Raw genomic sequence first — 69,113 nt, forward strand, 5'->3', positions numbered from 1 at the left:
ACTTTTGTGGAGAGGGACCACATCCGCACTTTTCCAGTCCTCCGGTACCACTCCCGACTCTAGAGATTCATAGAAAAGATCAGTCAGCAGAGCTACCAGAATTTTCCTAAGTTCCTTCAGCACCCTCGGATGTACACCATCCAGCCCTATCACTTTGCCTACCTTTAATTTAGCTAGTTCCTCACGAACACAACCCTCTGAAAATCGATCAGGGTCCACCACTTCTCCATCCCTATTCACGTTTGTCTTATGTGGTCCCACTCCTGGCACTTCTGCTGTGAACACAGAACAGAAATATTTGTTAAGCAATTCAGCCTTTTCTTTATCGGCTTCTACATATTTCCCCCTTTACCTTTGAGTCACACAATGCCACTTTTGCACTTATTCCTATCAGAGGTATATCTAAAAAATGTCTTGTCTCCCCATTTTACTGTGTCAGCTAGTTTTTATTCCATTTGCATCTTTGATTTCCTGACTACTCGACTAGCCTCTAACAACTTTTCCAGATATTTTTGCCTGCCTTCCTCTTTCTGTGATCTTTTGTAGCTTATGAAAGCTAACCTCTTATTCCTTTCTTTCTCAGCTACTACTTTGAGAACCAAAGTGGCCTTCCTTTCCTCTTTTACTTACTTGCCTCACAAAAAAGTTTGTTGCCCTTACAATAATTCCTTTCAGTGTTGCCACTGCATTTCTACTCCTTCCAGGCGTTTACAACCAGACAATTCCTTAACATAATTCCCCATCCGAACAAAGTTAGTTTTTAAAGTCTAGAACTTTTACTTTTGAATGAGCCCTTTCTAGACCCGTCTAGCAGAATAGTCTATAGGGAGGGAAGTGTTTTTAAAAGAGCAGTCTTCAACATTTTGCTACTTGTTAAGGACTAAGAGGTCCTTTTACTAAAGGGCGTTAAAGTCCTTAATACACAGTTAAGTCCAGATTCTATAAATGGCGCCTGAAGTTAGGCGCCTAGATCAGCATGCCTAACTTAATTTTTTAACTGGCGCCATTATTTGAAAGTGTCATTATAAAAGAATTTAAAAACCATGTAAAAAATTAAATAGCTGGTAGGTGCCTAGCAATTCATAAGAATAGCCTTACTGGGTCAGCCCAACATAAGAACATAAGAATTGCCGCTGCTGGGTCAGACCAGTGGTCCATCATGCCCAGCAGTCCGCTCACGCGGCGGCCCTCTGGTCAAAGACCAGCACCCTAACTAAGACTAGCCCTACCAGCGCGCGTTCTTGTTCCGCAGGAACTTGTCTAACTTTGTCTTGAATCCCTGGAGGGTGTTTTACCCTATAGCAGCCTTCGGAAGAGCGTTCCAGCTTTCTACCACTCTCTAGGTAAAGAAGAACTTCCTTATGTTTGTATGGAATCTATCCCCTTTCAACTTTAGAGAGTGCCCTCTCGTTCTCCCTACCTTGGAGAGGGTGAACAACCTGTCCTTATCTACTAAGTCTATCTATCCCCTTCAGTACCTTGAATGTTTCGATCATATCCCCTCTCAATCTCCTCTGTTCGAGGGAGAAGAGGCCCAGTTTCTCTAATCTTTAATTGTACGGCAGCTCCTCCAACCCCTTAACCATCTTAGTCGCTCTTCTCTGGACCCTTTCGAGTAGTACCGTGTCCTTCTTTATGTACGGCGACCATTGCTGGATGCAGTACTCTAGGTGAGGGCGCACCATGGCCCGGTACAGCGGCATGATAACCTTCTCTGATTTGTTCATGATCCCCTTCTTTATCATTCCTAGCATTCTGTTTGCCCTTTTTGCCGCCGCCGCACATTGCATGGACGGCTTCATCGACTTTTTGATCAGAACTTCCAAGTCCCTTTCCTGGGAGGTATCTACAAGTATCGCCCCGGACATCCTGAATTTGTGCATGAGATTTTTATTACCGACATGCATCACTTTACACTTATCCACGTTGAACCTCATCTGCCATGTTGATGCCCATTCCTCGAGCCTGATTATGTCACTTTGCAGATCTTCGCAATCCCCCTACATCTTCACTACTCTGAATAACTTCAAACAGTCCATCAAGCCCAGTATCCTGTTCTCACAGTGGCCAATCCAGGTCCCTAGTACCTGGCCAAAACCTAAAGAGTAGCAACACTCCATGGACAAGCAGTGGCTTCCCCTTTGTTTTTCTCAATAAAAGACTATGGACTTTTCCTCTAGGAAATTGTTCAAACCTTTCTTAAAACTAGCTACACTATCCACTTTTATCCAAGGGAACTGTACAGTTTAGGGGGTGAAGAACTTATGTGCATGACAGAAGAGCGGGACTTGGGTGTGATTGTATATGATGATCTTAAGATGGTCAAACAGGTTGAAAAGTTGACAGTGAAAGCTAAAAGGATACTAGGTTGCATAGGGAGAGGTATTGATGCCACTGTATAAGACTCTGGTGAGACTTCATTTAAAATATTGTGTAAAATTCTGGAGGCTGCACCTTCAAAAAGATATAAAAAGGATGTAGTCAGTCCATACCCTCATCGGAGCCCTTTAAAATAAGCTTTTAGAGCGGCGCACTGAAGTCTTGCGCTCAATTATCTGCTCTCAAATGTCAGCGCATGTTTCTCTCGCGCGCTTTTGTCCTGTCACCATCCAACCCAGTAGCAAATTTAAGGCCCTTTTTACAAAGCCACAGTAGCGATTCTCCCCTGGCAAATGCACCGAAGCCCACAGGAATTGAATGGGTTTCAGTGCATTTGCCGCAGGAGTATCGCTAATGCAGCTTCGTAAAAGAGGCCCTTAATTTCTAGAGAAAGAACAATTATGTCCATCATTCAACATGGGAAAAAAGATCAAATTTATCTTTTATGGATTTTGCAGCATCAGACCAATTCATTCTCAATAAGCTATGTGCCACACACATGCTCTACTTTCCCCCAGGTTTGAACCTTTTCGGTAAAAGTTTTTGGAAATTATTGTGCCCCCAAACATATCGACAGATGAATTGATAAATCAGTGTTACAGCGTTTTCAGCACTAGTTGAACAGCACTACAAAAATATGTTTTATAATTGTTTTTTCCAGCTGGTTTTTTATATTTATCTTCATTTATTTAAAAAAAAAAAAAAAATCGATTCAACAATATTTCTTTTTCACTAAAAATGGGTCTTTGCACAAAGTTTTCTGAAGTTGACAATAAATCCTCTCTGTCCTCAGCTAGAGGAAATCTTCCACCAGTGGAAAGCATGGTTTAGGTATTTTAGAGGCAGATAGAGGCTTTTAAAATAAAATCTGGAAATCCAAGATGGCCACCACAGCAGCATTTTGATGCTAAAAAAATGGTCCTTTGGAGCAAAACTAAAAGTTCAAAAATGCTGAAAATAGGATTTTAGAGTTTTGCCAATTTCTGACCCACCCCAATTTTCCTATAGACAGTGATAGGCTGTACTCACAGAACTGCCATGTGCTATGCCTATGATCTTCTCACTGCAGCTGGAAATGGAGAAGGAATTTCTCCCTCAGAAAAGCAAGGGTGGCTCCAGTGGCTTTTCTCTTCGGGCTGCCTTTTACTCAGGTTCCAAAACCTGAAACCCTAGTCCTTTCTGAAACCCTTGACTCCTCAAGCTCCCACATGATTTTTTGAAGGGGGGGGGGGGAGACACAGTCGACCTACACTTAGCCTCCTGGCCACTTGCGGGATCTAATCAGCATGCACTAAAGCGCCTGACTCCATAGGGACATCCACTGCTCCCAGGGGACCTAATCTCAAGCTCCAAGTGTTAGAGCAGGCTGGCCAGGCAGGTGCTCTTTTAAAGTGTGGTCTTCCTGGCCTCAGACCCCAACATCTGACCCTTCTCCCAGGCAAAGCTGTCCCAGGACTGCTGGGAACTTCTTAGCACAGGGAAGCCTCGACAAAGATCAGATTAATAACTGAAAATAACAAATCTAGTAAAGAACAGATCAAGATACCTTCTCAACTCACTTGTAGAAGTTGACTGAAGAGAGGGCACTGCCCAAGAAGACAAGGAGGTGGAGCTGAAAAAATGATGGATGCCTTCTAAGGTCCAACTCACAATTTGGGGTACACAACACATCTGTAAAAGAATCATATGCTGTTTGCACAGGAATATTTATTTTGTTTGATTCAATTCCCTCTTTAACACAAGAGCACAACCCTCCTTCCAATTTATCTACTCTATCATTGCAATATAATTTGTACCCTGCTAACATAGTGTCCCATTGATTGTCCTCCTTCTACCAGAGATGCCTTTTATATTTACCTCTTCATTCAGTACTATATACATTAACTCTCTTATCTTATTTTTTAGGCTTCTATCATTTGTATACAGACACTTCAAATTGCGTGTTTTTTTTTCTTGCATCTATAAGATGCTGAGAAGTTGATAGGGATAGTTTATGTTCTTTATGCTACTTTCCTCTAAAACACTCCTGGCTTTCTTTCACCATTATTGAAACCTCTCTATAGCAATTCCCAAAATATCCTGTTTCAATAGTATCCTTCAAGGATACTCCACACTCCAATGCTGGTTTTAAGAGGAATGATTCTGTGAGGATTTATGAAATCTTGGTTTTAAGATGTAATTATTCATTTGTATTTTAAGATATGTGTATAAGTTGTGTTTGTTTGACTTTATGTATGTTACTTTTGTAATGCCGCTTAGGAATAGGCGGTTGACAAATTTTTTAAATAAATAAATCTGCTCCTGAGAGACTGTTGGCTCCCCCCCCATCTTAATTTAAAAGCTGCTCTTTCTCCTTTTTAAATGTTAGTTCAAGCAGCTGGATTCCATCCCAGTTAAGGTAGAGTCCATCCTTTACGAACAGGCTCTCCCTTTCCCAGAATGTTGCCCAGTTCCTAACAAATCTAAATTCCTCGTCCCTGCAACATTGTCTCAAGCACACTTTAAGACTTCAGAACTCTTGGGTCTTGCCTCTTTCATGTGGAATGGGAAGTATTTCTGAAAATGCTACCCTGAAGGATCTGGATTTCAGCTTTCTACCTAAGAGCCTAAATTCGGCTTCCAGTACCTCACACCTACATTTCCTATGTCATTGGTATCTAAGTGTACTAAGAAAGCTGGCTCCTCCCCAGCACTATCTAAAATCCTATTTAGGTGATGCTTGATGTCCACCACCTTCGCACCAAGCAGGCATGTGACCAGGTGATCCTCATGCCCACCAACCATCCAACTATCTACATGCCTAACCCTTCTCCTCCTGGGCAGAAGGCCTTGGAGATATCCTCAGTGCAACAGGATTATTTCCTACTTCACCAGTGTGTTGCTCTTCTTTTAGGAGATCTCTGTCCTCCAAGGCAGCACAAAGGCTGCCTGACCAGAGAGGTGGGACTTCTCTACAATGTCCCTGTAGGTCGCTTCTATGTACTCTCTGTCTGCTTCAGCGCCTCTAAGTCTGCTACTTTAGCCTCAAGGGAACAAACTCGTTCTCTGAGAGCTAGAAGCTCTTTCAACCAAGCACACTTATAACTTTGTGCTAACTGGGAGATAATCATACTGTGACAATCAGTGCAAAAGACTGGATATCACTCCTCTTGCTGCTGGATTACTGTCTGCGTCTTAGTATTATTGAGCTATATAATTAAACCTTAAAGTACAGTACTAGGAATATCAGACTAGTGTAGAGAGCCTTAGGATTATTTTGTGTGCCCTTTTTAGTGTTTGATTCTTAGCCAGTAATAAAAATCTACAATAAACAGTTCTCTTGTTGTCCTAATTAGAATAATTGACTAGATAGTGGGATTTTGCAAACAACAGCTTACCATTTACCCAACTCTTCTACAAAGCCGCACAGCAACAGCCCCAAAGACCTTTAAGGGCTCCTTTTACAAAGGTGCACTAGGGCCTTAATCCGCGGAATAGCGCATGCTAGCCTCTACCGCCTCCTTTTGAGGAGGCAGATTTTTGGCTAGTGCACACTAATCCGGTGTGTGTGCTAAAAACGCTAGTGCACCTTCGTAAAAGGAGCCCTAAATCTCTATGGGCTTCGGGGCTGTTACTGCGCAGCTTTGTAGAAGAGGGGGTTAGTTTTTGCTGAGTATAATGATTTTCTTTATTACCACAATGTGTTTGTATTGCTATCATATGTTGTATGAGTATCGAAGCACACTGTTAATAAAAACATCTTAAAAAAAAAAAAAGAATAATTGACTAGAAATTAGACTATGAGTGAAGAAATGTGGTAAGAGTGGAAAAAATTAAATGTGCAAGTCAATTTAGTAATTCATGTGGAAAATTTTATTTTGCTCATAGATTGAATGATTTATTTTGTTTTCTATCCCGTTCTCCCCAAAGAGCTCAGAACGGGTTACAGTTTAAACAAGCTGGGCCCACTATCTACTAAGAGCCAGTGCTATTAAAAAGGCCCTCCCAAGCCCCCTGATCTCCTTCTTCAATACCCCGCCCCCCAATATACACACCCACTGCCACTAGGAGCCTTTAGCCTCTATTTTGCAGCCAAGGAAGGCACACTCAAGGAACATACCAACCTCCAAACAGCCACCAGGGAAACCCACAGAAGTGCGGTGGGTGTCAGCTATTGATTCAGGATTTCAGGAGTGAAAAAAATAGTTACAAAGAAAAATATCTTTGTAGAAAAGATAATGGCAAAAGCTAGAGGGATGCTTGAGTGTATAAGGAGAGAAATAATCAGTAGGAAAAATGAGATGATAAGACTTCTGTATAAGTCTCTGGTGAGACTCATAACCCTATTCCTCTCTGTCCTTTGCTCACCACCCTAGCCATCAGTTTAACTAGCCCAACTGTAACCGCTACTACTATTATTTATTATTTCTATAGTGCTGAAATGCATATGCAGCGTTGTACATTTAACATTCAATAGTCCAGGGGTCTCCAAAGTCCCTCCTTGAGGGCCGAATCCAGTCGGGTTTTCAGGATTTCTCCAATGAATATGCATGAGATCTATGTGCATGCACTGCTTTCAATGCATATTCATTGGGGAAATCCTGAAAACCCGACTGGATTCAGATTGGGTCTCAGCTCAGAAGAGCTTACAATCTAATTTAGACAGGACATCTCAGGGTTGGGGAGTTGTCTAGCAGAAGGAATGATACGATGGTATAGTTATCTGACAGTGAGTGGGAGTTAAAGAGTTGAAAGACGCTTCAAAAAAAGTGGGCTTTTAGCTTGGATTTGAATACTTCTAGAACAGAACATGATATATTGACTCTGGCAGCCTGTTCCAGGCATACTGGCATTGCAAGAAAGAAGGGACAGAGTCTGAAGTTGGCGGTGGAGGAGAAAGGTACAGATAAGAGGGACTTACCCGATGAACAGAGTTCACGGGGCAGGGGGGGGAGGAAAGGAACATAGGGGGAGATAAGAAAGGAGAGATATTGAGGGACTACAGAGTGAATGCACTTGTAAGTCAGTAAGAGGAGTTTGAACTGTATTCGGAAATGGATGGGGAGCCAACAAAGTGACTTGAGGAGAGGGGTAATGTGAGCGTGGTGGCTCTCACGGAATATGAGTCATGCAGCAGCATTTTGAATGCATTAAAGAGGAGAGATATGGTTGAGCAGAAGACCTGAGATAAGTAGGTTGTAGTAATCTAAGTGAGAGGTGGATAAGAGTTTTGGTAGTATGTTCGGAGGAGAGCAGTCAGATTTTGGTAATATTATAAAGGCAGCGACAGGTTTTAGCAGTTTGTTGTATCTGAGCAGAGGAGAGAGAGGAGTCAAACATTACCCTGAGGTTGTGAACTGACAAGACAGGAAAGAGGAGAGTGTTATCAAGCAGGGACTGTCTCCTTTGTGACTCTGTTTAGTGCTGTGTTTGTCTGGTAGTGCTCTAGAAATAATTAATAGTAGTACTATATGCAGTTCTGGAAACCACACATTCAAAAAGACAAATAGAATGGAGTTGGTTCAGAGGGCAGCTACTAAAATTGTCATCACATAAATAGAATGGGGACATAAAGATCTCAATAAGTATACTTTTTGAAGAAAGCCAGGCGAAGGGAAATAATAGGAAATAAACAAAAAACACTTTTTGAAGAAAGGCAGGCGAAGGGAAATAATAGGAAATAAACAAAAAACACGCTAGTGTAATTGCTGTAACCTCTTAAAAGTCCTTTTAGAACTCCATATTCCTTATACTTTAATCAATGAATAGGTTGTCAGCAGATATCAGAAATTTACTGAAAGCTGAATTTGCAAACTAGACCAGAGACTGACACCCATTCTGGAAGATTTAAGAGTCTTTCGCTGTTACCATTTGGCTTCCTGAAGAAATTTTGAAACGTGGCACTTTGAGGCCAAAGAACTATACACAAAAGATAAGTGCTTTTTCAATAATACAATCTTTCAAGTCATACACATATAAAAGTGTGTTAAGGTGGAAGTTTTGCAATGATTGGGTGGTGAGGTTTTTTGGGGACTTTTTGTCCCCTTTTTCCTCCATGTCTCTGAGCACAATCTATTCACTGATTAAAGTATAAGGAATATGGAGTTCTAAGAGGACTTTTAAGAAGTTACAGCAATTACACTAGCATGTTTTTTGTTTATTTCCTTGAATTGAATTTTTTCACGCTGTTTGATTTTTGAAGTTATTTTCCTCCTGTGTAGTTTTGACTTAGAAGGGAAATAATAGACATTTAAAATATGTCTATGACAAATGTATGAGGCAAGCCTCTTTTCAATTGTAAGAAAGCACTGGAATGAGGGAACATTGGATGAAGGTGAAATGGGACAGACTCAGGAGTAACCTAATGAAATATTTCTTCATTGAAAGGGTGGTAAATGCGTAGAATAGCTTCCTGGTGGAGGTAATAGAGTCAAAGGCTGTATCTGAATTCAAGAATGCTTGGGACAAGTAGATAGGGTTTCTAAGGGAGAGGAAGGGATAGTAGATGGTATGAATGGGCAGACTGGATAGGCCATATGGTCTTTATCTGCTTTCATATTCTATGTTACTATATTCTGCAGCCCCTGACTGAACAGAAAATCAGCAGAGTCCTTGGAGGCATTCATAACCAGATCCTGTGTGTGTGTGTGTGTGTGTATTTACACAAACTGTAATGGCAATTTCTAAATGCCATCATTGCCTACTCTTGCACATTGATGATTCTTTTGAATATGTGTGGCAGCCAGAATATATTGCTTTGCCTTAAACAACTACTTAGTCTTACTAACCTTGCTCACAACCTCCTAGAGGAAAGATGGAGAACATGGAGCCGCAGAACGCAACAGAGTCACAATCTTGAATCTTGGCCTTAAAAAAATGATTGTGTTACCCCGTATTTGGCAACAAGACCTTTGGACATATATTTTTTCAGCTATGTATAGGGTTACTGGGGGGTTCTCAGAGTGGTTCTGTTGATTGATTTAACCTGTGTGATTATTAGTTCTCACTGTGGAGCTTTCACTGAGGTATTTTCACTATTTTTGTTAGCACACGTGAGGTATCCTATGATGGTGTGCAGGCAGAGGTTTGTTTACCTTTGCCCAGTTGTGTAAAGCGCTGGAGATTTTCTCCTTTCGTTTACCTCTCACGCTGAGGATACCCCCTCTCACTTACAAATTTAAATAAGTCTAATAATTCACACTTGTGTTATTTCTCTCAGGTTGTCGATTATCAGTGAACCACTCTCAGAACCCTTGACTTTTTCCTGCCTTTTTGGTCTGTGTCTTAAAAAAAAAAAAAAAAGGCAAAGAAGGGCTCATGCAGTTAGCTCTTTTGGAGCTTCCCTTCTCTGGCTGAAAAACAATCCAGGACGAGCTTTTTGCAGAACTTTTTGCAAGCAAAGGCTAAGCAACACTGTTAAAAATCCTGCTCTCTTCCTAAGTCTTTCCACTTTTGTACATGCAGTATGTGGTATTTCTAATAATAATAAAAAAAAGCCCAATGCTGAATTCTCGAACGCCTGTTTATTACATAAAACACATCAAAATATCAAGAATATCCAGCAATCTTTCTCGAGACATCTGCAGCTAGCAACACCCGTGATCTGGTTTTCTTTCTACAACACACAGTTTACCCAGACAACTTGCTCAATAGCTTCCCAACTCCGCCTCTGAGGTGGCTGGCAGCACTCAGTAGCTAAAATGAAAGACCGATCACCACATAAACATAGAAACAAATAAGTGCCGACACCACAGGGAGACTTGGAACGCATTGAAAAGATGCTATTGGACCAACAGAATGAGGCTTGAGCTACACTGCGAGAAGCTATTGGAGCAGCAGACCGAGGCTTGGATTGCATAGCGAGGCTGCCGGAACACCAGACTGAGGCTGGGAACGTAGTGAATACCGCCCCCCCCCCCTCCCAAACCCCGCGGACACTACAAGAAAGTAGTCGGAAAACCCTATAACCCACGATCGCAAATAATTCCCCCCCCCCACCCCGAAGCTGGTCTTCAAAAGTAGCACAGTTTGGCCAGGAAGCCGACGGAAGAGGAAGATTTGGAGCGCGACGGTTTAACGTCGGGGAAGAGGGGGGGTGGGCCGAGGGCGCCACTCCGTCGAGGGAGGTTGGTGGCTGAAAAGAGACTGTCGCAGTGTGGGATCTGGCCTGGCTGGACCCTGCCCGAGTGCCGCTGGTGAGTCAGGGCTTTTTTTTTTCCGCTTCACGACCTAAGTAGGGGAAGGAGTTTGCCTGTCGCTTTCACTTGTCCACGACTTCTTGTCTAACCTATTGCAGGTCCCGGTTGGAACGTTTATAAGATATCCAGGACGGAGCCTTTCTCGAGCTCATTCACATACTCGGTATTATTATTGTTGTTTAAACTGGCACTCTGATTCTGCTAGTGATGCCCGAGTGCTCTGTTTGAAAAGTGTAGCTGTTCAGAGTTAATTGAAAGTCTTCCTTTCTCTTGGCCAGGCATTTGTCCATAGACACGAAGAAGCTCGTCTCTTTGCGCATATTTCTTGTGATCTTTTGAGTGAGTCACTGAACTATTGCCTCAGCCCTCGGGGTTAGAAAATAAGCTTAGTGTATCTGATTGTATACCTTTATCTACTACCGAAAAAAGTATGAGCTAAATAATATATGTGAGGGGTGACATTCAGGTGGTGGTTCTGCTTTCCTCGCTGTAGATACTTTGAGATTATGAGATCCTTTCCCAGAGCTGCCAAGTTACTCAATTTTTTTTAAAGGGGGGGCGGGGGTACTATTTTGGCAGTCCTGCTTTTAACTTGCATATCAAGGTGGTTCCTGGTTCTACCCTTTGAAATCAGTGCTGCACATCCCATAATGCAGCATGATGGAGTTGCCAGACATTCATAACTAGCCAACAGTCTTCCTGGAACTGGGGTAACTTGGCAGTTTATTAACCAAAATTCATTATACACAAATGTTAAACCATACTGGTCTTAAGATGTCTAGATGTTTTTTTCTTTTCTCTGGACCCAGGTTGTGGCACTTTTCCTGCGCCATCTGCTTCTCAGGCTTTCTGAACCTGTCAAGATAAGCCTAGGGCAAAGGGAGAGAAGAGAGAAGACTATAGAAGGGCAAGGATCTGTTCAAGGACCGTAGCTTTTTAACATACTTATAGGTGATCTGAAAATGGGAACGTTGAGTGAGATGATTAAATTTGCGGAGGACACACAACTTTGACTGACCTAGTCCTTTCTGTTCCAGCCTGCTTTTAGCTAGAGATCTGTTATATTCTAGTCCAGAGGTGGGGAGCAAAGGCCACAATCCAGTTAGGTTTTCCCCAATGAATCTGCAAGAGACCTATTTGTATGCACTGCCTCCATTGTATGCAGATTCATTGGAGAAATCCTGAAAACGCAACTGGATTGCATTCTTTGTTCCCAACCCCTTGTCTGGTCCTTGCTACCTCCCAGGAATACAGTCGAGGGATGTAGCTCAAGGCTCAGTGTTCTCCTCTCTACCTTCAGCTCCAGTTTTCTCCTTTGTATCGATTTCATTTCTTTTCCTCCCTGAATACAGATTTTTAATGTTTGTAAACAGATCTGAAAGGTCTCTCAAGGGCATTATATAAATAACTTGGACTTGGAACTTGTGTTCTCAACCCAGTCTTCAGAACACACTTAGTCAGGTTTTCAGGATACCAATAATGAATATGCATGACAGAGATCTTCAGAGAATGGAGGTGGTGATGTAGTTTTTTCTCATGCATATTCATTGTAGATATCTCAGACTGGCTTGGTGTATCTCAAAGACTGGGTTGTGAACCTGTGCTTAGATGTATTTCTAGCTCTTGGGGAGGTGACTTTTTTTTTCTTTTCTTCTTAGTGTTTCTGAAATAGTGCTATTCTGGTACACTTATTGAAAGCAGAGCTTGTGTTAATCTAATCTAATCTAATCCTTAGGTTTGTATACCGCATCATGAAGTCAATTATTATCTCTTGATGCGCAGAAGCTTGAACAAACCCCAAAGGCTAAAAACAGTTTTTAAAAAATCTAATGACATAACATCAAACAAGGAGAGTGCCAGCATGATTTACCCTTTAGTTTTTCTTGCTCACTATCTTTTTTAGGTGAGATAAGTGAGCCAATGGTGGACTCCCAACTCTGAATACAGAGGGGCCCAAAAAATATATAGACACTTCTACATGAAAAATATCTCTCTGCATAAAAGCTTTGACTCTTTTGGTGGCCACATGGTGGCTTTGGCAATCATATGACTTCTGACATCTTTAGAAACAACATAATAATACTACACATTGCTGCCATAATTCAATTTAGATTTTGAAAAAGGGCATAGATAGCCACTATTGAAGTGGCTATACATTTTTTGGGGCCCCTGTCAAACTAGTTTTTAATGTTCATTTATTCATTGCATCTCACTGACAGTTGATCCCTTGTCAGTGAAGAGGCCAGTAGTACCCGCTCAGATTTTGGTATTGTTCAGGATTTGATTCCTTCACTGACAAGGGACTAATTGTTGCTGAAGTTCAGTGAAAAGATTTAAAGTTTGTGTGCAGAAAGCGCTGTGCATATTATTACTGTAGCTTTGTGTGCACATTTTTGATGCTGCTGTATGCACACCTTTCAAATTAGTTTTATGTCTATAAGAGAATAAAATTTTTGATTCCCAAAACATTGGACGTACCATCAATACATTCAAATATTCTTTATAATCAGCACCATCGCCAGTGTGTAAATTATACTTTGAGATACAATATGATATGAGTGGATGTGAGTTAGTTATCAACATGGTCAATTTATCACAACTGTGTATCAGAAGCCTACAGATTAGAGAATGACACGGTGAAAAAATTGGTCCCCGTCACCCGCCCCGTCCCCGTCTCACCATCCTCTGCACCACCCCTTCACCGCCCCGTCACCGCCACTGCCACCCAATTCACCGCCCCGTCACCGCCACTGCAACCCCATTCACCGCCCCGTCACCGCCACCGCTGCATACATAAAAGCCTCAAACGGGTACGATTTTAAATACTTTTCTTTATTTACTTATAAAGGAAACATTCTTTAAAACTTTAAAACTTAGTTAAATATTAGTTAATAACTATACAAAAACAAACACGACATGTACTTTTAATGCTTACAATGTTAGCCTACATGGTAAGTAGACGCGGCCGCTGTACCTAATTGCGGCAAAGATCTCCCTGCCGTGATTAGCATGGTGACCGCAGCTACGGCTGCAAGTCTCCCCTCCCCCCAGCGATCACGGCAGGAGGGCACCCAACCCCTCCTGTAGACCCCCCCAACGGCCCTCCCGACAATCGCAGCAGAAGGGTACCCAACCCCTCCTGCCGGTCCTCCCAATGGCCTCCCCTAAGATCGCCGGCAGGAGGGTACCCAACCCCTCCTGCTGGACCCCCCCCAACGAACCCTCCCACCCCGGAACCCCCTTAGTCTTACTTTCCAAGTTGGACCGGACGGCTCCTCACACGTATGGCCAGCAGGCTTGCCTCCGTCCAAATGAGGCGGGCCCGCCCCTACCCTGCCCAACCCACAGGATCCTAGGGCCTGATTGGTCTAGGCACCTAAAGCCACTCCCACTATAGGAGGGGCCTTAGGTGCTTGGGCCAATCAGGCCCTAGGATCCTGTGGGTTAGGCAGGGGAGGGGAGGGGCGGGCACGCCTCATTTGGACGGAGGCAGGCCTGCTTGCCAGACGAGCGAGGAGCTGTCCGGTCCAACTTGGAAAGTAAGACTAAGGGTGGTGTTTCGGGATGGCGGGGTTTGTTGGGGGAGGGTCCGGCAGGAGGGGTTGGGCACCCTCCTATTGGCGATATAGGAGGCCGTTGGGGAGGCCGGCAGGAGGGGTTGGGCACCCTCCTACCAGTGATCATAGGGGGGCTGTTGGGGAGCTGGCAGGAGGGGTTGGATATCCTCCTGCTGCGATCGTCGGGGGGGCTGTTGGGGTAGGCAGGAGGGGATGGGTACCCTCCTGCCGCGATCGTTGGGGGGGGGGCAGGTTCTATTGGCAGGAAGGGTTGATCTGACAAATGAGGAGCCAGTATATTGGGGGGCGGAGTCAATGCGGCAACGTGCAAGTTGGATCGAGAGTTGGAGGAGACAGACAACATGGCGGAGACATCAAACACCCGGTCACGAACACGGTGAAACACAGGTAAATAGCGGTTCCTAGAAGGGGGTACATTGGCCTGCGGGGACAAATCTTTTCACCGTTTTTGCGGGCGGTGAAAACTTTTGTCCCCGTGTCTGCGGCGATTTGGCTTTGGAGTCTCCATAACCCGCAGCCAAACCGCAGCCACGCCGCAGCTCCCTGCGGGGATCGCTCCCCGTGTCATTCTCTACTACAGATCACAACATAATATTACACTTCAACAGTAAGCACCCTAGACATATGTGTAAGAATATTCCTTTCACCCAATTTTTGCGATGTTGGAGAATTTGCTCTAGAGGGACTGATTATCAGGAGAATGCTGATGGGTTGATACACAAGTTTCAGGAAAAAGGCTATCCCTAAGTCCCTGCTATGAGGAGCAGCCACACTAGTTTGGTATAACCATCAAGTATATTTGTTGCAGGACAAACAGAAGGAAGATATAAATATTCTAGCTTGTGTGCTAAAGTATAATTTACACACTGGCGATGGTGCTGATTATAAAGAATATTTGAATGTATTGATGGTACATCCAATGTTTTGGGAATCAAAAATTTTATTCTCTTATAGACATAAAACTAATTTGAAAGATTTGTTATGTCCAGCTTTGGTTTGGACAAGAGAGGGACAAAAGAGGGAGACTCAAGGGATGCATAGAAAATGTGGACACTGTTTGGTGTTCTGTGATGTTGGAGACTTTAGAATTTTTATTTTTTAATTCTTTATTGATTTTCAATTTGAGTACAAAGTGCAATAAATTTTACATACAATTAATATCATGAACAGCACTACATTCGATCAAAGTATAATACAAAATTTATTACCCCCCCACCCTACCTGGATGTGTGTGCAAATCAAATAGGAAATAAAGGCATTATACAGCTAATCAGAGTTAACAAAATTCGTTAATGGACTCCATGTTGTTTTAAAGTTTATTATGACCCAATATTTCTGAATTCATTTTTTCATATCTATAACATAGACATAAAGTTTCCCACCAAAAGGAAAATTTTAGCCTGTCCAAGACTTAAGAAATTTTTGATATTAATACTCGGAAAATGATTAAATTGAGATCAGTGACTTCATGCATAACCTGTAATGTTATTTATGCATTGATTTGCCCTTGCTGGCTGATGTATATTGGGCAAACATCAAGGCATCTTAAAACTAATAGAACATAGACACTGTATGACATCAAATAAAATAATGGAACCATTAGTAGAACATTGTGAAAAGACAGCATTTCAACATTTAAGTGTGTCATGTTGGAACACATACTGGCAAAGGAGTGATGTGGTGACATTAGAAAACAGTTAAGAATGCAAGAGCAGTACAGGATTTTTTTCTTCGCAAACAATGATGCCAAAAGATCTTAATTTAGTGATGGAATGGAAAGCATTTCTCTAGCTTTATCTGAAAAATTGCTGATTTACTGCAACGTATTGATGTCATGATGCTAAGAATTGAAACTTTAAAACGGGAAACATGGATTTTTAAAATCAAAATTCTACCCAAAAAACAACAATTACAATATCTAGGGTTAAAGGATATTTCATAATTACTTGTATGTTATATAAAATAGGTAAAAAATACCTTCAGACTATCTTTTTATTTTTTTATTTAATGATATTTTTTAGCCTTTTTGTCTTTTATATATACCCACTTACTAGACCCTCAAACAATAAACTAGAAGGATGGTATATCATACAATGTAAACAGTTTTCAATGCATAGGACCTCACATAACATACGTTATCCCAAGTCCACATTCTGTTCAGTTTTCAAATCATTTCCTATTTTATATAACAAACATAGAAACATAGAAATAGACGGCAGATAAGGGCCCATGGCCCATCTAGTCTGCCCACCTTAATGTCCCTCCCCTACCTTTGCCCTGTGAATAGATCCCATGTGCCGATCCCATTTGGCCTTAAAATTAGGCACGCTGCTGGCCTCAATCACCTGTAGTGGAAGACTATTCCAGCGATCAACCACTCTTTCAGTGAAAAAGAATTTCCTGGTGTCACCTCGTAGTTTCCCGCCCCTGATTTTCAACGGATGCCCTCTTGTTGTCGTGGGACCCTTGAAAAAGAAGATATCTTCCTCCGCCTCGATGCGGCCCGTAAGATACTTGAACGTCTCGATCATGTCCCCCCTCTCTCTGCGCTCCTCGAGCGAGTATAGCTGTAATTTGTCAAGCCGTTTTTCGTATGGTAGATCCTTGAGTCCCGAGACCATCCGGGTGGCCATTCTTTGCACCGACTCCAGTCTCAGCACATCCTTGCGCTAATGCGGCCTCCAGAATTGCACACAGTATTCCAGGTGGGGCCTCACCATGGATCTATACAATGGCATAATGACTTCTGCCTTACGACTGACGAAACCCCTTCGTATGCAGCCCATGATTTGTCTTGCCTTGGACGAAGCCTGCTCCACTTGATTGGCAGACTTCATGTCCTCACTGACGATTACCCCCAAGTCTCGTTCTGCTACCGTTTTTGCTAGGATCTCGCCATTAAGGGTATAAGACTTGCATGGATTCTGGCTGCCCAGGTGCATAACTTTGCATTTTTTGGCATTGAAGTTGAGTTGCCATGTCCTAGACCATCGCTCCAGTAGGAGTAGGTCGTGCATCATGTTGTCGGGCACTGAATCTTCGTCTGTTGTGCATTTGCCCACTACATTACTCAGTTTGGCGTCATCGGCGAATAATGTTACTTTACCTCGAAGCCCTTCTGCCAAGTCTCTTATAAAGATGTTGAATAGGATTGGGCCCAAGACTGAGCCCTGTGGTACTCCACTAATCACCTCCGTCATTTCGGAGGGGGTGCCGTTCACCACAACCCTTTGGAGCCTACCTCCAAGCCAGCTCCCAACCCATTTCGTCAATGTGTTACCTAATCCTATAGAACTCATCTTGCTCAGTAACCTGCGGTGTGGTACGCTATCGAATGCTTTGCTAAAGTCCAGGTACACGATGTCCAGGGACTCCCCTATATCCAGCTTCCCCGTTACCCAGTCAAAGAAGCTGATCAGGTTGGATTGGCAGGATCTCCCCTTAGTAAATCCATGTTGTCGGGGATCCCGTAGATTCTCCTCATCCAGGATCTTATCTAATTGGTGTTTGATTAGAGTTTCCATTAGTTTGCTCACTATCGATGTTAGACTCACTGGTCTGTAGTTTGCTGTCTCCATCTTTGAGCCTTTCTTGTGGAGTGGAATGACGTTAGCCGTCCTCCAGTCCAATGGGACGCTGCCTGTACTAAGGGAGAGGTTGAAGAGCGCGGACAGTGGCTCCGCCAAGACATCACTCAGCTCCCTAAGCACCCTGGGGTGCAGGTTGTCCGGCCCCATTGCTTTGTTAACCTTGAGCTTTGACAGCTCACTGTAGACACTACTGGGCGTAAACTCAAAGTTACTAAACGGGTCAACTGAGCCAACCCTTGTCTGTAGCTGAGGGCCGAGCCCTGGCGCTTCTCGGGTGAAGACTGAGCAGAAGTATTCATTTAATAGTTGGGCTTTTTCCGAATCCTTTTCCACATAGTCTCCGTCTGGTTTCCTAAGACGTACAATCCCGCCTGAGTTTTTTCTTCTATCACTGATATACCTGAAGAAGGATTTATCTCCCTTCTGGATGTTCTTTGCTAGAGACTCCTCCATGAGGAATTTAGCCTCCCTGACTGCTGTTTTGACGGCTTTTGATTTGGCCAGGTAGTCTGCTCTAGAGTCCTGCTTCCCTGATTGTTTGTAAGAGATGAATGCTTTTTTCTTCTCCTTGATCAGGTCTGAGATCTCCACAGTAAACCACTGTGGCTTATTGTTCCTTCGCCGTTTACTTACTGATTTTACATAGCGGTTTGTTGCTTCTTGTATGGTTGCTTTCAAAGTCGACCACATGTCTTCCACGTTATCGGTTTCTTCTTGGCTTTGTAGCGCCTGGTGAACGAAGTCTCCCATTTCTTTGAAATTTGTGTCCTTGAATTTGAGGACTTTGGTTAGTGTAGTAGATTTAGTGAAACCTTTCATGATATTGAACCATACCATGTTATGGTCACTGGAGGCCAATGTGTCGCCCACCGAGACCTCTGTGACACTTTCTCCATTGGTAAGTATCAGGTCCAGTATTGCCTGATCCCTTGTCGGTTCCAACACCAGTTGCCTGAGGCTTGCTCCTTTCATAGAGTTTAATAGCCTCCTGCTGCTGCCGGAAGCAGAGGTAAGTGTAACCCAATCCACATCAGGCATGTTGAAGTCACCTAGCAATACTGTGTCCCCACGCAAGGTGATATTTTCTATATCTTCGATTATTTCCATATCCAGGTCATCCTGTTGTCTTGGGGGTCTGTAAATTATGCCAAGATACAAGCATTTGTCCTTCCCTCTGGCCAAATTAACCCAAAGGGATTCCCCAGTATACTGGACATCTGAGATTCTCGTGACCTTAATGTCATCTTTAGTATATAATGCTACACCCCCTCCCTTCCTACCCTCTCTGTCCCGGCGAAGCAAGTTGTAACCCAGTATGACCATGTCCCACCCGTGGGAGTCTGTGAGCCAGGTTTCGGATATCGCCACCACATCCAGGTCGGCATTCCTTATTTCTGTTTCCAATTCCAGGATCTTGTTTCCTAAACTGTGTGCGTTGACGTACATAGCCCTCCATGTTATATTTTTGTTACGTCTCAGTGGGGATATTCCTGTTTGAGCTATTTGAACACCTTTAGCATTGTTTGTGTTATTTGTGCTTTCCTGAGGCTCAGAACCACAATGTGTACTCCCCATATACCCAGAACTACAGTGTGTACTCCCCCTAGACCCGGAATTACAATGTGACCCATAAATATGATGTGACCCTACTCCCGACTCAAAAGTGTGTGCAGTCACCCCTAACCCAGAATTTCGGTGTCTACTTTCCTCAGCCTCATAAATGTATTGGCATTTTAGTTCGCCTGGTATGTTGTTTGTGCCTGTACCCTCCCCCGACTTACCTAGTTTAAAGTAATCTATGAAATATCCTTTAAGCCTAGATATTATAAGAATTGAAACTTTGGCATCCGAGATGGGAATCGCCATTTTGAAGCAGCCATGATACTTGACTCTCTCATAGGCTTCCTCTGAAGACGTGCTTGGCGAAACAGGGTATCCCTGTCTGGACTATTGGTGCAGCACATTGTTGTAAGAAGAGGAAATGTCTGAAATAGACTATTCGTGAGTTAGTATTTTGTTTTTTTTCCCTGCAGTGCTTGTTGATTGAGAGAAACAGACTGATTGATTTCCCCAGAGTTGATAAGAGACTGTCTGCAACATTACATTGAAGTGCTTTAGAAAAGACTAAATGGAGTTTTTTTTTAATGACCAATGATTAAGCTGTGTCTGCTATTTATGGAACTTATGCTGTTATTAGTGAAATGCAGTAACATTGAGGTCTTTTTTTTTTTGTCTTCTCCATCTTGTAGATGTTGGCTTCTCTGGAAGAGAGTTGAATGTATTGGTTTGTTAAGTTGATTTCAACTACCTCAATATTGACTGGGTAAATGTAACAGAACAAAAAGAAAAGTTCCAACCTCAACTGCAGTAAAAAACAACCGAGAGCAAACAAAACAAAACTGCAGATCTGTACAAGACGTAGGCAAAATTAATTGGTGACAAAAAAATATATGACAAAAAAATATATATATGCGTACCCTTTTACCAATCAGGGGACCCGACACGGTCCGTGTTTCGGACAAACCTTCGTCAGGGGTCCATGGTAAAAATAGGGGGAGAAAAACAAAAAATCACAAAAAATACTGTATAGTGGCAGCAAAGAATGAGCGACGTCAAGGTCCGTCACTGTAAAAAGCCGTCAAGAAAAATGTAACATCAGGGCATGCTAGGGAGATTAAAATTCCTTGATGAAATCAAGGACTGCTTTATAGAGCAGCTGGTTCTGGAACCGACAAGAGGTGAAACAATGCTAGACTAGTGGAGAAGTAATGGTGCTGGGGCTGCTTGATAACAGTGATCATAACATGATCAGATTTGATATAATCTGTGGAAATCCAATAGAGTAGCATTTAATTTTTTTTTTTTTTTAAAGGAGACTATGATAACATGAAGAGAATGGTAAAAAAGGAACTTGGAGAAGCAGCTGCAAAGGTCAAAAATTTACATCAGACATGGATGTTATTAAAAAATATCACACAAGAAAAAATGAGTGCATATCTGAGATAATCTGAAACTGGGGAATCGGTTAAACAAAGTGTGGAGAGAAAAGACTTAGATATAACTGCACCCTGAAAAACCAAGAACAAAAGAGGTGTACTAGAATATGCCTTAGCCAAAATCACCTCTGTGATTAGCAACTAATATAGTACAAAGCTAATTTGTGACAAGCCTCAGAGACCTTACATTCAAGCAGTGTGCTGCTGAGTACGTTTATCAGGTCAGAATCTCAATCACTGGTTTGTAACAAATATTTTGAATATTTTTAAATATGTTTTTACATAAATTTTAAATGTGTCTTATCAATCAGAAAAATCCCACATTCAACGATAGTGCATGAACTAATAAACAGCACTTATCTTGAAAATCAGCACTGCATTTAAGACCCAACGGGGCCACCGTTTCACCATTACCGGCTTCGTCAGGGGAAATGCCAAAACAGTGCCTGAAATATTCAAAGAATGATTAATGAATTAAAGAAGATTTAAAATTAAGACACAAACTTAACAAAGTGCTTAAAGCAGCAAAATTACGGAACAGAACTGTTCCTTGATTCAAGCGTACTGCTCTCAAAATTGCGTTGGCTAATGTGGACACCGTGCCATTTACCAATGATCCAATATTGTAACCCACCTTTTATAACTTTTGTAATCCGCCTTGAACTGCAAGGTAATGGCGGAATAGAAATCTCGTAATGTAATGTAATTTAAAGCTCAATAACAATCAATTACGTCATGATGTAAAAGACGTAAAAAACGTGCAAAACGTCAAAAGCATACCCTCTACATTATGTATATAACAATAAGTATTGTGTTTTTCAATCAGATTTCTATAAATGAAAACTCATATTTGAGAAATGCATTTAGTAATAGACCAACCAGTCAATCTTATCGTTTAGTCCTGTAGGGAACAAGGAATTCAAAGTAAAAATCCAATACGTTTCCCTTCTTTTCAAAGCTAAAGTCCTATCACTTCCCCTGTCATTCTTCCTAACTGTATCAATGATGAATCCCTTCAGGTTATTGAAAGAATGTAAAGCATCCATACAGTGTTGTACAAGCGGTTCTTTAGTACTTGCTCTTTTAATATTAGATTTATGTTCAGCAAGACGTGTTTTGAAGGGTCTTGTTGTCATGCCCACATAAATCTTGGGGCATGTACAGGTGATTTTGGCTTAGGCATGTAACTGCACCCTCCCATTACCAAAGTAATATAAGGTTAGGGGCAAAAAATACCACACAACCACAAGAAAGCTTTTTTTAGCTTATAGACAAGAGATATTATATCTTGAATCATCTTTTAGGCAGGTTTATCCTTGTAAATGATTGGTACAGTTTGGAGGGACTAAATATATGCCTTTTGCTCCTGAACAATTAAAAGCCTTCCTAGAACTTAAAAAGATTACACTTCCCCCTCCCCATTCGTGGTTTCTGCACTCGCGATTTCACATAATCGTGATTTTTTTCCTGGGGAGGAGGAAAATTAAAAAACCCATATTTTTTACCTCCCTGCTGCCTTCCCGGCCTTACCTGGTGGTCTAGCGGGCTTTCGGGGCAGGAGAGATCTTCCTACGCTCCTGCCCCATTCAGATTGCCATGAGGAAATGGCTGCACGGGGCAGGAGCATAGGAAGATCGCTCCTGCCCCGAAAGCCCTCTAGACCACCAGGTAAGGCCGGGAAGGCGGCAGGGAGGTGGGGGTGGGTCAGAGCGAGCTAATTGCGGTTTTTCGCCATTCGCGGTCCGGCTCTGCCCGTATCCCCCGCGAATAAAGAGGGAGAAGTGTACTTAAAAGAATGTTAGACTGGAAAATATACAGCTGCAAATTTAACACTGGATTTTATTAAACTGTGGTAGAGGTTTATTCTGTGGGCCAGAGAGGTAAATGCTCCGACACTTATAGAATTCCTATCAGCGTCGGCCCACGTTAGAAACAACAACAACAAAAAAGAAACCACTATTGTGGTTTAGTTAAAGGAGTTCTAAGTATTAGGTCCTTTTTTCTTTTTTTATATTATTTCCTTATTTTGGATCTCCTTGTCCTAATCATATTACACTCTCCTTTTTTTCTCTATTTTGGTCTAAGGAAAACTAGAACATATTTTCTTTTTCCTCTGGAGAGCGAGGTTTCTTAGTGTGTATTCTTCTTTGCATTGCTGTAAAAGGGGATACTTGTGGAATTTTTATTTAAAATTGCATAAAGAAAAAAAGAAATTTATTCCTACCACTGTCTCATGACGCACAAATACACGCACAGGGGCTATTCATTTGTTCTCCATGATACCTGATTGGGTCTGAAAGCATATTGGGTTAGAAACCCTGCATAAGCCTAGTCAAGCTTATAGGATTGCCATTATGAATATGCATGAGATGGATTTCCAGCACAACAAGGGAGTTGTGAGGATAAGATGTCAATAATTCAGCCACGTGTGTAAAATTCAAGATACATTTTATTGATTGTAGCACTGCGAAGTCTTGAAGACTCGATACTGATAGTGTTTTGGCGTCTATGCAAGAATCTCAAATGCTTATTACACTATCACATGAATAGAGCATTTAAAACAGGTCACTATAAGAAGCGAACAGAGCAGTAACTGGTGTCCAAAGCAAAGCTGAGGGTCACGAGTGTCCAAAGCCATGGATTTTCAAAAAAAAAATCTTTAGTAGAAAACAGAGAAAAGCAGCTCAGGCTCTAGAACAGTGGTCTCAAACTCAAACCCTTTGCAGGGCCACATTTTGGATTTGTAGGTATTTGGAGAGCCTCAGAAAAAATAATTAATGCCTTATTAAAGAAATGACAATTTTGCATAAGGTAAAACTCTTTATAGTTTATAAGTTTTTCCTTTTGGCTAAGTCTTAATAATAATATTGTCATTTATAGCTAAAGAGACATATGATCAAGAAACTGTTTTATTTTACTTTTGTGATTATGATAAACATATTGAGGGCCTCAAAATAGTACCTGGTGGGTCGCATGTGGCCCCTGGGCTGCGAGTTTGAAACCACTGCTCTAGAACATATTGGAGAAGCGCAAGAAAGAGAAAAAAAAAGAAATGAGATTCTTGGTCACAAACAATCCCAACAAGCAGAACAGAAACATACGGTATTCAGTAGAATCTGTTATCCAGCACTCTCGGGGATTGGTGGATACCGGATAACTTTTTCTGATTAATTGAGAGCTTGTTAGAAACCTTGTCTAACACATTCTCAATCCTCCCCATGCCTCAAAGCAGCAGTGCAGCACCAGTCCTGAGCTGCAAAGTCCTCCATTCCTCCCACCCTTGCTCAAGCTCCAAAGTGGCAAAAGCAGGCGGCTTGCTTGAGCCGTGAACTCCTTTGCTTGCTCCCGCCTTCTCTCCCTTCCTCACTCAAGCGCAGGAAGTATCCTCAAAACAGGCTGCTTGCAGATAGCCCCGGCAGGACCTTTCCTCTGACGCATCTCTTCCAGCGCATCAGAGGAAAGGCCTTGCCACGGCTTGCCGCGACCAGCCCGTTTTGAGGTTGCCTCCTGCTGACCGGCTGCACTTGGATAAGGAAGGGAGAGAAGGAGGGAGGGAGTTTGCAGCTCAAGAGTCACCACCTGTTTCAGCCTCTTTGGGGCTTGAAGGAGGGAGGAGGGCTTTGTGGCTCAGGGCCGCTGCTGCGCTGGTGGTTCTGGGCAAGAGGGAGAGGTGTTTGTAGTTACTTTGCAGCTTGAGGGAGAGAGGATTTGCAGCTCAGGACACTGGGGGGGGGGGGTGCATTTTTTTCCCACTGGCAATTTTTTTTTGCCTGTTGTGTGAGTTCCAGTTAACTGAGACTCTACTGTATTGCTCCCACCCAATAGTCATATTAACAAACAAGGATAGAGTAAGTAAGTAAAATGGAAGATAGAGGGGGAAATTGCTAAACTATGAGCAGATTCTTCATGCCAAGTCTGGAAATACTTCTAATCTTGGAGGCATCCTTTGTGGCATTATTAATTACAGTGTAATGTCTTAAGGCAAAATAACTGCTAGATACAATGATTGATTCATTTAAACTGAGTGTCATGAAAATGTAAAGTGGGGGGAGGGTAAATAAACATACTGAATTGTATCTGACTTGGTTTTTTTGTTTTACTTTGCTATTTTGTCTTTTTTCATTTCCAGGTTAGCTAATACGGCATTTTAGTATGTGTGTTTTACATTATGAACAATCATTTTGCAAAACTGTCAGTTTTGTAATTTCATTTTAATTTTCTGTCTGAAACGCAAAACTGTCAGTTTTGTAATTTCATTTTAATTTTCTATCTGAAACGCTAAGTCACAAGTTACTGCTTGACATTTTGATGCCTGAGGCAGGATGTTGTATCATGTGATATTCCTGTAATAGTTTCATTTCAGTATGAATTCAAAATTTATTCCTTATTGTCCTGCTAGACTAGTCCAGACACTTTGGTTGTGTCCCTTTACCAGCAGATAGAGGCATGAAAGTTTGAATTTTTTGGTGATACCGCTTTTATAAGGAGCGACGCAGCCTCGAGCAACTCAGTATTTCTGTGCCACCACTAGATGGTGCAGGTTGAACTGGTGCAGCAAGCTGAGTTGTTCCAAGCTGTACCACTCCTTTCTTATAGTGGTGATGGGAGGTAAAGAAAATTGAATACTCCTCCAATGACATCTGTTGTTACAGGAGCATGATCCATTGGTCTGGCCTGGTCTAGCAGACCTCTATTCACAGTTCAGTTTTATTTAATATATTGCCAGTCTTATGAATATCTAAGTGGTTTTCAATGAAAGAGTTGGAGGTAAGGGAAAATGACTATAATCTAAGCCTCCTTTCATGTTTTACCTTATCTGTAAATAAAGTAACATAATTGAACCATTGTAAAGTGAAGTATAGTGTAAGTACAGTTGATGTCTGACTTAAGATACAATAAGAGAGGAGAAGTGAAAAGTGAAGTTCAACGTTGAGAAATGTAAAGTATTGCATATGGGAAGCAGAAACCCGAGGTACAGCTATACGATGGGAGGGATGTTATTGAATGAGAGTACCCAAGAGAGGGACTTGGGGGTAATGGTGGACACGTCAATGAAGCCGACGGCACAGTGCGCAGCGGCCGCTAAGAGAGCGAATAGAATGCTAGGTATAATCAAGAAGGGTATTACAACCAGGACGAAAGAAGTTATCCTGCCGCTGTATCGGGTGATGGTGCGCCCATACCTGGAATACTGCGTCCAGTTTTGGTCGCCGTACCTTAAGAAGGATATGGCGTTACTCGAGAGAGTTCAGAGAAGAGCACCACATCTGATAAAAGGGATGGAAAACCTTTCATACGCTGAGAGATTGGAGAAACAGGGTCTCTTTTCCCTGGAGAAGAGGAGACTTAGAGGGGATATGATAGAGACTTATAAGATCATGAGGGGCATAGAGAGAGTAGAGAGGGACAGATTCTTCAAACTTTCAAAAAATAAAAGAACAAGAGGGCATTCAGAAAAGTTGAAAGGGGACAGATTCAATACAAATGCCAGGAAGTTCTTCTTTACCCAATGTGTGGTGAACACCTGGAATGCACTTCCAGAGGACGTTATAAGGCAGAGTACAGTACTGGGATTTAAGAAAGGATTGGACAATTTCATGCTGGAAAAGGGAATAGAAGGGTATAAATAGAGGATTACTGCTCAGGTCCTGGACCTGTTGGGCCGCCGCGTGAGCGGACTGCTGGGCAAGATGGACCTCAGGCCTGACCCAGCAGAGGTATTGCTTATGTTCTTATGCAAGACATAGTGAAGAAGAAATCTGAGGTATGCTATGGGGTGCACTGCCTTATTATTGGGCCCTGCAGTACCAATTGAGGGGTAGCTGATATAAGATGCAGTAGCAAGAATGGCCTCCACCGGAAAAGTTGTCTGTAACACCATGTATGATTCAGTTTGTAGATCAGCAAGGTTCATGGCCACCTCAAAAATGTTATAAATAAGACTGCACATTAATTGCGGTTGACACTGTGATTAATAATCACATGCAGTTGATTTCGCTCGTCCTCCCACCCTCACACATTTGGTCTGGCATCTCATCTTCTCTTCCCCCTCCACCCGGAGCCAAAAGTGTAATCTTCGGCCTTGCAGGCCAGCAGCAGCCCTACAAAAGGCCAGCCTGCACTGGGCCTTTCTCTCTGACCCGGAGCCCCTTCAGATGCAACTTCCCGTTTTTAGAAGAGGCTCCAGATCAGAAGGAAAGGCCCTGTGCAGGCAGTCCTTTTTGGGGTTGCCACTGGCTTACAAGGCCAAAGACTACATTTAAAGGTAGCACAGCAATGGGTCTGGGGAAAGGAGAGGTGAGTGGTTGTGTTGAGCCTTTGGAGGTAAGGCAACGCAGCCACATTTGTTCTTGGGGTGAAAGGGAATGCTGCTGAATTGGGTCAGAGGGGGTGAGTGAAGACCATTCAACCTTAAAATGCTCAGTATTTTCTCTGCCAGTGGGTGGTAGTGCTGCCTGATTTGCCAATTTTTAATCAATTCATTCATGGGGGTGGAGGGCTCGGATGTGGTTGGTACAACTGGCAGTCCAAAGTTTTCCTGGTTTGGAGTCATCATTTGAAGTTTCTGAGGCAGAAAGTCCTTTCCATTTCTTCCAGCTGCAAGGCAATCTGACAGGCTGTAAGTACAACCCCATTATTTCCTATGAGAAAATGAGGGGGGTGGGGTTGTTCCAAAAACCTTATTTTAAGGGTTTCTGGAGTTGGGGTTCAGGTCCCCCACCTCCAAAAACCCTGTTCTGTATTTAGTCTGCGGGCCAATTTTGGTGCAATTTTTCTGGCAGCAGCCATTGAGTTTTAAAACATCTTTTTTTCTGAAATCTCTTATCTGCCTCAAAACCTCTCAATTAAAAAAAATTTTTTTTTTTTTTACAAAAATTGTCAAGGATGGACCCCTTATAGTGTGTTGACACCATTTCATATAAAGTTTGCGCTGGATGGCCGGTGGAGGAGCATGAGGAAGGGATGGGAGCCTTGAGCTTAGCTCCATTCATGTCCTCCAGGGTTAGGGAACCGCTGTGAGTCCGGGAAATGGGTAGAAGTCCCATCTGGAGCTTGAATTTTGTGAAGGCGCAAAGCGCAGACGCATGGAGTCCGTGGAACCCACGAAAACCCAGTCAGAGGTTCTGCAGAGTTCTTTTATCTCCCTTGCACAAGGCTTCTCCCCAAAATGTGTAAATCTTATGTGGAGAGCATTTTTAACATGGTCAAAACATGCAGCACAGCCTGAAAGCACACTGCTGTTAGTCCAGTTAGTGTCTTCGCTTCCTGTGATTTCTCCTCAGATAAGTAAGCGGGCCCCCAGCTCCAGCGACCACTCGGAGCTGGACTGGCAAGATTGGAGATCAGACTCCATGCCTTTTTTATCTCGGGGCGCAGAGACAGTGCAGCCAAGATGTATCTCTGGCATTTAACCAGGGGGATGATCCTTTGATCTGCCAGCTATTCAATTCTGTCTTTGACCACCATTTTATAGCGGATGCTGTTAAGGAGCTGAAGCTTGAAGGCACAGCCCTCCACTTCTCAGTGCATTGTCATGAGTGACTCCAATGGTCAGACCTCCTCCTTCACTAAAGGTAGTGGCCGCGGCTCAAGGCATCCAGAAGTGTGCGGATGCCACTGATGACATCATGTGCATGCGTGACATCATCACGTTGACATCTACGCATGCACAGAGGCCTTCCAGGCAGGCCCTGAAATGTCAGTAGAACGTTCCAGCAGGGAAGTCTAACAAATATCAACCGAGTACCCCAACCACAGATTTCCTAAGCTCCACCCTACACCCACCCAAGCTCTTTCCCAGATCCTTCCCCTTTACTAATTGTAATGCAATTTTTTCCATTCATTTTTCATATACACACAACAGATATAAATTCTCAAAACTGACACATTTCTATCACTATATTGGAAAGAAAATCGTTTTCCCTACGTTTGTTGTCTGGTGACGTTATTTTCTGTGCTTTCTTATCCATAGACTATTTTTCTCTCCTTCTTCACTTTCTGCCTTGCATCCATCTTTGACATTAACTTAACATTCAGTTTTTCCATTTTTCTGTTTTCTTCTCAAAATCTACTTTTCCATGTCTTACCTTCCCTTCCCCTCTCTCTCTCCTTCCCTCCTTTCCCCCCAGTGGTCCGACATCAGCATGGGTTCAGCCGAGGGAGATCTTGCCTCACAAATTTGCTTGACTTCTTTGAAGGTGTGAATAAACATGTGGATAAAGGTGAGCCGGTTGATATAGTGTATCTAGATTTTCAGAAAGCTTTTGATAAAGTTCCTCATGAGAGGCTTCTGGGAAAATTAAAGTGTCATGGGATAGCTGGCAAAGTTCAGTTGTGGATTAGGAATTGGTTATCGGATAGAAAACAGAGGGTAGGGTTAAATGGTCATTTTTATCATTGGAGGAGAGTAAACAGTGGAGTGCTGCAGGGGTACTGGGACCGGTGCTATTTAACTTATTTATAAATGATCTGGAAATTGGAATGAAGAGTGAGGTGATTAAATTTGCAAATAACACTAATCTGTTCAAAGTTGTTAAAACGTATGCGGATTGTAAAAAATTGCAGGTGGACCTTAGGAAATTGGAAGACTGGGCGTCCAGGTGGCAGATGAAATTTAATGTGGACAAATGCAAAGTGATGCACATTGAGAGGAATAACTTGAAGCACAGTTACCGGATGCTAGGATCCACCTTGGGGGTTAGCGCCCAAGAAAAGGATCTGGGTGTCATTGTGGACAATACGATGAAATCTTCCACCCAATGTGCGGTGGCGGCGGCCAAAAAAGCAAACAGGATGCTGGGAATTATTTAAAAAGGGATGGTTAACAAAACTAAGAATGTCATAATACCCCTGTATCGTTCCATGGTGCGACCTCATTTGGAGTATTACATTCAATTTTGGTCTTCTTATCTCAAGAAAGATATAGTGGCGCTAGAAAAGGTTCAAAGAAGAGCACCAAGATGGTAAAGGGGATGGAACTCCTCTCGTATGAGGAAAGACTAAAACGGTTAGGGCTCTTCAGCTTGGAAAAGAGACGGCTGAGGGGAGATATGAGTGAAGTCTACAAAATCCTGAGTGGAGTAGAATGGGTACAAGTGGATTGATTTTTTTACTCCGTCAAAAATTTCAAAGACTAGAGGACACTCGAAGTTACAGGGAAATACTCTTACAACCAATAGGAGGAAATTTTTTTTCACTCAGAGAATAGTTAAGCTCTGGAACACATTGCTAGAGGATGTGGTAAGAGCAGATAGTGTAGTTGGTTTTAAGAAAGGTTTGGACAAGTTCCTGGAGGAAAAGTACATAGTCTGTTATTGAGAAAGACATGGGGAAAGTCATTGCTTGCCCTGTATTGGTAGCATGGAATATTGCTACACCTTGGGTTTTGGCCAGGTGCTAGTGACCTGGATTGGCCTCCGTGAGAATGGGCTACTGGGCTTCATCGACCATTGGTCTGACCCAGTCAATATAATAATAATAATAACTTTATTTTTCTATACTGCCAACACCCAAAAGTTCTAGGCGGTTCACAGAATAAAAAGGACAGGACATTCCAGTAATGATACAAAGCACACAGAAAGGCAGTATAATAATTCAGTAATGAAAATTATAGTATGAAACTATGAGCATCAATCAAGTAACACATTTTTTGAACAAATAGGTCTCTTTAATTACCCATCTTTGAAATCATGTCACTACAAGAAGTTCCTTGACAGAATGCTATCATTCCAGGCAGCCAAACTGAACACATGGCTCGCAAAACTCATACTCGAGGCCGCGTCATACGCTGACTTCAGAAAATCACTGAAGACACATCTCTTTAACACTATTTGAGTTCTCTTCCTTTGACAATTCTGTATCCCTGAAAGTTCTTTCTCTTCCCATTACCCCCCTTACCCCCATTGCATATATATCGTTGTAAATCTCTCTTATTCTCATTGAATGCACCTTCTTGTAAACTGCCCCAAACTCATGTATCCTGTTGTAAGCCGCTCTGTACTTCTGTATCCTGCTGTAATCATTTGTTGCTTGTTGCAAACATCTCGTATTCTCATTGCATGTATCTTCTTGCAAACCGCTCTAAACTTATGTATCTTGTTGTAAACATGTTTCTTGTTGTAATCATCACATACTCTCATTGCATGAATCTTGTTGTAAACCGCTTTGAACTTATGGTTTCAAGTTTTTTGAGTTTTAATATACCAACCATCAGCAAGTATCTGGCCGGTTTACAATAAAAATTTAAAAAGATATAGCGGTAAATATGGTATAGCGGTATATAAGAAATAAAATTATTATTTATTATTATTTAACCAGTTTTCTAAAAGTGCAATAAGATGCAGATTGTCGAATCAGATCGTCTAACCATACTTGAACTTTACCTGCTAGATAAGCCAAAGATAGATCAAAATACTTTTTATAAACCTATATGCTGAGTAGACCTAGTCAAACAATACAATTCAAAATGAGAGAAGAAATATAATGGAGCTAATCCAAACAACATCTTATAGCAAATACAAGTAAATTTGAAAAGTACTCTTGCTTCCATTGGCAACCAGTGCAGCTGATGGTAATAAGGGCTGACATGTTCCTGTTTTTTTTAATCTGAAAATTAAACGGACCGCTGTATTTTGGATTAGCCTTAATCTTTCTATGACAGTTTTTATAAGCTCCCAAATTGATTATATTGCAGTTGTCAAGAATAGATAAGATTAATGCTTGAACTAATACTCTTAAAAGAAGTAGGGTCAAAGTATTTTTTAATGGAACACAATTTCCATGGTGCAAAAAAACATTTCTTAACAAGCATATCGATATCTTCCCCCAGGGTTAAATGGCAATCAAGTATAACTCCTAAAATTGGGAGCTTAACTAAGATGGCGGTTCATGTTGAGACACTGAGGGGCTGCTGGAGTAAATTGTTGCCTTACCATCTGTTTTTTCGATGGTAAAAAGAAACTCTAAACCCCGGATTTTCCCAGAAGAATCTATCGCACCAGTTGGCCCGATGGATCTCTTTATCGAGTACGGTGCTCAAATACAGGGTCCTGAGATTACCTCAGCTGTTGGAAGCACGTAGGCTGAAGGGTCGTTCCTCTCCTTTGAGGGTACCACATTATCTCCGAAGGAGCGGAGTCCTTCGAGTCATCCTGGGGCGTTAGAGGAGAAGTTGGAGGAAGAAATTGCCCAGAGTGTTCTCTTACCTTCCCAAAAGAGTTTGGAAGTAGTCTCTGGGGGGGGGGGGGGGGGGGGGGCGGGCGGTCTCTGAGCCATCGAGATCTGAGTACTCGGAGAGTGAGAAGCAGCATATACCTAAAGATTTCCTCAAGTTGAAAGCGACTCCTGCTGAGGTTTCAGGTACTTTGATTCAACCAGTGGGTCTTGGAATAGATTTTGCACCCATGTAAAGACCCAGTGGAAACTTTGTGGGAAGCAATATCTAATTTACAGCTCTCCCTGGGGATTCAAATGCAGAATCTTACAGCACATTACACGACGGTTGTTTCAGAAATGGGGAAAGAAAAAATAGTGGTTGCTGTGGGGACGGGGACAAGGCCATTCGCCACCCCGTGGAGCGGTGAATGGTCTTGTCTCTGCAGTGAAACAATCGCAGATCGCGCGGTCCAGCATCCCCCATCCAATCGCTGCGTCCTGCCATCTCTCTCCCTCCACCTCACCTTAGGTGCTGATTTTAATTCTTCTTCTCCCAGCCGCATGCTTTCAATAAGCTGCAAGCGCGGCTGCTTGAGTTGTTGAATCTTCTCCTCTGATGCAACTTCCTGTTTCAGGTTGAGTCAGAGGAGAAGATTCAACAATTCAAGCAGCCGCGCATGTGCGGCTTATTGAAAGCATGCCGCTGGGAGAAGAAGATTTAAAGTCGGCACCTAAGATGAGGTGGAGGGAAGGAGATGGCAGGACACGGTGATCGGTTGGGAGGGGGCAGCTGGACCACGCGATCCATGATCGTGCATGTTCTCTCACACTAGGAAGTAGGGAGTGAAAGAGAAAGAGATGCTGGGCCAAGGGGATGAAGAGGGAGAGAAATATTAAACCCACAGGTATGAAAGAAAGGGGAGGCAGTTGCTGGAAGCGGGAGTGGGGGGTGGGGGGGAGGAGAGAAAGAGGGAAAGAAGCTAGATGGGGTTGGAGAGAAGAGACACATTGGTGTGAAAGAGGAAGAGGGGGGAAATCTGGACACAGGAAGATAACAGAAACAGAGGGGAAATTATGTGCATGAGGGCATAGGGACAGAAACATAAAGGGGACATACATGGGGATGGTATATGGACACGGGCGGGGGGCAATGCCAGATACAGAGGGGAGATATTAGAAATAGGGAAAATAGGAACACAGAAGCGAGATGGTTTGTGGGGACGGGACGGGGACCGAGCTTGCAGGCTCCGGCGACTTACACAAATTACATCATAACGTGCCACGAAGGTAAGAAGGAGATGGTTGGATTGCACGAGGGGTGCATGAAAACATAGAAAGGAACAGATGCTGAAGGGGGTGGCAAGAGGGAAGGGTGGTGGTGGAAAGGAATAGAACAGACGCTGAAGGGAAATGTGGAAGACAGAATGGGGAGAAGACACTGAAGGGAAATGGGGAACAGAGAGTGGGCAGAAGACCCTGGAAGGGAATAAGACAGAGATGCCAGACTATGGGGGAGCAGAGGGAAGAAGATTAGTGCCAGACAAATTGTGGGGGGGAGGTGAAGGGAGAGGCACAGTAACAGAGCAAATGGAAGACACAGAGAGAAGACAAGAAGTGGATGAAAGGAATTGAATGAGAAGATGAGGAAAGCAGAAACCAGACAAAGGTAGAAAAAAAAATTTCTATTTAGTTTCTTTTTTTTTTCTTTAGGATAAAGTAGTATATTAGTTGTGTTGATAAAAATTTATAAACAAAGCCCTACCAGCTGAACATCTCTTTCTCTAGTTTTAAGATCATTCACTGCATCCTTCCTCCCTTAATCCCACTATCTTTTAACTCCTCGAGTCCTGACTCTACCAGACCTGCCCAAAGGAATAAACTATCCTTCCCCTCTCTACACGGTATTCGCTATGCAGGCAAACTGGGAAAATCCCTTCTCTTTAGAATCACAGGTCTTTGGAACGACCTTACTACCCTGTTGCGGAACCTGGGCTCCCTCCAATTATTCCGCAAGCAACTGAAAACCTGGCTTTTCACTAAAATGTAATTCTATCCCCCCTTTATTTTATTTGATTTTATTTCTTATATACCGCTATACCGTGAGGTTCAAAGCGGTTTACAATGAAGATAGATTAAAGATACATTAAAATAAAATAAATAAAAATGGTACTTTGGATTTCCCTAGCTGTCCCGAAGGCTCACAATCTAGCTAAAGTACCTGAGAAAACAATAAATAAAATAAATGAAATGAAATAAAGTAAATTTCAGTCAGACAATAGGATCTGACCCTTACTCTTCTCTTCTATATATAAGTTCATGTAAACCTTTTTTTTTTTCCTTCTCTTCCTATATTTTAAGTTCTTGTAAACCGTGCCGAGCTCCACATCCGTGGAAATGATGCGGTATATAAACTTAAGGTTTAATTTAGTTTAGTTTAGTTTATAAGGAAGGAATAAGCTAAATATTGCAGTACTGAGGCTTGTATGGATGCTACGGGGTCAGTGGTTGCGGGGACAGAGATGGAGCAGGGACAGTGGTCGCGGGGACTGGACAGTGACAGGGATGGTGGTCGCGGGGATGGGGACAAATTTTTTCCCCATGTCATTCTCTAGTCGTTGGGACAGCCTGGTATTGGATTTGATAACTTCTACGAAGAACTCCAAAATGAAGCACTTCAGTTGAAGAGAAGAACCAGGAAACTTAGGGTTGGACACAGATTGGTTCAGCCGTGGCCTTGCCAAGGACTCCTTTATATCTTCCTCTTGGTTCATGGTGGGCTGGGTCATCCACAGGATCACAACTTGTCTGGGACTCGTGATCTTAGCAGCCCCAGACTGGCCTTGCTGACCTGTGATATGCAGACCTAGTACATCTTCAGTAGGACAGGAGCCTCAAGCGCCCTCTTCATCATGGGCTTCTCATTCAGGGGCCAATCCCCATGGAGAATGCAGAGTGCTTTGGTCTTATGGCATGGTTCTTGAGCACAAATGGCCCTAGTTTGCAAAGGATATTTGGAGATGGTTATTGACACTTTACTCTGGACTAAAAAGCCTTCAACTATGGTGGCCTATGCCAAAGCTTGGAAGACTTTTCAACAGTGGTGTGCAAGAGACTGCATGGAACTGCTCCAAGCTCTCATTCTAGTTACCCTTGCAGTAACTTCCCTTGAAGTTCAAGTGGCAGGCTGTTCATGCTTCTGAGCACAAAGTGGTAAAGTTTCGCTGACAGCTCACCCATATATGACCAGATTCCTAAGAGGTGCACTCTGGTTAAGGCCTCCACCAACATGGAATCTTAACACTGTCCTAAAGGGCCTTACTAAAGCCCCATATAAGCCACTCAATTTCATCCCTCTTGGATCTCACTGTGAAGATGGTATTCCTGGTGGTGGTCGTCTTGGCAAGATGTATCTTGGAATTGCAAGCTCTTGCTTGTAGAAAGCCCTTTCTCCGGATCACGGAGGCAGGTGCAGCTCTCCGGGCCGTTCCTTCCTTTGGAAAGTTGTATCTGATTTCCACGTCAACCAGGAGGTTTGTCGGACTGCTTTTCAACCTACAGGCTCAGACAAACAGGATAGGATATTGAAGAAACTGGTTGTGCGAAGAGTTTTTACTTCACTACTTGGAAAAGACCAGTGACTTTCATCTTTCCAACCATCTGTTTGTGCAAACCAGCCAGTCAAGGTGTGGCAGACCTGCGTTCAATGCCTCTCTAGCCAGATGGATTTGCATGGCAATTTCATTTGCGTACATCGCCTGTGGTAAGCAGCTGCTATTTTTTCTCAAGGTGCACTTGACCAGGAGTGTCGCATGTTCATGGGTGGAGACTTGGGCAATTCCTCCTGCAGAGATTTGTAAGGTGGTGGTGGAGGGGGGGTGGGGGGGTAGAGAAGGAGCCTATTTATGGTTTCGTTTTCAGCTGAAACCAAACAGCTACTTTCACTTGCTGATTTTGGCTTTGGTTGGCCTCTGATGAAGATTTTAAAAAGGATTGTAAATGACATTGAAAGCCAGTAATAATCTTTTAGGGAGAGGACACATGATCCATGGGGGATCCAGTCTTGCCATGTTAGTGGCTCCCAAAATATCTGTGCAACATCTGAGCAAAGTTGCACTAGGAAAAGTGTTTTATCAAATTTTAATAAACTATGAGAGCATCAAAGAATTTGCTCTTGAGGCAATTCCTGATATCTGGCATTTATTACCTAGCTAATTCACATTAGGCAAATTGTGTTACTCTTAAAGCTGCATGTTCATTTATCAACTCTTTCTATAGCTGTGAATTCCTGCATTCATCTTTTTGGAAATAATGAAGATGTGCCACTAAGTTCTGATAAGAGCAAGCTGTTTCCTAGCTCATAATGGGCTAGATGCACTAAAGTCAGTCAGTAATACCGACTGGATTGCTGTTGGCTGATTCTCTGGCCAATTGTGGAACAGCGATCAATGTGCTACCAAGTTTGCATGCTGCTTTATTTATATACCGCCATACCTAACATTTCAGAGCGGTTTACATCAAGATAAACTGCATAATATGCAGTGAGAATACATCAAAATACATTGCATGAAAATACATCAGCATACACAGAAATAGTGAAACCTGTAAAAATTTAAACAAATTTGCCAAATAAATTGAGTCTTCAGTGATCTTGAAAATGAATTCAGAAGTAAATTTTATATAAGGTTTTGTTCCAGACACCTGCCTGAAAAGATAATGTTTTATCAAGATATCTTTTAAACTGGTATCCTTTAAAAGTCAGAAATGAAAATAAAGACGTTCTACGTGTAAAGTGAGCTTTGTCTAAAAAAACAAAATGTTTCATAAGGTAAATAGGTGCAATAGAAAAAGAGGGGCATAATCAAAAGAAACGTCTAAGTCTGTTTTTGTCTAAGTCGCAAGTTGTCCAAAGACAGACAAAGTTTAGGACACATTTTCAAAAACTGCGCCCAAAATATATATATATATTTTTCCCAAAAATCGTCTAACTATACGTCCAGCCGTCTGATCATCCAAGCTGCTAAATTGTCCATCTTTATACCACATTTTTGTCCAAATATTTGTCCAAGTCACAAGCGCCCAGAACAAGCTATTGGACATGGGAGGGGTCAGCAAAGTGATGGACTGGACACCCAGACATGCCACCTGAATAGTGGGGTACATTACAGGGCACTGCTGTGAACTTCACAAAAAGGGTGCCCCATAAACATCTCACTACAGCTCCCTTATAGGTCATGGTGAGCCCCCCCCAAACACCCCCAAAAGGTACTATACCCACTTGTCTACAACCCCAATAGCCCTTATGGTTGCGGGAGCCACTTATATGGCAGTACAAAAGGGTTTTGGGGATTTTGGGGGAGTTCACGTTTCACCATGAATGCAGTGATTACAGTGGCTTATGGGTCTGGGTCCTCCTCCCTAACCCACCCCCAAGACGACTTAAGCCACCTCTGTGCAGTTCTACTAGGCTTTCCTATGGCAGGCTGCCAGGTGCTGATGTTCTGGATGCAGATATTTAAAGTTTTGACTACAATTTTTATGAGGGTGGGGGGAGGTCGGTGATCACTGGGGTAGTGTGTGGGGGTCTGTACTATGTGTTTGCAGTGTTTATCTGGTCACTTTATATAGTTTTTTGTGACTTAGACCATGTTTGTTTTAAATGGCCTAAGTCACAACGTCCATCTAGGCTGTGTTGTAAAACTTTTGGTTATACATTCAGTGCGACTAAATCTATCAAAGCCCATGGCCTGCCCAAATCATGCCCTCGACACTCATCCTGAAACGCCCCGTTTAGCTCTGGCCGTTCAGCGGCACTGGGAAGGCCTAGGTCATTTGTAAACACATCCAAAACCCGTTTTGATTATCGGCACTTGGACGTCTTTCGTTTGGCTTTTGGATGTTTTTCACTTTCGATTATGAGCCTCAAGTGTTTTATAACACAGGCAACCAAATTTGAATATTATTCTGGCTTCAAACGGTAACCAATCTAATTTCTTATAATACGATGTAATATGTTCAAATTTCTTCAGACCAAAAATTAAATGTATGGCTTTGTTTTGAATAATCCTCAATCTTTTGATGTTTTGTTTTTTGTTTGTAGGATCCCAAATAAATTATGTTGCAGTAATCCAAAGTGCTTAAAATGAGAGATTGTACTAACAGTCTAAATGGCACAAAATCAAAATATGATTTTAGAGAACATAGTTTCCATGATATATGAAAACATTTTTTAACCAAATGTCAATATGGGCATCAAATATCAACAATTGATCTAAAATTTTTATGGCAGGATTTATAGGAAATTTTCACCCATTCCAGTTTACAGAGGTTTCCTTAATTCTGCAAGATGAATTAGCCAGAAAAAACTTTGGGCTCCTTTTACTAAAGTACACTATGGAACGATATGCCACCTCAACTCCGCCTTGAAAATTTCTTGACAATTTCAAGATAAAACTAAAAACGTTCTTATTTCAAGATACATATCACAGCCTTTAAATGCTTCCTCTCCAACAGCTAGTAAAATCTATCACCAACCGCTTTTAAGAAGCGACCCCCCCCCCTGCTGATGTCATATCCCTCCCCCCTCTTCCCTGTTCTTTTAACTTTGTTTTCAATGATGTATTTATCGACTTCCCCTTCCCCTCTTTACGCTCAAGTCCAAGTTTGTATCTGTAAATTGTCTTTTAATGTTCACTCTTCCCCCACCTATAATTTATTAGTTTTTTTTACCTTTAATTTTTTTTTAGCATTGTAAACCTGCTAGATGCACGTCGATGGTCGGTATATTAAAATTTAATAAAACTTGAAACTAAAACTTGATAGCTAAAACCCCTTTTGTTTGTTTTGTGCATAACCCAGTGATGTTAGGGCAACATTCGCTTGGCTACTTTGCATGGAGTTATAGCTAATTTGCATGGCCAGATTGGAAAATGGGTGATCGAGGGGAAGAACATGTGGTGAGCCGTTTTGTGTGAAAACAGGTTTAGCAGCGATCCGCATGAGTAAACTGGGATAACATTTGGGCTCTAACATTGCTGTATTATAGATTTGGATAGGATAGATGATAATATGGTAGCTGTCTCTTGTACCAATAATTTTGTGCAAGGAGTTATGATGTAATCTTGTTTTTCTGTGAGCTGTTACGTTTAGAACAGTGTACCGGTAGTTCTAAGTTTCACAGAGACCTTGTAGGAAGTATTTAGTTTTTGAATGTGGCTTTTGTATGTTTTACTACTTTTCACAGCTGAAATAGTGCTGTTAATTCTCATTTGTTCATTTTAATTGCTTTCTACCTCCAAACCATTTCATTTAGACAGATTGTTTTGAGTTTCAGACTTGCATCATGTGCTTAGTTCTGACAGCTGCCTTTTAAATGTTTTCAACTGTGTTGCTTTTGGATGATATGATCTGACTGGTTTCATCAGCTGATCATTAATGTGTACAATAACATCAAGTGCTTCTACAAATTCTGAGAGAGCACTGATCACCTCTCTGGAACTGGGGGTATTTTTAGTTCTAGTTCAACTAGTGTACCAAGGCATTTCAAGTGAACTGAGAAGCAAGCTAATGACAGGATAATAAGATGCAGTTGCTATATCTTGGGTTAGTATGGCTTTTTTCTTCTGTTGTTTTTCCTCAAACAGATGTTTGTTTTAATATGTGTAAATCTATTCTTTATCTTAGCATATTCTGTTTTATTAATTTATATTTTCAAACTATTTCTGCATTTTGCTTAACATTTATTCCTTATGCTACTTGACTTTTTCTAAAAACTGCTACTAATTAAGCTATTGTAGTTGGCAATATTAAGATGTCTTTCATTATATTGAAATGTCTAGTCTTTAAATTGTTAAGAATTTGAGAATAAGATAATTTTAATCCCTTATCCTTGCAAAAACGACTTATTTTTCTGGCAAACATCTTGTACTTTAGGGCCGGTGCAGCAGTGGATAGTAGCAAGCATGTGACTATCATGGAACACAGGCAGAAAATTGATTATACACAGCAGGGGTGCCCAAACTTTTTTGGCTTGCAAGCTACTTTTAAAATAACCAAGTCAAAATGATCTACCAACAATAAAATTTTTTAAAACACAAAGCACACTGTACGCAGAGAAAATGTTAATTATCATTTGTATTCAAGCAGAAGTCAAGGCAGATGACTCACCTCAGTAACAACTACATAAAAATAGACAAATATACCCCCTCCCCCGTTCGGCGCACGGCGAAGGCGAGTGGCAAAGGCGCTCGCCTTAGCGAGAGCGCCTTTGCGAAGGAGCCCAGACAGCAGCAGCAAAAATCTTTTTTCTCTCTCATTACTCTCTTCTCTCTCTACCCTTTCAGCTAGCTGCACGCCGGACACCACTCATACACACCGAGGAACCAAAGGAGCAGGGAAAAAGAAATGGAGGCTGCAGGAACCCAGCGGAGCTACCCAGTGTACTGCATCGAGTGTCATATGTATGACTACCTCCCCTCCGGGAGGCAGGCGTACATATGCGGTCGATGTCAGGAACTGGATAGCCTGAGGAAGGAGGTCGGTAGACTGCAGGCCAGGGTCCAGGAGCTGGAAGGACTGTGCACCTTAGAGGAACCATGCTGGACAACGGAGGATACCACCGGAGAGAGTCACGTCACGGAGCAAGTAAGAGAGCTCGAGAAATTCATCGAGGAGGCCTGCAGGATGGTGGCGGCTCAGGACAAACAGCACATCGGAATGGAACCAACAATTGGACAGAATCCACCAGACGCCATGAGAGTAGGACCTTGCGGAGGAGCTGGACAGACAGAGGAGATAGTGACCCAACCGAACCCAGAGGAAATTCTAACGGATCGCGACACGGACCTGAGACCAGAGAGACAACCAAGGAAGGGGAAGTCTGCAATTGTAGTGGGAGACTCAACCCTGAGAGAAGTGGACAGTCATATAGCAGGAGGGAGAGAGGACCGACTAGTGACATGTCTCCCGGGGGCGAGAACGAAGGACGTCATTGACAGAATAGAGAGAATCCTGGACGGAGCTGAAACAGAGGAGACAGCGGTGATAATCCACGTTGGAACCAACGACATCAGCAGGAGGAGCTACAACAGGACTACACTAACTGAGCAGTTCAGGATCCTGGGGAGGAAACTGAAGCTGAGGACAAGGAGGATAGCCTTCTCGGAGATCCTGCCAGTACCGAGGGCAGATGCTAAGAGACAGACCGAGCTGCAAGCAGTAAACGGTTGGCTGAGGAGATGGTGCGAAGAGGACAACTTTCTGGGGGAAGAACAAGCTCTACAGGAGGGACGGACTGCACCTGAGCACGGCTGGGACGAGGTTGCTGGCACGCAACGTCCAGAGCAGCATAGACTTGGCTTTAAACTGAGGAGAAGGGGAAAGCCGACAGTCGACCTGACCTCGACACATCGGACCAAAGTATCAAACAAGGATACTGAACCAGAAATTTGTAAAAGAGGGCTCGGGACTGAGAGGGAACTTTTGGGAAAAGGATACATGGATGCAATGCAGGGAGCCAATGCACAAACGAACCTAGCAAGCAGAATTAAGAGAGAGCAACAGGAGCCAGAGGGTCATCCAAACACGGGGGAGCAGGCTGAGGACAACATAGACACACCGCAGGATGGGGATGAACACAACAAAGCTCCGGGGCTGGCAACCCATGAGGAGGTTGGCAGGGGCGCCAAACCACGAGGAAAACCAGCGGAAAAGGCAAACAACCAGGACTTAAATTGCCTATACACTAATGCTAGGAGAACTAGAAGTCATAGCCAATACAAAGGACCTGGACATAATAGGAGTCACAGAAACGTGGTGGACTGACGACAACAAATGGGATGTGGCCATACCAGGGTACAAACTCTACAGGAGGGACAGGACACACAAGAAGGGTGGAGGAATAGCGCTTTATATAAAGGACTCCATACCTTCAACCAGGATAGAAACAACAGTAAGGGCAGACGACTTGGAATCACTATGGATTAAGCTACCTGGAGGAGCTGGAGCAGACATAAAATTGGGCCTGTACTATCGCCCACCTGGACAAACGGAAGCACTCGACCAGGACCTGGAGGCTGAGCTGAGGCAGATATGCAAAAGCGGAAGCGTGATGGTGATGGGAGACTTCAACTACCCTGGGATAGACTGGAGTATTGGACACTCAAACTGCACAAGGGAGACCAAATTCCTGGAAACCACGAGGGACTGTTTCATGGAACAGCTGGTCACGGAACCAACACGGGGGGATGCAACTCTCGACCTAATCCTCAATGGGCTAGGGGGACCTGCAAAGGAGGTGGCGGTGCTAGAACCCCTAGGAAACAGCGATCACAACATGATCCAGTGCAAGCTGGAAATTGGACCATCAAAGGTGAAAAGATCCACAGCGACAGCACTCAACTTCAAAAAAGGGAATTATGATGGCATGAGGAAACTGGTGGGAAAGAAACTCAATGGTAGCGAAAGGAAGATGGAGTCTGTAGAAAAAGCCTGGTCCCTACTCAAGGGCACGGTGCAAGAGGCACAGAACCTGTACATCCCCAGATTCAGGAAGGGGTGCAAAAAAAACCGAACAAAAAACCCAGCGTGGATAACAACTGCAGTGAAAAAGGCGATAAGTGACAAGAAAACATCGTTCAAAAAATGGAAAAAGGACCAAACAAAGGACAACCAAATGGAACACAAAGAACACCAAAGGAAGTGTCACCGTGTGGTTAAAAAAGCTAAAAGGGAATATGAGGAGAGACTGGCGGGGGAAGCAACAAACTTCAAATCGTTCTTCAGATATGTGAAGGGGAAGCAACCGGCAAAGGAAGAAGTGGGGCCATTGGATGATGGAGACAAAAAAGGAGTGGTAAAAGAGGAAAAAGAGATAGCAGACAGGTTAAATAAGTTCTTCACGTCAGTCTTCACGAGGGAGGATACATCCAATATTCCGGAACCGGAGGACATCGTAAATGGGGATCGGGATGAAAAGCTGGTCCAACTAGAGGTAAGCCAAGAGGATGTCCTCAGGCAGATAGACAGACTAAAGAGCGACAAATCGCCAGGTCCGGACGGCATTCACCCAAGGGTACTCAAGGAACTAAGGAACGTAATAGCAGAGCCACTTCGCCAAATATGTAACCTATCCTTAAAGACTGGAGAGATCCCGGAGGATTGGAAAATTGCAAATGTCACACCCATCTTCAAGAAGGGTTCAAGGGGGGACCCAGGGAACTACAGGCCGGTGAGCTTGACCTCGGTCCCGGGAAAAATGATGGAAGCACTGATTAAGGACAGTATCTGTGAACACATAGAAAACAATGGACAGCTAAAGTCGAGCCAGCACGGCTTCTGCAAGGGTAGGTCATGCCTCACAAACTTATTGTACTTCTTTGAGGGAGTAAATAGACAGGTGGATAGGGGGGAATCCATTGACATCATTTACCTTGACTTTCAAAAAGCCTTTGACAAGGTACCGCATGAAAGATTGCTTAAAAAACTGTGGAGACACGGGGTGCAAGGGGAGGTCCACCGATGGATCAAAAACTGGCTGGCAGACAGGAAACAGAGGGTTGGAGTGAAGGGCCATTACTCAGACTGGCATGGGGTCACGAGCGGAGTTCCGCAGGGGTCGGTGCTGGGACCGCTCCTGTTCAATATATTTATTAATGACCTGGAGGCGGGAACAAATTGCGAAGTTATTAAATTTGCGGATGACACCAAACTCTACCGCAGGGTTGAAACCATGGAAGACTGCGAAGATCTGCAAAGGGACCTAACGACGCTAGAAGAATGGGCCAAAAAATGGCAAATGAACTTTAATGTAGGGAAATGCAAGGTCATGCATGTAGGGAAAAAGAACCCGATGTTCAGCTACAAAATGGGAGGATCACTGCTAGGGGTAAGTAACCTTGAAAGAGACCTGGGAGTGATGGTGGACACGTCTTTAAAGGCGTCGGCACAGTGCGCCACAGCCTCAAGAAAAGCAAACAAAATGTTGGGTATCATTAAGAAGGGTATCACGACCAGGACAAAGGAGGTCATCCTGCCACTGTATCGTGCAATGGTGCGACCGCATCTGGAGTACTGTGTCCAATATTGGTCGCCGTACCTCAAAAAGGACATGGCGGTACTTGAGGGAGTCCAGAGAAGAGCAACTAAACTGATAAGCGGTATGGAAAACCTCTCATATACTGACAGACTGAAAAAGCTGGGGCTGTTCTCCCTGGAAAAGCGGAGACTTAGAGGAGACATGATAGAAACCTTCAAGATCCTGAAGGGTATAGAAAAAGTAGACAGGGACAGATTTTTCAGATTACGGGGAACCACAAGTACAAGGGGGCACTCGGAAAAATTAAAAGGAGACAGGTTTAAAACAAATGCCAGAAAGTTCTTTTTCACCCAGAGGGTGGTGGACACATGGAACGCGCTCCCGGAGGCTGTGATAGGCCGGAGCACGTTACAAGGCTTCAAAGAAGGTTTGGATAGGTTCCTAGAGGATAAAGGAATTGAAGGGTACAGATAAGAGTAGCGGTAGGTTATAGGGATAGTCTGGGACCATTGCTCAGGCAATGGGCCTGATGGGCCGCCGCGGGAGCGGACCGCTGGGCGAGATGGACCTCTGGTCTGCCTCAGCGGAGGCAACTTCTTATGTTCTTATGTTCTTATGTCCTTTTACTAAACCTCGATAGCAGTTTTTAGCACAGGGAGCTGTGCTGAATGCCCCTCGCAGCTCCCTGTGCTAAATACTACTATCACGGTTTAGTAAAAGGGGGCCATAGTGCAAAATATAGACAGCAGATATAAATTCTCAAATTGGACACATTTTGATCACTAAATTGAAAATAAAATCATTTTTCCTACCTTTTTGTCTGGTGATTTCATGTCTCTGGTTGCATTTCTTCTGACTGTAAATCCAATATTTCTTTCTTTCTGCCCCTCCCCCTTTTCTTTCTGTCTCTTTCTTTCTCTCTCCCCCATGCCTGCTTGTCTTTCTATTTCCCCCTGCCCCCTCTTTATTTCTCTTTCTTTCTCTCCCTGCCTTTTTCTCTCTTCCTCCTGCCCCCTCTTGTCTTTCTTTTTCCCCCTGCCCCTCTTTATTTATCTTTCTTTCTCTCCCTGCCTTTTTCTCTCTTCCTCCTACCCCCTCTTTATTTCTGTCTTTCTCTCTCTCTCTCCCCCTGCCCCCTCTTTATTTCTCTCTCTCTCTCTCTCCCCCTGCCCCCTCTTTATTTCTCTCTCTCTCTCTCTCCCCCTGCCCCTCTTTATTTCTTTCTCTCTCTCTCCCCCTGCCCCTCTTTATTTCTTTCTCTCTCTCTCCCCCTGCCCCCTCTTTATTTCTTTCTCTCTCTCTCCCCCTGCCCCCTCTTTATTTCTTTCTCTCTCTCTCTCTCTCCCTGCCCCCTCATTATTTCTGTCTTTCTTTCTCTCCCTGCCCCCCTTCCCCCAAGCCATCTCCCTGCCTTTTTCTCTCTTCCTCCTGCCCCCTCTTGTCTTTCTTTTTCCCCCTGCCCCTCTTTATTTCTCTTTCTTTCTCTCCCTGCCTTTTTCTCTCTTCCTCCTACCCCCTCTTTATTTCTGTCTTTCTCTCTCTCTCTCCCCCCTGCCCCCTCTTTATTTCTCTCTCTCTCTCTCTCTCCCCTGCCCCCTCTTTATTTCTTTCTCTCTTTCTCCCCCTGCCCCCTCTTTATTTCTTTCTCTCTCTCTCCCCCTGCCCCCTCTTTATTTCTTTCTCTCTCTCTCCCCCTGACCCCTCTTTATTTCTTTCTGTCTTTCTTTCTCTCCCTGCCCCCCTTCCCCCAAGCCACCACGCCGATTTCTCCCTGCTTCCCCGAGCCAGGCCTGGCGCATACAATCGCCGGACCCACAAGCCTTCACCTCTGACATCAATTCTGACGTCAGAGAGGAAGTTCCAGGAAACATATCAAGGGGGTTGGGTGGTCATTGGATGATGACCCGAATATAGGATGAGACAAGTTTCTCAAGTTTTAATGAACATTTGATACATTTGATATATCGCCTATCTTAATTCTAAGCGATTGTACATAATATAATAAAATCAGGGGGGGTTCAATAACCACAAAGTAACTTATTACAAAGACTGAACAAACTAACGTAATACAAAAGGGAGAGTGGTGAACTACAATAAGATTTAAGAAAAAGAGAACAAAAAAGGCTAAAACAGTTTTGTTCTGCCTTTGACTGTTTTGTCTCATATTGAAGAATCACAGTATGACCTTTGATGGGTGGGGGGCAGTCTGTGTTTGGGTAGTTGTTCGCATTGTTTATGATTCTGTTTCTGTTTGCAATTTTTCAATAAACCTTTATCGATAAAAAAAAAGGATAAAACAGGAGGAGAGGAGGGGGTATTGTTCTTGCTGCCTGAGTCGAGTAAAAAATCTCGTCCTGTATTTGAGTATATACGGTAACACTGGGATTCACACCTGCTTCTGGGAATGTCTAGGGTTTATAAAGTTATTTGGGCAGTACTATGCAGGAGGTTTAGGATAGGTGTCTCCTTTAACCCCCCTAGTGTTTTTCTTCTACTTCCCCCCCACCCCCCAATTAGTTAATGCTACATGGTTGCCGATTTTAAATAATATGGAAAACATTAAGATGTAGTATAGTTTTGTTTTAAATGGCAGACAAAACACATTTAAATGCTAATAATGCCTGTAATTGTATGTTCTCTGAAATATCAACATACACATGTACCATATATACTCGAATAGAAACCGAGATTTTTGAGCCAAAAAATGGGGGTCTTTATATTTAATTCAGCGCTAACCCACTCCTCTCCTGAACCTGTTGCAGGCCTCTGCCAGTCCTGCCGTGAGACCTTGTGGTCCAGTGGTGGCCAGGACATAAGGGATCCCTCCCGTCTCCTGTTGCAGCCGAGTCTAAGAATTTTTACCTCCCTCCCCCGCCCTGGTGGTCCAATAGTGAACTGCGGCAGGAATGATCTTCTTTCGCTCCTGTCTGCACAGAACTGCTAGCTGATTGGCTGTTGCTAGTGGCTCTGCATGGGCAGGAACAAAGGAAGGTCAATCATGCTGCAGTTTACCACTGGACTACCAGAGATACTAAAAGTACACAGGGGAGGGAGGTAGAAATTCGTAGGATCGGCTTGGACAGGGATCCCTCCTGTCCCGGCCACCGCTGGATCACCAGGTCTCACAGCAGGCCCAGTGGAGGCCTGCAAGTCATCAGGAGGGAGGGGGGACAGGGGACAGAACTTGGCAGGAAGGGAGTGGGGCTGGATGCAGAGACTGGCAGGGGAGTGAGTGAGTGAGGGAGCTGGATGCAGAGCCTGGCAGAGCAGCAAGTGCGGGGGAGCAGGGTACAGAGCCTGGCAGAGCAGGACAAAGCACTGCACTTTAATATTAACCCCCCCTCAAACTGTTTTCCTCCTTTTTTGGGGGGAAAAGGTTACCTCCGTTTTATATTCGAGTATATAAGGTAAATACTGATACTTATATGTATATGTTGCAGTTTCCTCTGTTGATATTGTAGATGAGAATTGCAAAATAGTTGCTGTCACTGCACATAGCACGTTCGCATCCATTTCTACATGTATTTTAGAAAAGGCTCTACATTTGGAATATCTTTTTCAAAAATATTACCAGAATTGTGTACAATCTAACCTGGATGTCTCTGCTACAACTTCTACTTTCTTTCTAAAATCACTTTTAATATATCTGGCTCCAAATGAATAACAGGTAATAGTAGAAACCAGAACTCGGGATAACCTAATTTCAAACTTATTTTCTGTCCAGCTGCATATTCATATTTTATTTCAAACTAATCATGATTCACAAAGTATTGACAACGTTGTACAGGACTGCTTAAGACTGATCAGTTACAAAGTCCTTACCTCAGATTTTTAAAGCAGAGTTGTGAAAATGCATTTGGGGATAGTATGATTTGTTTCTTGTCACAGGGAGGGTAGTGTATGGAATAACTGTACCAGGAACTTTTCTAACCACTGGTCTTTAGTCTTCACTGTTAACATCAAGTCATTCCTTCATTTCATAAAGTATGGAATTTGAGAGCACTTATGCAGTTAATTTGTTTTTTTAGTTTGAGTTTAGTAACAATTGTTGTTCTTTTTCAGAGCTGAACTGATAATGGATGAAGGCCAGCAGCATCCGCACTGTAATAATTGTGTAAACCGACGCTGTATGATCCGACCAGAGACTGGAGTTTCCTGTGACATAATTAGGTGCCCATTGATTTGTGGAGCCGTTTTTCATGCCTGCAAAGCTGATGAACACCATATTTTATGTCCACTTGAAAGAGTGCCTTGCTTAAACAGTGGCTTTGGATGTCCTTTTACTGTTGTCCGAAGCAAAATTGCAGAGCATCTGGAAATGTGTCCTGCTAGCGTAGTATGCTGTACGATGGAATGGAATCGATGGCCAGTAAGTTATGCAGACCGAAAGTCCTACGAAAATCTAAGTAAAGATGTTGATGAAGTGGAACAGCTAGATATGGCTTTAGCTCTTCAAGACCAACGAATGCTGCTAGAATCTCTAAAGGTAGCAACTATGGTGTCAAAAACAGCTGAGAAGATGTCAGAACCTGCAGAGCAAATATCTGTTAAATCAAGCATCCCTGGCAAAATATTCTCAAATGCTGTAATGACTGGTGAAAAATCCTATAGTGCTCTTTATCAAGCTACTGTAGAAACAACCAGAAGTTTAACTGCTGCTTTAGATATTTTAAATAACGCTACAAGAGAAATTGGAATGCTCAGTACAAGGTTATGTGAGGCAAACCGTGAGACTATTGAAAATTTGAAGATAAAAGAGCAAAGTATTACAGATTGTTTGCAGAATGGACTACTAGAAGACCAAGAATGTTTTGATGAAGATGACATGGGTGCAACTGGTGGAACCGATTGTCATGTAGAGTCGCAATTAAATATTTCAAGTGACTCTTGCTGTGGAATAGATGAGCAATGCCGTTTAAATGGTGATATGAATACAAACGAAGTACCTGCTTTGTGTAATGGGTTCCATATAGAAAATTCATATTCTGAACTTATGGACCACAGTGATATGGAGTTAGATGTCTATCATCCCAAGCAATCTATTTTTGTAAATGGTACCTGTATGATCTTAGAGGAAGAGTATCAAAATAATTCCTTAAAGCCTTACAATTCTTTACCAATTGCAAAACAACAATTAGCAGAAGTGTTATCTACAAACAACTTGTCTAATGGTGCTATTCATGATGATCTAATCTCTGAAGAGTCCAATATGGAACAAATATTGAAGAGAAAATTAGAAAAGGATGTACTAAATTATGCAGCTGTATTTGGTCAACAGCCCTTCCTTGTTTGCACATACTCATTCAGGAAAATGGAAGACAAGGCAGTTGATACATCAGATTTAGAGATTACAGAGGATCCTATGGGCCTTCAAGGGATTGATCTCATTACAGCTGCTTTACTCTTTTGTCTAGGAGATTCTCCTGGTGGAAGAGGGATTTCAGATAGTTGTTATGTCGATGAGTATCATGTTGATTTTGGAACACAGACTTTTTCTCTTCCATCTGCATTACTGGCTACAAACACAATGGTAGGGGAGATCGCTTCTGCTTCTGCATGTGATCATGCCAACCCACAGCTCTCGAATCCAAGTCCTTTTCAGACACTTGGCCTGGACCTGGTACTAGAATGTGTGGCTAGATATCAAACTAAACAGCGTTCAATGTTTACTTTTGTCTGTGGACAGCTATTTCGAAGAAATGAATTTTCTTCTCATTTTAAGAATGTGCATGGTGATATTCATGCTGGCCTCAATGGTTGGATGGAACAGAGATGTCCATTAGCATATTATGGTTGTACGTACTCTCAGCGCAGATTTTGCCCTTCAACTCAAGGGTCAAAGATTATTCATGACCGCCATTTAAGATCATTTGGAGTTCAACCTCATGTAAATACAATATCGGAATCTGCTGTGTCCAATTTGCTATGTCTGCCTGTTGATCACTTAAGCAGTTTACCTTTTGAGGTTCTTCAGCATATTGCTGGCTTCTTAGATGGCTTTAGTTTGTGCCAGCTTTCAAGAACATCACGGCTAATGAGGGATGTATGTGCCAGCTTGCTTCAGGCGCGTGGAATGGTCATTTTGCTGTGGGAAAAAAGACAGTATCCAAATGGAAGTTCATCCTGGCAAATAAAAGATAAGGTTAGTTCACTGCCTTTTTGTGTTTATGCATAATCATTGTGTAATATACAAAAATTTTTTAATAGGCTGCCTCACTTCCGCTTTTAAAGCTGAAATAACTTATATGCAGTTTCTGTATCAGTACATACATTCCCTCTTAAGACTATAAGATTGAAACTACATGTCCATATTTACACTTACTATTTAGCATAAACATTTTTTGAGAAAGTTTATGCATGCGTTTGTGAAAATAAAAAAGTATGTGGTACAAACTTTGCCCTAACTCCAAATATGGTGCTTCCTTATTCATCAGGGATAAAAGGATGCACCATGGTGTTACCATAATGCTGTTTACCCACATACCTCAAGCAATCATATACTTATCCTTGCATAAATCTCTGTTCATGGCAATACTTTTTAAAATTGCCTTTGAGTGCATATATGCAAATCAGAATGCAGCATCATATTCCTTTATGTATTTTAAATGTAGTAATTCTGAAATCCAAGCAGGATATCTTTGACCTTCAAGATTTCCTTGAAAGTAGAGCGTCACTCTCTCTGCTGTGTGTAAATGGCTTTAAATTTAAAGGGGTTGGGACTTGTATATCACTTTTTCTGTGTGTGGTTACAATCAAAATGGTTTACATATTTTTTTAACAGGTAGAGAGTTATTTTGTACCTGGGGTGATGAAAGAGTTGCAGTGGGAATCGAACTCACAACCTCAGGGTGCAGAGGCAGCTGCTCTAACCACTAGACCATTCCAAGATAGTTTTAAAAGCTGTTACTTTTTATGTTAAGTCTTTACTGCTTTGCTCATGCATATTAACTGTAGCACCAGCAGCAGATGAATTGAGATACTAGTGGGATAGCGCACATCTACCAACAGGTAGAGAGAACTGATTTGCAGGTGCTCGTCTTAGATGGAACTCCTCCTGGCCGATTAGCATGCTCTTTTTCCAGCAGGCAGATGGATGCCGTCGTCCTAGCTCCTAGCTTCTTCAACTAAAATAACTCTTCACTCCTGTTTTTTTTGCTTGAGTTGAGTGGTTGAGTGGTGTCAGCTTTAGAAGCTACACCTGGCCCCCCCAGGTCCCTGCCCCCCCAGGTCCCTTCCCCACTCTCCCATGTATGTATGTATGTATGTATGTGTATATTTATATCCTATATAATAAAACCCTAGAGCTCTTGAAATTTTGTGATCCCTGTCGCCGTGATTTCTGATCCGTGGCAGCCAATCCGGCGGCAGGGAACATTCTGGCCACTCCCCTCCTCCCGCCCTCACTCACCCTGGAAGCCAGGCAAGCTCTCTCTCCCTGCCCGCGTCCTCGGCAGAGAACACAACTCGGCCCTCACTCGCCGCCGCCGCTGCTGCTGCTGATCCTCCTGAAGAGCAGCTGCGATGGTGGCCGGCTTTAGCGAACCTCGCAGGCCGCTCTCCAACTCGGTAGCACGTTCCCTCTGACATGATCCCGTGCGTCAGAGGGAACGTGCTACCGAAGCTGGAGAGCGGCCTGCGAGGTTCGCTAAAACCGGCCACCATCGCAGGCTGCTCTTCAGGAGGATCAGCAGCGTAAGAGGAGCCACCACCGGCACTTTTAAAACTAACCTTCGGCCGCAGCAGGCCAGCCTGCGGGAAGGGAAGGGGGATGGGCCGAACGGAGCAGGACAGCTCAGGTAAGAGAAGGGAATGGGGGGTGGGGGAAAATGCTGCAACTACTTCACAAGGACCTGGAGGGGAAGGGAAATATCACTGCTGCTTCTGCAAAGGAAAGTGTGGGGGGGGGGAGAGAAGGGAATGGGGGGATGCGGGAAAATGCTGCTACTACTTCACAGGGATCTGGAAGGGAAGGGAAATTTCACTGCTGCTTCTGCAAAGGAAAGTGGGGGGGGGGGGGGGGGGAGAGACAGAAAGAAATACAGACAGACAAAGGAGGCCAGGGAGAGAGACAGACAGAAATAAAGACAGACAGGGGACCAGAGAATCAGACAGAAAAAAAGACAGACAGACAAAGGGTGCCAGGGAGAGAGAGAGAGAAAAATAGCAGGAGGGAGAGAGACAGAAAGCAAGGAAGAAAGAGACAGGAGCAGGGAGAGAGACGTAAACAAAGAAAGACAGACAAGCATATATTCTAGCACCCGTTAATGTAACGGGCTTAAACACTAGTATATATATATATATGCATAAGAAGAGCTGTGAAGGGGTGGTGGTGGACCCAGGGGAGGTAAAAGGAAGGGAGAATGGACAGGGGGAGCAGGCAAGGGGTGGTGATGGACAGACAAGGAAAAAGAAAGACAGAAAGAAAGCGGCTAAGGAGAGAGAGAGAAAGAAATAGAGAGACACACACACATATATTCTGGCACGTCCGGAGCAAATCAGGGCAGTAGAAGGGCCCGAAGCAGCGTGTGAAGACTGTTGCACACGCTGCTTGAATCGCTAGTCGGGCCTGCGGTAAGGGAAGAGGGGGGGCGGCAAATGATTCGGGTCCCGGGCAGCGGAAAGTTGGTGGGCTCCTCGGTGGGGGCGCTGAGTGGCCGCGATCCCTCTCCTCCCAGACCCCCCCACCCCCCGGAGGAACGGAGATCGGCGGCTACAGCCGCTGGCTTCGGCGTCTTCTATCCACTGCGGCCAACCCTAGCGGAAACAGGAAGTAGTCAGAGAGGGCGGGCCGCAGTGGACAGAAGACAGCAAAGCCAGCGTTAGCGCAGTGCAGCACTTTTCTCTTTATTTTTAAAAGCGGGTGAGCCGGCGAGAAGGAGGAGGTGGTGGTTTTGGCAGTGAGTGAGGGCGGGAGGGGGGGGGAGTCACCGGCTGTGCTGTGCTTTCCCGATCTGTCTGCCGCATACGCACTCTGGCCACGGACCTACGGATCAGGGATGACAAATCACGCAGGTCTGAGTGCGCATGCGCGGCTAGCTTTTTATTATATAGGATATATATATATATAAATATATATATAAGTAAAAGAGAACAGAGACCAGCTTTGGTTAGGCAGTTACTTTACTGTCCTTTCTTTTACAACTGCAACTACTGGCGTTCACAAGAACTGAATTTCCCTAGAGGCAGAACTGGGATGGCGTAAGCGCTGTATATCAGTTTAAATATTTTACTACCATTGGGGTCTATTCATAGACATGGTTTGTGTTTGGAGCGTTTGTTATGGCGGCAGAAGCACTGAAGAGGTGTTCATGCTGTGGGAAGTTGCGAACTTCATCTGGGGTTTGTGTGGCCAGCTGCTTCGACGTTCCCGCTGAGGAGCCCATCATGGTATCTGAGGGTGCTTCATTTTCCCGTGCTGTTGACGCGTGCTCGCATTCTTCCCTCTCAGCAGCTCCCATCGCGTCACAGGCCTCTTCTCCGGGGGATGAGATGGTGACTTGGCGGCTGAGTTTTCTCAAGGTTTTGGGTCATCTGTGGTACATGAAATGCCTGGCGCCGAGGTGTCTCAGTCGGCAAACTGCTCGATGCCTTTTTTTCCTGACGTTGTGCTTTTTTGCTTCAAGATTCTAAACCTGCTCAGCCTGCAACTGGGTAAGCAGGGGAATCTTCTCAGACCATTGCTAGCCAGCCTTCTCTTAGCTCTGGACAGAGTCAGCAGGGGGGCTAAACACCGCAAGGTGGTCTCCATGACTGAGGAGGACCCACATTTGAGCTCAGTACTCCCTGTCTTTCCTGGGTCATCAGATAGTGTTGACATACAGGATTTGGATTTGGGGGAGGTACTGGTAGGGGGAGACAGATATTCCCACAGCATTGCACCTGTTCCATAGGGAGGAATTGACTGGCTTTATTTCTAAGGGATTGCAGGGTCTTAATATTTCTCAAGATGAACCTCAATCATCTGTGGCTCCTAGCCCTCTCATGGTAGGCACAAGAAAACCTTCCAAGACATTCCCTGTCCATGAAGCCATGCAGGAGCTCATTTCGGCCCAGTGGTCCACTCCAGAGGCGGGTCTCCGGGTGGCTTAATCTGTGAGGCAATTATATCTGGTGGCTCAGGACGAGTTAGAAAAGTTTAGGCTACTAAAAGTGGATGCTTTGGTGGCTGCTGTCACCAAGAAAACCACCATCCCTTAGAGATAGGGGTGGCATTAAAGAATGCCCAGGCTAGAAAGCTGGAGGCCTCTATGAAGTTGTGGCTTTAACTTTGCAGACTGTAGTGTGAAGCTCTTATGCGGCACGTGCTTGTCTTTAATGGATTCAACAGATTATGGATGGGATGGTGGAGTCTGGGGCAGGATGAATTCTTCGAGGGCCCCTAGGCATACAAGTACACTGAGCCTCCTAGCCCTGCCCTGCCCCCTGCCTCACCCCCATTTATTTACCTGTTTTCTTATTTACTTCTTATTTACTTCCTTTGCGGCCCTCCCCCCCTTCCCTTCCCGCGGACCCGACTGGCGATTTAAGCAGCGTGTCAGCAGTCTTCACACGCTGCTTTGGGTCCTTCTACTGCCCTGATTTACTCTGGCACGTCCGGAGCAAATCAGGGCAGTAGAAGGGCCCGAAGCAGCGTGTGAAGACTGTTGCACACGCTGCTTGAATCGCCAGTCGGGCCTGCGGTAAGGGAAGAGGGGGGGGCGGCAAATGATTCGGGTCCCGGGCAGCGGAAAGTTGGTGGGCTCCTCGGTGGGGGCGCTGAGTGGCCGCGATCCCTCTCCTCCCAGACCCCCCCACCCCCCGGAGGAACGGAGATCGGCGGCTACAGCCGCTGGCTTCGGCGTCTTCTATCCACTGCGGCCAACCCGCAGTGGATAGAAGTGGATATTTATTTTTTTCTTTTATTATAAAATTCAAAACAAATAACAAAGATTACCATACCAGTGCCAGTGTACAGTTTTAGTTCTATGCAAGCCCCAAACATCTCTGAACAAATCCCCCCTTCCTTCCCTTCTCACCTACTTGCCCAGGACTTTAACTCTGAACCCTTTCCATGCATATATAAAAGTGTTCAAATGTATTGTAAAGCAGTAATACTATCTGAACCATAAGTCTATATTAAGATCTTTTTGTAATACTTCCTTGATAATTCTTTTGTGATCCGCCTTGAACTGCAAGATAATGGCGGAATAGAAATCCCTGTCATTTAACTTTAACCCATATCAATAATAATAAAACGCTAGAGCGCGCATGCACTCTCGAAAATTTGTGAGTCCTGGCACCGTGAGGTGTGCTTCTGTGGCAACATTCTAACCTCACGGCACATGCGGGGGCTGAAAGCGCGCGACTGTTCTCTCTCCCTGTCCTCGGCGCGTCACCACCCGCCCTCACTCGCTGCTGCCTCTCACTGCGCCGTGAGGTGGCAACATTCTAATTGACACTTCATGGTGCTTGCAGGGGCTGGAGGCGCATGCCGCGACTGTGCTCTCTATATACCTCCCGGCTCCAGCGGACTAGGCAGCAATGGTGGACAGCAGTCCCGCTCCGGCCGTTGACCCTTCACAAACCTTCCGGCTCCAGCGGCGTAGGCAGCACTATAAATACGCTGCTTCGCGCCCTTCTCTGCCGATTTCCTCTGCCGCGTCTCTGATGACATCATCGGAGACAGACACGGCAGAGGAAATCGGCAGTAGAAGGCCACGAAGCAGCATGTTTAAAGTGCTGCCTATGCGGCTGGAGCCCCGAGGTTTGTCGGCGGTGGGAGGGTCAGGAGCAGGCAAGATCGAGCAGGACAATGGCATGACAACGGCAGTAAAAGAAGGGGGAGGGGCCGAACGGAGCAGGGAAGAGAAGATAAGAGAAGGGAAAGGGAGGTGGGGGAAAATGCTGCTACTGCTTCTGCACAGGAAAGGGGGGGGGATAGGAGGGAAATGCTGTTGCTGCTGCATAGGGAAGTGGGATGGAAATGCTGCTGCACAGGGAAATGGGGAAAAATGACAGACAGAGACAGCGGAGGGAGGGAGACAGAAAGAAAGAAAGACACAGGGGCAGGGAGAGGGACAGAAAGACAGACAGAGAAAGGGGGCCAGAGAGAGAGTCAGCAGGAGAGGGAAAGGGGGCTGCTTTGGGGGGGAGGGGTGTGCTTGGGGCAAACAGCTTTGCTCTGGGGGGAAGACAGAAGGGGCCATGGAGAGATAGGGAAAGGGGGCTGCTTTGGGGGGAGGTGTGCTGGGGAGAGACAGCTTTGCTCTGGGGGGGAGACAGAAGAGGGCCATGGAGAGACATTTGGGGGGAGGTGGGTGCTGGGGGCAGACAGCTTTGCTCGGGGGGGGGGAGGGGGAGACAGAAGGATACAGACAGCGGCCAAGGAGAGAGAGATAAAGAAACACAGACAGACAGACACACACATCTATTCTAGCACCCGTTAATGTAACGGGCTTAAAGACTAGTATATGTATAAACAACCAAATCTGTAACTCCTCTGGTACGTTCCACTCCACTCTGTTCACTTGTTCATTGTTTTTGTGTTCTTTTTGTAACTCTGTTTTTGTTACTAAAATCAATAAATATATTTGAAATCATTTGTAACAAAACAACAAGGCAAGCGGTCCACCAAAGAATTCAATGTGGATCGGCAGACAGTAAGGAGATTCAAATCAGGTTTATTCAAGGTGCTTCCAGGAACCATGCCTGATGCATTTCGCCAAACAAGGATGGTCAATGCTAACAGAAAACCATGTCTTTCATACACACAGGACACAGAGCCACCCTCACCCAGTATGGAATAAGTAATCACAAACTAACCACCCCCTCCCTTTTTACAAAAGCACAGAAGAGGTTTTTAGTGCTGGCTGGCAGGCTGAATGTTCTGCACTGTTCTGTCAATCAAAGGGATTCTATGACCTTCGGAACAGTAGAACATTCAGCATGCTGGGTTGTGCTACAAACCGAAGGAATGGTACAGTTTAGGGGGTGATGAACTTAGGTGGCCAAAGAGCGGGACTCGGGTGTGATTGTATGTGATGATCTTAAGGAGGCCCAACAGGTTGAAAAGGTGTCGGCAAACGCTAGAAGGATGCTAGGGTGCATAGGATGAGGTATGGCCAGTAGGAAAAAGGAAGTATTGATGCCCCTGTATAAGACTGGTGAGACCTCATTTAAAATGTGTGCAATTCTGGAGACTGTACCTTCAAAAAGGATGGAGTCGGTCTAGAGGAAAGCTATTAAATGGTACATGGTCTTCAACATAAGGCGTATGGGGACAGATTTAAAGATCTAAATATGTATACTTTGTAGAAAAGGCAGGAAAAAGGAGAACGATACTAATTGGCCAGGAGGAGTTCCATCCAAGAAGAGCACTTACAAATTGGTTCTCTCTATCTCTACTTGCTGGTAGATGTGCGCCATCCCACTAGTCTCTGGATTCATCTGCTGCATCTAAAGGGGAAAAAATTAGCAGATAAGAACATAATTTTTCCTTAGTATACTAGCATCATTGTAAAAAGGGAATTTGAGGTAAATGAGTGCGTACTTCTTTCTATACTGAGAATCTATCATAGGGCTAGTCTCTGTTAGGGCGCTGGTCTTTGACCAGAGGGCCGCCGCGTGAGCGGACTTCTGGGAATGATGGACCACTGGTCTGACCCAGCAGCGGCAATTCTTATGTTCTTAACATAAGAAGAAAATTTAATATTAATTTTGGTGCAAACATGCATTGCAGGACATTTTTACTAAAAAGGTTAAAATAATGTCTGCATTATATCCTATCAATATGCTGTTGACCACTGTAGGTTTTTGTAGATTGGAAAAAAAGATTCAATATTTGCATTTGCCTTTTTTTTAGGTGTGGCGATTCAGCACTGCCTTTTGTACTGTAAGGGATTGGAAGTTTGCTGACATCATAAGCATGGCCGACCATCTGAAGAAATGCAGTTACAATACCGTAGAGAAAAGGGAAGATGCAATCCCTCTACCCTGTATGTGTGTAACACGGGAGCTTACTAAAGAAGGACGTTCACTACGATCAGTCTTGAAGCCTGTACTTTAAATTTTATGGACATAACTGCACATACTCAAGCACCTGATATAACCTCTATGTAATATTATACATGACACTTTAACAGTGAAATCTGCTTTGTCTGTATATAGTATATATGTTTTGATGTGATGTTTATTTTTTTATACATAAAACGGTTTAGTCTAAGTAATGACAAATGCCTTAATGTTAGAAAAAATTTGGAACTTGCTGGACAGGGTAGTTCCATCTAATTTTTTTCCCTACAGAAAACAATATAAAACAAAACAAACAAAAGCTATCTTAGCATGGTTTGCTGATTTTTCACTAGTGCTCTAATTTGTTTGACAAATTGCAATATATTTTTTTTAACGCACATACAGATTTCAGATATGAAACTTTGAAATCCCTTCTCCTAGACCAAATAAATTATCATTATGCATTTGTATTCCATGTGGCAAAATACAGTATCCATATATCCAACACTTAACAGCTTGCATTGAATGTTCATCTAGGTAAGCCACTAAGTTTTGTGTTAAAAAAGTAGTAGTTTTCTTTCAATTTAAGCATATATAATACCTGTTTCTAATGTTTACTCTCAAATATCAGTGACCTAGGCTGTGCACTTTGATCTCGATAATTCATTAAGCAGTATGACTATAGCAAATTAAATCACATTTTTATTTTAAACCAGTGTTAGCACTTTATTTTTTTTAAAGTGTAAGCAAAAGTTTACTGTTGTTGTGTGCATAAGTTATCTCACTATGGGGAGCAAATATTGCATCTGATTCATAAAAGCAAATTTCACTTTTTTTAGTTACACATGCAATTATATTGGTAATTTATCAAGTTATATATCTTTATGAAAAATAAAATACATTTTAAAATATGAGAGATTAACTCTACACTTTTAGTCTTTGGTGTTTGAGAATTATTTTATAATTCGTTTTGGAATTAAGGAACTGGCACACCACAACTTTCTTGTGTAGAAATATTTGATGAGCAATTCTTTGATCTGGTTGTTTAGAGAAATTAATTACAGTTCCAAGCTAATGAAATGACCTGATGTATTCTACATGTTTGTAAGATGTGCTTTCTTTCTGTTCTAGTTGAATATAATAAAATAAAAACCTAACAGGGATGTTTGGGAAGCATTTAAATTACTGAATAAATGTTTTCCTTGGGTGTTTTTACACATTAGCATTACACAAGGCATGAGCAGTCCCAAAACCTTTGTACAAATCTGTTGTAGATTAAATATGTTTAATCTTTTTCTGAATAGATCAATCAGTGTTCTATAGCAGTGGTTCTTAAACCTGTCCTGGTGCACCCCCAGCCAGTCAGGTTTTCAAGATATATGCATGGGGCAGATGTGCATATAATATAGGTGACAGGCATGCAAATCTGCCTCATGCATATTCATTAGGGATATTTTGAAAACCCAATTGGCTTGGGTCCCCCAGGACAGGTTTAAGTACCACTGTTCTGTAGGAATATTTTTGGCAGACAATGTACAGGTTAAAGTAAGGAATTTATTATGACTTTTTTAGATACATAGGGATTATGTGAATGAGATTATTTACTTAAGCACAATAATATGGAGGCCATTAAAGAAGACAGGTTGTAAAATGTTTGCTGTTCCAATGAAAATTGTGTTTCTAGTTCAATAGGAACATTAGTTTTGAACCACTGGGATTATGCAAATTTACTCACGGGGTGTGTGTAGGGAGCCTCATTTGCATTTTTCCTCTCCGCCTCCCTTCTTGGATGTTCTGTACTCCTCAGTTATTCTCTCTACACTCTGTTCTGCTCGTGATTATTTCTTTGTTTCTTGGGTTTTTAATCATCTGGTTGAGAGGCTTTTCAGTGTTTGCAGAGGCTCCCAGTCTCGGGACATCTCTGGCTGTGGGAGACTTTCAGGTCAGAAGTCTGTATTCAAGGGGCCACCTGCATTGCAGGACACTCACTTTGCTAGCCTGCATTAATAGTTCTGAAGTTTGGGGACCAGTCCCTTGGTAGACTCACCCCAAGTTCTGTCTTCATTGGGTTTGAGCACAGGCTGAACAGCTCCTTGGCAGTTCTCCAGGAATTGGGGTTGACTGTGTTTCCTCCCCACAGTGTGCATGGTTAGGGGCTGAGGTCTTAGTCCTGCTGGAGGGATTGAGAAGACAGTCAGAAGAAGCAAGCAGTCTGGTTTCCAGGCTTGCTTGAGGCAGAGGTTCTTCCCTTCAGCTGGCTGCAGTGTCAGCCTATGCAGATCCCAGCCCAAAACATGGCACAGTGAGTACAGAGTACGGCAGCCATTTTGAATTTCCCAGTTTTTGAATGAAAGCTTCTTTGTTTCAAAACACCTCAATTTTGCTCAAAATCAGGTTCGATGGACTCCTCAGGCCAGGATACTCTGGATTCATGCCAGATTTGTGGTGGATGTTCCACGTGTAGTGCAGCTCATGAGGAGGGGGGTGCCCTGAGGAAGACACTCTTGTCGAAACACGGATTGTGTTGGATCCAGGGTCCAAGGCTTTCAACGGACTCAGTTCTAGAGGATTTTTACCTGGATTGTCAAGTTTTAAACATTAATAAAGTCCATCTCAGGAACATCACTTCTCCACAGTGGTTTTTTGTTACTCTGGATTCATGCCAGATTTGAGGTGGATGTTCCACGTGTAGCGCAGCTTTTGAGGAGGTGAGTGGACAGCCCAGGGAGAAGGGAGACGATGCAGAAAAATGCAAATGAGACTCTCTACATCAGTGGTCTCAAACTTGCGGCCCGCCAGGTACTATTTTGAGGCCCTCAGTATGTTTATCATAATCACAAAAGTGAAATAAAACAGTTTCTTGATCATATGTCTCTTTAGCTATAAATTACAATATTATTATTAAGACTTAGCCAAAAGGAAAGATTTATAAACTATAAAGAGTTTTACCTCATGCAAAATTATCATTTCTTTAATAAGACATTAACTATTTTTTCTGAGGCTCTCCCAAGTACCTACAAATCCAAAATGTGGCCCTTCAAAGGGTTTGAGTTTGAGACCGCTGCTCTACATAGTCCATGGGTGACGGTGCCTAAACCCGACATTCCTATTGAACTAGAAATAAGATTAACAAGGTAGGTACATAATCTTCCCTTACAAACACTTTTTCATTTGATTGTTTCATTATGTTGTAGTTATAAGAATGTGATCAATATAATGGTTTTTAATTTAATTTGGATTTTAATTATATTGCCAAGTTGCTATGAATCTATATGCTCTACTGCAAGGTCAGTGTTCTGTGCATTTCATGTGACCGCACAATTTTTTTGTTGTGTTTTCTTTTTTTTTTTCACAGGCAATGTTTTGTATATGGAAATAATAGTCACATGTTTGAAACATTGGACAAACGAATTTCATGCACTTTTAGAAGCAAAAGTATGTTGTATGTTTTGGGGGGCTTGCCTTTTAACAGGCAATGGTTAACTTTAGGATTATTTTGCAAACTTCAACATAAATTTTGCTTTGGCAGCAGCTCTAAAGCCTGCAGCAGTACATGGTGGGGACAATTTTATTTTTAATAAATCATTCATGGCCCTTTTTATAAAGCTGTGAAAGTGGATCCTGACATGGCAAATGCAATGCAAGCCAATAGGAATTGAATAGGCTGCGTTACATTTGCTGCACAGCAATCGCTACTGCAACTTTGTAAAAGGGGCCCTTAGTCAGACACAGAGGAGATCAGTTTTTGTGGTTTTAGTCAATGCAAGTTCTATAGCTTTTTACAGAGTACCTAAAGTTTTGACTAATACCACAATGTGGTTTGTAAAACTGCTTACTTTTCAAGAGATGCAAAAAAATAGAAATCTCTCCCAAAAAACTACATGTCCATTCACTCGTATTCAGTGTTTTCATAACCATTTTATAGAAATGTTTTCATTTCAATCATAGTTTTGCAATGTCAAATTCTAATAAAGTTCTTTGGCTCACTTTGTGCAACTTTGTGAGTTACTTTTTTTTTTCTTTAAGCTTGTTTGTTAATATTAAATAGGTTGCGTTCAATAGCACAATTTAGTTTGAGATTACTGCACACACTGTGCAAAGTTAATATCGTAAGTGCCACTAATTTGCACAGTAGACAATTTAGGGAGCCCTTTTTCTAAGCTTCCTTAGGCTCTAAAGTGTGGCAGATACAGGATCCATTAAAACAATGGTCTCCAATCTTTTTCATGTAGAGGAATGCAGTGGAAACTTGAGAAATATCTGAGGGCCAACAAAAGATTCCAAGCTTACGCATACTACTAATTTTGTAAACCTACTTGACCTATTTAGGGCCAGTCTTAGGCAAGAGTAAGAGGTGCAGCTGCACAGGGCCCCATGGCCCAGCATGTCATCTCCTCTCTCTCCCCATCTGAGTTCTCCCTCACCTTCCCACCACTCCTCTTTTAAAATGTATTTTGCTGTGCAGGGAGGTTACAGGTAGCAGGATTCTGATACGCTGCCGGCGACCTTCCTGGCTGTCTCGCTGCTTTGGTTTGCCTGGGAAACAGGAAGTACCATTGTAGAGAAGCGTGGCAGAAGGGGCAGTGCCAGGAAGGCTACTGACAGCATCAGAGTTTCTGTCATCTGTGACCCCCCCCTCTAAAGCAAAATACATTTTAAAAGTGGATTGGAAAGCAAAAGGTGAAGGAGACCTTGGACAGGGGTGGAAAGAAGAGGTTGACTTGCTGGGCTGCTGAGGCCCTGGAGTAGCTGGGGTTTTGGGGGTTTGTTTGTTTTTTTAAGTAGACTGGGGGAATGAGGTTCAAAAAAAAGGGGGAATTCCAGATAAGGGGTAGAGAAAGGTAAAGGGGCTGGAATGATTGGCTTGGAAACAGAAAATGAGAGAGAGATGGTGGTCAGTAGGATGGAGGGGAGAGAAAACAAAGGAAATAAGGATGTAGTGTGGAAGGAGGGGGATAGCAATATTGAATGGGAGAGCAGTTGAGCTGAGAAAGGGGGAGATGGACCAAGGGGAGATGGGTAGGGATATGGGATCGGAAGGCAGTTGGAAGGTGAAAGGGAGAGATGGAAGACCTGGGAGTGCTGGGCAGGGAAAGAGGGAAACTGGATGTGGGCAGGAAAGAAAAGGAGGGAGGGATTAACAGAAAAGAGAGTATTGTTGGCCATGGAGTGTCAAAGAGAAGGGAGGATAGATGGACCCATGGGGGACAGGAGGGAAGCGAGATAATAGGCAGGAAGATGCTAGGGGGTGGGACAGGGAAAGGGACAGAAATGTCAGGCAATGAGAGTGGGATGGGCCTACAAGAGTAGAGAATTCTGGAAATGGTGGAACCATGTGGGAGAGTTCAAAAGGGCTGGGAAGAAGATGAGTGAGAAGAGAATAGGTAGAAATGTAATGGGGAGTAGATGAAAGGAAATAGGAGACTGGGAAAGGAGTGAGATGGGGAATGAGAGAAGAAGGAAAATTGATAGCTGAAAATTAAAAATAAGGAGGGTGAGATTGGGGTGGACAGAGGCAGAAAAAAAGGGAGGAAAGCTGAAAGAAAAGTTGGCATTTTAGAGACAGGCATAGTGAAGGAATGGAACAAGAGAGAAAAGAGGAGAAAATAAAAATGGGTAGTAGACACTGGAAAAAAATTAGCAGAAGAAGACATCCAAGAAAGCAGAAAAGAGAAACTGCGACTAAGATGATGGAAAAACAAAACTGTCCAGACAACAAAGGTAGAAAAAAATGTTTTATTATGAATTTATTAACTGGAATATGTTAGCTTTTGGATATGGCCTAAGATCGTTATTGCTGTCACAATGTCGGATCACTATAGTAAAGACAGCATCTGTAGTATAATTAATGTACTCAATATAGTCAAACAATTTTTTGAAGTCTTCAGTGTGTGCCAACCACCAGCCAAATAGTTTTTAGGCTTAGTCACTCAGTTGGCATGTTCGTCTTCATCAGACTTATTTTTTATTTTCAAGTACTCTGTGCTCATTATGTGTACATTGTGTATTACTTCCAAATACTTCTTATAACTTTTAAAAAGAAGAAAAAACCTTTGTACTTAGCTTCAGCAGTACTTTAGCCCTGCCTGAGCATAATAGTAATTTTCCTTAGATGGGTGAGGACATGTCAGCTCGACATATTTCGCCCAAAGGCTTTTTCAAGAACGAGTCCCTCCTTCAAATTTGCTCCGCTGCATCCCGACTGATGAGCTTTTGGATATGTGCATCACAGATGTTTTTATGGTGTGTTCAGTGCTGTAATCAGATGGCTGGGAGGGAGGGGGGCTCGATACTAGGTTTCCTAAGATGGCATGTTTATTTAAATCAGGTTTTTCTTGTCTTTATTTGAAATTTCATAAATAAGAATTTTTTAATTTGTTTTTTAAAATTTATTTTGTCATCTGAGCTAGGCAGGGAGGGGCTAGGTGAAGCAGGAGGGAGGCTGGGTTGTTGGGGAGGGCGGTACAGAGCTGGTCTGCACAGGGCTCCTCAGTTACTAAGCCAGCCATAGACCTGTTTGTTCAGATTAAGTGTTAAAAATTAATACTAATATTGATTCTTTATAGTACATAACAGATAAAGACCTGAATGGTCCATCCAGGCTACTCAATAGTTACATGCTTTATAAAGTCATGATTAAATTACATTTTTTTTTCTTTGATATTTCTGAGTCATAGATCGTAAAGTCCACCCCGTACTGTCCTTAGGTTCCAACTGCCAGAGTTGCCATCAAAGCTCACTCCAGCCCATCCAAACCGTCTTGTCGTTTGTGGGATATAGATTGTAAAAGTCTGCCCAGCACTGTCCTCATGTTCCTGTTGTAGCCCTCTTCATTCCATCCTAAATCAAATTGCCACATAGGGGACAGGCTGTTCAAGTCTGTCTAGTACCGGTCTTAGTTAAATTTATTTCCTTCATTTTCTGATTAGAGATTCTTTGTGTTCATCCCATGCTTTTTTGAATTCTGTCACTGTTTTCCTCTCCACCACTTCCTTCAGGTAGGCATTCTAGGCATCAACCACCCTCTCCATGAAAAAGAATTTCCTAACATTACTTCTAAGTCTTATCACCCCGCAACCTCAATTATATGTCCTTTCCCCTTAACTGGAAACAATTTGGTTCTGTATTTAAACTGCTGTTTCCTTAGCAACAGCAGCAGATGAATCCAGAGACCAATGGGATAGCACACATCTACCAGCAGGTGGAGATAGAGAAACTGATTAACAGGTGGCTCTATTGGCTGACACACCTCCTGCATCTTCAGTATGCTTTATCTCCCAGCAGGTGATGGTTGCTATTCAACTAGCTCCTGAATTCTGACTGTGACTGGAAAATTATTTTCTCCTGTTGACGTTTCTCTTCAGTGAGACTGTCATTCTATTTCTCCTATTGAGGTTTCTCTTCAGTGAGATGGCATTTTTATTTCTCCTGTTGATGTTTCTCTTCAGTGAGACAGGGGTGTCCGGCTGAACAGTGCCGGCTTTAGGGGTTACACCTGGGCCCCCCCAGGTCCCTGCAGCACCCTCCCTCCAATGATAGAGGGTCTGACTGGGTCTCGATTTTTCTTCTTTCCCTTCACTGTAAAAATAAATTAAAAAAAGAGACCACAGTGACTATTAAACAATTCTGCCCTCATAGTACTGAGCAACCGGTATCTCCTGGCACTATCAACAAAGTTGTGAGTATATGTTTTATTTGAACTTCTTTTCTGGTTCCTGGTTGTGGTGGAGCTGTGGGTTCGGTGTGAGTCTACAAAAGGAATATGTTTTTTTATCAAACGCTATATTTGTAGAGTTGTGGAAATGGTTTAGTGACTGACAAGTAAATTTACATTTGTATGAAGCTTATTCAGTAAAGGGCTTCGGGTATATGGATAGAGCTCTGTTGACAGAACTAGTGCTTTCCCGCGTGTTGTAGGTGCACGTTTGTTTTCATACTCTGGCAGCAGTGCCACATTGGTAGTGGTATTTCTCCCCGAGGCGGACTCTGCTTGGTAGTTCCCGCAGCCGGGTGGATGTAAATATTTGGATGGCTCCGGGTGTGTTCTTCATAGCCGGTTCCTGACTGAGCGCAAGAGGCATGCGCTTATTTTCCTAAGTTGAGAACGAAGCAGCATTCATTTATTTCTCTCCAATGTTCATTTTAAGTATGTTATACCATGACAGAGTGAAAAATATTTTAATGGTTGGCTCTGGGTAGGTTTTTAATGCATTTTTGATGGAGCCAGCTCATTTTGCCATTAAACAGGCATGCACTTGAGTCTCCGGCACTAGTGGGAGCACCACAGCGTTCACAGAGTTTATTTTGCAGATGACTTAGGTCACTATCCCGCGGCTTCCCTATTTTCAGGGTTCTATGCATCAGAAGTGTTTCAACAGCTTTTTCCACTGTTGCAGTGATATACCTTGTGTGTGTGTTTCCCCACTCTCTGCTTGAAAAGACTTAACTACTTTAATTGTGACTGTACTGTTATGCCTCACGGTGCTTAAGAAAGAGATTCTGCCCTGTGCTCAGCCGCCCAATCTCAGTTTTTTGCTGTTATGGGTCGACAGAAGGCAAATTGCTGCACAGTGATGTCAGCGGCATGAGGATACCCTGTGTTTCATACGGGTATCTTCTTGTGTCTCTGTGCAGCGCTGTGTGTGTCTAGTAGCACTAAAGCGCTGTTTGTGTCTGGTAGCACTATAGAATGGATTCTTGAACTGTCTATTCTATTTCTAGAGTGCCAGGGACTACAAGTTTCAAAGCTTCTCGCACAGATTTCTCAGGTCGCCATCTTCTCATGGCACCTGCTAGACAGTCCCTCAAACTGGCAGGAAGAGCTATGTGGCTCCTTCTAACCAGGGACAAGTTATCTATTCTCCCAAACCCACAGAGTAGCAAATGTTATGTGGCTGTTGGAATCATCCCTGAAGCTCTCTTTAGAGATGTGAGCTTTGTCTGATAACAATTAGAGTGCAGATTATTTCCCATGGGGCGGTCAATACAGCTTCTAGATTCCGTCTAGAACGCCTTCACTTTAAAGGCAGTAAGTTTTTGGCTAACATTGCATGGAGTTAGTACTGTTTTCAGAATTATGACATATTCCATCTTACATTGCAAAGCTGGATTTTTTTTGTGGTAAAGTTCTTCCTCTTCCGGAATTTACGGCTCTAGTCCAGCCGTTCCCCGACTGTCTGCTCTTCATTCTGAAGGGGTCTTCACTTCCTTTGGTAACTCTTTATGCTTTCTCGTGAGGGAGGAGACACTATGATGATGTCAGGTCAGGGGGCTTTGGGCATTTTTCAGGATGCTTGCAACTTTGAGTCCTCCTCCCATTTCAGATTCTTTCTTGGAGTCACCATGTATTGAGCTTCCAAAGGTTACGTTTGTGTGAGACCCCTTTTAAGTGTTACTGGTACTCGGGGCAGTAGTTTTAGTTCTTCCAGAATTAAGGGAAGTTATTCCATTTACTTCATAGTGTCTAAGATGGGGGAATTGGTCAGACGGGGGCTGGATCTCATTCTGGTAAATTCGTTTCTCAGAGTTAGACATTTCCGGAGAAAAACTATGAGAATATTTACAATTTCCCTATGGACACCGAATTTGCACTATCTTAGCTTGGCTCTCATCGAGCAGTGCTATCAGTTTTGGCAGATGCCATTTGGCCTAGCCACGGCTCCATGAATATTTTAGAAAATGAGGGCAGTAGTGGCGTTTTGGCGCAAACAGGAGATTCAGGTACTTTCTTCCTTAGACGACTGCTTGATTCGGATGTCTTACAGCCAGGTCAATTTGTCAGACACAAACAGGTGATTTCTTTTATTTGAACTTCTTTTCTTCAATTCTTTGGATGTGAATCTTCAAATTTCCAAAGAGCTCTTTTCTCCTATACTAATTATTGGAATATCAGGGGATGTTGTTCATGTAGGAGAGGAATGTGTTTCTTCCTAGAGACTGGGGCGACAGATTACAGTCTCAGGTTTGCCTTCTTCAGTCACCAAGAACAAGAGTATGGGATTCTGTACAGGTTCTAGGATCTATGGTGGTGACTCCACTGGGAACTTCGGCTCGCTTTCACATGAGAATGCTACAGCAGTTGCTTTTGTTCCAGTGGTTCCCGGTATCTCAAGTCTCCAATTGTAGTATCTAGTAGGCTCCTCAAGCATCGCTCAATATAATTTGGTGGCTCAGCGAGATTAATCTTTTCAAAGGCATGCCTTGGTCTTTGCTGGACTGGCTCAAAGTCGCCAAACTTCCCAGGCTGTCGGGTTGGGGGGCTCAGTGCCTTCAATCCTCAGCGCAAGGAGTCAGTACTTGTTCATTCTTCTGGACTGAAGCATGGTCAGGCTACCATTTCAGGAGTTTCAGACCATTCTTCCAGAATGACGATAAAGGTCTTTTAGGACAGTGTTATGACGGTGGTATTTCTCTACAGCCAGGAAAGTGCGTGATGTACTCAGTTGGCAAGTATCGTAATGGTTCTACAGTGGTGCCTCACACAACGAACTTAATTGGTTCCAGGAGCAAGTTTGTTATGTGAAACGTTCGTTATGTGAAACGCGTTTTCCCATAGGAATACATGTAAAAAAAAATAATTCGTTCTGCAGCATAAAATATGCTAAGATGACATAAAAAAGATAAATTTTTTGTTATTATTTTTATTTAGATACATCTAAAAACATACATCTCCCTGTCCTTTTACTTCCACTATCTTCCTATCCCATCTCTATTCCCTTTTGTCCCTCTCCCCATGATCAATCATCTCACCACCTCTCTCTGCCCTCACCCTCAGGGTTCAAGATTGCTTCCACTCTTTTTCCTGTTGTTCTCTCTGCCTGTCACCCTATGATTTAGCATCCCTTCTGCCCTTGTCCAATATTTCCCCTTCTCTCCCTCCCTCTCATCCCCTGCTCCAACATGTGCTTTCAGCGGCCTTCTCCCCCCTTAAGCGTCTTTTCTTCTCCACTCCACCTTTCCTCCCTCCCTGCCTCCACCTTTGTGGCGCTTTTGCACCCGACCGACAACAGAACAGGCCCGGTCGGACAAATCTCCCTGTCCTGTAGCCGCGAATCTAAATTACCTTCTTACAGCAGCTGGATTATTGAAGCTGCTGTAAGAGGTAATTTAGATTCGCGGCTACAGGGCAGGGAGGTTTGTCGGCCGGGCCTGTTGTCGGTCGATCGGGGGACCTGACCAGCTGTGCACATTCTTCGGGGCGGACCGCCCCCTCCCCCCTC

At 43.3% G+C, this 69,113-nt stretch overlaps 1 protein-coding gene across 1 annotated transcript; it reads left to right on the top strand.

Moving 5' to 3' along the window:
• The first annotated feature begins 10,266 nt into the window (after positions 1 to 10,266).
• On the top strand, positions 10,267 to 58,821 carry FBXO30 (F-box protein 30). The gene is made up of 3 exons (XM_033938699.1): positions 10,267 to 10,553; positions 47,968 to 50,047; positions 57,746 to 58,821. The coding sequence occupies exons 2-3, from the start codon at positions 47,981 to 47,983 to the stop codon at positions 57,947 to 57,949; spliced, it is 2,271 nt and encodes a 756-aa protein (XP_033794590.1). The 5' UTR covers positions 10,267 to 10,553; positions 47,968 to 47,980; the 3' UTR covers positions 57,950 to 58,821.
• Positions 58,822 to 69,113: the final 10,292 nt, after the last annotated feature.

The sequence above is a fragment of the Geotrypetes seraphini genome, chromosome 3 (assembly GCF_902459505.1).
Source record: "Geotrypetes seraphini chromosome 3, aGeoSer1.1, whole genome shotgun sequence".
Classification (NCBI taxonomy): domain Eukaryota; kingdom Metazoa; phylum Chordata; class Amphibia; order Gymnophiona; family Dermophiidae; genus Geotrypetes; species Geotrypetes seraphini.

What these genes read in the sequence shown, in the direction of transcription:
- FBXO30 (XM_033938699.1), top strand. Translation starts at nt 47,981, where the DNA reads ATGGATGAAGGCCAGCAGCATCCGCACTGTAATAATTGTGTAAACCGA. An exon ending in CCTGGCAAATAAAAGATAAG is followed by an intron (nt 50,048 to 57,745) that starts GTTAGTTCACTG and finishes CCTTTTTTTTAG; the next exon opens with GTGTGGCGATTCAGCACTGC.